The sequence below is a fragment of the Cherax quadricarinatus genome, chromosome 3 (genome assembly GCF_038502225.1).
Source record: "Cherax quadricarinatus isolate ZL_2023a chromosome 3, ASM3850222v1, whole genome shotgun sequence".
Taxonomy (NCBI): Eukaryota; Metazoa; Arthropoda; class Malacostraca; order Decapoda; family Parastacidae; genus Cherax; species Cherax quadricarinatus.
Genome location: NC_091294.1, coordinates 77,974,259 through 78,046,347, shown reverse-complemented (window position 1 = coordinate 78,046,347; position 72,089 = coordinate 77,974,259). Strand labels below are relative to the sequence as shown.

Genomic DNA, 72,089 nt, shown 5'->3' with positions numbered 1-72,089 from the left:
GGGGTGATAAACCCACCAGGGTCATAGTGTTGCAGGGGTGATAAACCCACCAGGGTCATAGTGTTGCAGTGGGGTGATAAACCCACCAGGGTCAGTGTTGCAGGGGGTGATAAACCCACCAGGGTCATAGTGTTGCAGTGGGGTGATAAACCCACCAGGGTCATAGTGTTGCAGTGGGGTGATAAACCCACCAGGGTCATAGTGTTGCAGTGGGGTGATAAACCCACCAGGGTCATAGTGTTGCAGGGGGCTAACCCTGATAAACCCACCAGGGTCATAGTGTTGCAGTGGGGTGATAAACCCACCAGTGGTCATAGTGTTGCAGTGGGGTGATAAACCCACCAGGGTCATAGTGGTGCAGTGGGGTGATAAACCCACCAGGGTCATAGTGTTGCAGTGGGGTGATAAACCCACCAGGGTCATAGTGTTGCAGGGGTGATAAACCCACCAGGGTCATAGTGTTGCAGTGGGGTGATAAACCCACCAGGGTCATAGTGTTGCAGTGGGGTGATAAACCCACCAGGGTCAGTGTTGCACTGGGGTCATAAACCCACCAGGGTCAGTGTTGCAGGGGTTGATAAACCCACCAGGGTCAGTGTTGCAGGGGGTGATAAACCCACCAGGGTCATAGTGTTGCAGTGGGGTGATAAACCCACCAGGGTCAGTGTTGCAGTGGGGTGATAAACCCACCAGGGTCATAGTGTTGCAGTGGGGTGATAAACCCACCAGGGTCAGTGTTGCAGGGGGTGATAAACCCACCAGGGTCAGTGTTGCAGGGGGTGATAAACCCACCAGGGTCAGTGTTGCACTGGGGTCATAAACCCACCAGGGTCAGTGTTGCAGGGGGTGATAAACCCACCAGGGTCAGTGTTGCAGGGGGTGATAAACCCACCAGGGTCAGTGTTGCAGGGGGTGATAAACCCACCAGGGTCAGTGTTGCAGGGGGTGATAAACCCACCAGGGTCAGTGTTGCAGGGGGTGATAAACCCACCAGGGTCAGTGTTGCAGGGGGTGATAAACCCACCAGGGTCAGTGTTGCAGGGGGTGATAAACCCACCAGGGTCAGTGTTGCAGGGGGTGATAAACCCACCAGGGTCATATTATTATTATTATTATTATAATCAAGGGGGAAGCGCTAAACCCAGAGGATTATACAGCGCCTGGGGGGGGGGATGTGGAAGGCATTCAGGCTTAATTCGGGGAACTGGAGCACAGATCCAATTCCCTAAATCAAGAGCCCCTCACCAACATCAAGGAACCTTCCTTGAGGGGACCAGGGTCATAGTGTTGCAGTGGGGTGATAAACCCACCATTGTTGTAGTGGGGTGATAAACCCGCCAGGGTCAGTGTTGCAGAGGGTGATAAACCCACCATGGTCGCAGTGGGGTCATAAACCCACCAGGGTCAGTGTTGCATGTGGGCAATAAACCCACCTGGGTCATATTGCAGGGGGGTGATAAACCTACCAGGGTCATAGGGTTGCAAGGGGTGATAAACCCACCAGGGTCATAGTGTTGCAGTGGGGTGATAAACCCACCAGGGTCATAATGTTGCAAGGGTAGATGGTGGTTAACGCTCTGGCTTCACACGGTGAGGGCCTGGGTTCGATTCCCAGCCAGAGTAGAAACATTGGACGTGTTTCTTTCCACCTGTTGTCTATGTTCCCCATCAGTAAAATGGGTACCTGGGTGTTAGTCGACTGGTGTGGGTCGCATCCTGGGACACTGACCTAAGGAGGCCTGGTCACAGACCGGGCCGCGGGGGCGTTGACCCCCGGAACTCTCTCCAGATAAACATTGTCTCTCCAGATCTCCAGATCCAGTGTCATAGTGTTGCAGTGGGGTGATAAACCCACCAGGGTCATAGTGTTGCAGTGGGGTGATAAACCCACCAGGGTCATAATGTTGCAAGGGTGTATGATAAACCCACCAGGATCATAGTGTTGCAGTGGGGTGATAAACCCACCAGGGTCATAGTGTTGCAGTGGGGTGATAAACCCACCAGGGTCATAGTGTTGCAGTGGGGTGATAAACCCACCAGGGTCATAATGTTGCAAGGGTGGATGATAAACCCACCAGGGTCATAGTGTTGCAAGGGTGGATGATAAACCCACCAGTGTCAGTGTTGCAGGGGGTGATAAACCTACCAACATCAGCGTTGTTAGGTAAGACACATATGCAACAGTTAGGTATCTTTATTATGAAACGTTTCGCCTACACAGTAGGCTTCTTCAGTCAAGTACAGAAAAGTTGATAGAAGCAGAAGATACTTGAAGACGATGTAATCAGTCCATCACCCTTAAAGTTTTGAGGTGGTCAGTCCCTCAGTCTGGAGAAGAGCATTGTTCCATAGTATGAAACAAAATGGAGAAGTGACAGGATGGAGCTTTTTATAGCGCCAAGAGGTGAGACGTAGGCCACTAGGAGAGGTAAGAACTCAGATGTTGAGAGGTCAGGTCCCTCTCAAATCCAGCCCCTCTCACTAGTGGAAGTTGTCGAAGTTGATTGCAGGTCTGTACCAAGATACCCTTGTGTTGCAGTGTCTGACAGATTGAACATTAAAATGGTATAAAATACCGACAGGTTGTTAGGTAAGACACATATGCAACAGTTAGGTATCTTTATTATGAAACGTTTCGCCTACACAGTAGGCTTCTTCAGAAGTTGGATAAATTTAGATTTAGAAAGGACATAGGTAAGTACTGGTTTTCTAACAGAGTTGTAGTGCGTGGAACAGTCTTCCCAGTGGGGTGATAGAGGTTAGGACCTTGGGTAGCTTCAGAAGCACAGTAGGCTTCTGAAGAAGCCTACTGTGTAGGCGAAACGTTTCATAATAAAGATACCTAACTGTTGCATATGTGTCTTACCTAACAACCTGTCGGTATTTTATACCATTTTAATGTTCAACATCAGTGTTGCAGGGTAGTGATAAACCCACCAGGGTCAGTGTTGCAGGGTAGTAATAAACCCACCAGGGTCAGTGTTGCAGGGGGTTTGATAAACCCCCAGGGTCAGTGCTGCAAGGGGTGATAAACCCACCAGGGTCATAGTGTTGCAGTGGGGTGATAAACCCACCAGGGTCATAGTGTTGCAGGGGTGATAAACCCACCAGTGTCATAGTGTTGCAGTGGGGTGATAAACCCACCAGGGTCAGTGTTGCAGTGGGGTGATAAACCCACCAGTGTCAGTGTTGCAGTGGGGTGATAAACCCACCAGGGTCATAGTGTTGCAGTGGGATCATAAACCCACCAGGGTCATAGTGTTGCAGGGGTGATAAACCCACCAGGGTCATAGTGTTGCAGGGGTGATAAACCCACCAGTGTCATAGTGTTGCAATGGGGTAATAAACCCACCAGGGTCATAGTGTTGCAGGGGTGATAAACCCACCAGGGTCAGTGTTGCAGTGGGGTGATAAACCCACCAGTGTCATAGTGTTGCAGGGGTGATAAACCCACCAGGGTCATAGTGTTGCAGTGGGGTGATAAACCCACCAGGGTCATAGTGTTGCAGTGGGGTGATAAACCCACCAGTGTCATAGTGTTGCAGGGGTGATAAACCCACCAGGGTCATAGTGTTGCAGTGGGGTGATAAACCCTGCAGGATCAGAGTTGCAGGGGTTGATAAACTCACCAGGCTCATAGTGTTGCAGGGGGAGGGGTGATAAACCCACCAGGGTCAGTGTTGCAGGGGGGGGGGGCAATAAACCCACAAGGATCAGTGTTGCATGGGGTGATAAACCCACTAGGGTCACAGTCATGCAGGATAGTGATAAACCCACCAGGGTCATAGTGTTGCAGTGGGGTGATAAACCCACCAGGGTCATAGTGTTGCAGGGGTGATAAACCCACCAGGGTCATAGTGTTTCAGGGGGGATAAACCCAGTAGGGTTAGTGTTGCAGTGCAGGGATAGGGTGATAAACCCTCAAGAGCACTACCATTAAGAGCTTTCATTATTATTATAATCAAGGGGGAAGCGCTAAACCCGGAAGATTATACAGCGCCTGGGGGGGGGGGATGTGGAAGGCATTCAGGCTTAAGAGCTTTCAGTAAAAGGCTCTAATGAATGTAATAAGATAGTCCGACCTGGCTACAGTAAATGGATGTACAATAATCCAAGGTACAGTAAACTGCCCTTAATATATACCAACTTGTTAAGTCAACACTTGATACAATTATTATTATAATAAAAAAAGAAGTGCTAAGCCACAAGGGCTATACAGCGCTGCAGGGTAGGGAAGGAAGCGAGGGTATTGGATGGCAGAAGGGAGGAGGGATGATCAGTAGGTTACAGAAAACAGCGGGGCAGGGGATAGTGTGGGGGTAGAGGGTAGCAAGAGATTGAAGTAGAAAGGGCTGAAGGTATCAGAATTTGTGAAGTAAGTCAGTTGTTGTCAAAAAGTCAATGAGAGAGTCTGGATGAAAGGTGGGTCCATCAGCGAGAAGGGAAGGTAAAGAGAGAGCAGCGGAGCGAAGACGACGACGGAGGTAAATTCTGCGTGCTCGTTGATAAAGTGGGCAGTCCAACAGAATGTGGCTGACTGATAATGGAACTTGGCAATTCTCACAGAGAGGAGCAGGGCGCCTCTCCATGAGATATCCATGAGTAAGACGAGTATGGCCAATGCGAAGACAGGAGAAAGTAGTCTCCCAACTTCGACACTGGTGATAAGAAGACGGCCAGTAACCTATACTCGGTTTAATAGATTGAAGTTTGTTGCCGAGCATACTAGACCAACGTTGTTGCCAACGGATGTGAAGTTGGGAAGATATTGCAGCAAAATAGTCCGTAAATGGAATACCTCTACATGAAACTGGTAGGTCATGTACTGCTGACCGCTCAGCAGTGTCTGCCTGTTCATTGCCCTGTACGTCAACATGACCAGGGACCCAACAAAAAACAATATCTTTATGCTTGGTAAAGATGCGGCGTAGCCAAAGTTGGATACGGAGGACTAAGGGGTGAGGTGTATCAAATTTCTGTATAGCCTGTAAAGCACTAAGGGAGTCTGAGACAACCACAAATGATGACACAGGCATAGATGCAATATGGATAAGTGCTGTAAGGATGGCATACAATTCAGCAGTAAAAATACTAGCCGAAGATAGTAAATGCCCTTGTACGACGCTGTCCGGAAACACTGCTGCGAATCCTACGCCATCAGAAGACTTATAGCCATCTGTGTACACAGCAATGGCATGAGAATGAGAGTGAAAGTGGTCAAGAAAATGAGAGCGGGAAGCGACCGTAGACAGTTGGGCTTTCGAGCAAGGGAGAGAGAAAGAACAGACTCGAACAGCTGGAACTTCCCAGGGGGGTACGGAAAAGTGAGATGCTACATGTACATAGAAAGGTGGTAATTGAAGAGAAGACAAGAGCGAATGAAGGCGAAGAGAGAAGGGACTGAGTAAACAGGGGCGGCGAACAAATAAAGAATATCTACTAATATCAGTGACCATTCTATAAATGGAAGGATTGCGGAGATCATGAGAGCGTACATAGTAGCGAAGGCAATGGGCATCACGGCGATCGGATAAGGATGGAACGTTCACTTCTGCATAGAGGCTCTCGACAGGGGAAGAGCGAAAAGCACCAAGGCATAAACGTAATCCTTGGTGATGAATGGGGTTAAGGCTAGAGAGAGTAGCAGGAGATGCCGCTGAATAGATCTGGTCACCATAATCAAGTTTCGATAAGATAAGGGTGGAATGTAGGCGAAGGAGGGTTCAACGATCAGCTCCCCATGAAAGATGAGCAAGGGTTTTAAGGAGGTTCAGCCGGCTGTGGCAAGTTGCCTTCAGAGAGGTAATGTGAGGTTTCCAGGATAACCTATGATCAAAGAGGAGGCCCAGAAACTTGACTGTATCACGTTCAGGGATACGGGAGCCATAGAGGTACAAAGGATGATCGGAGATGACAGAGCATCTAGTGAAAGTAATTTGGTGGGTTTTAGTGCTGGAAAATTTAAACCCACGTGTGGTGGCCCAATTGGAAACACGGTCGACTGCATGTGGAGAGAAACTGTAATAAGGTGACAGTCAGCGCCTGCACAGGCAATAGCGAAGTCATCAACATAGAGTGATGACCAAATATTTGATGGAAGACTAGAGGCCAAATCATTAATAGCAAGGAGAAAAAGTGTTGTGCTCAGAACACATCCCTGGGGGACACCTTCAGCTTGGATAAAGTCCGGGGAGAGCACATTATTAACCCGAACACGGAAATGCCTGTCAGTTAAAAAGTTCTTAAGGAAGGATGGTAGATTGCCTCGAAGGCCTAAGGAGTGGGCTTGGGCTAAAATATTATACCTCCAAGTTGTGTCATATGCCTTCTCAAGGTCAAAAAATATGGCAATAACCGAGTGGTTATTCACAAAGGCATTACGAACATACGTATCCAAGCGTAGTAAGGGGTCTATGGTAGAACGTCCCTTACGAAAGCCATATTGACGAGTGGAGAGACTGTTGTGTCTCTAAATACCACACTAAACGTCTATTTACTAGGCGTTCCATCACTTTGCAAACTGCACTGGTAAGAGCAATGGGACGATAGTGGGAGGTTTCATGTCCCGTAGTGCCTGGTTTGCGGAAAGGGAGAACAATGGCGGATTTCCACAGCTGTGGAAGAACTCCTTGTGACCAAATAAGATTGTAAAGGCGTAATAGGACTGCAAGGGCTGAATGATGTAAATGTTGTAGCATACGAATATGAATGTCGTCAGGCCCAGCTGCCAATGATCGCCAAGCTGAGAGTGTTGCCTCCAGTTCTTGAAGTGTAAAAGGCACATTATACTGTTCTTCTCTGAGAGAAGAAAAGTCCAAGGGTGCTAACTCTCTGGCAGACTTTGAGGAAAGAAATGAGGGGCATAGATGGAGTCCCTGAGAAATACGGACCAGATGATTGCCAATTTCATTGGCAACATCTAGTGGGTTTGCTATATCAACACCGGCAACCCGCAGAACAGGAGCCGGGTCAGGAGAATATTTACCACTCAGTTTTCGTACTTTTTTCCAGACTGCACTCATAGAGGAAGCAGAGGTGATGGTGGAGACAATCTCGCCAGCAAGTGCGTTTAGCGTCACGGATGACACGGCGAGTGATCGCACGCTTCTGCTTAAATTCAAGAAGTCTCTCTGTGGTTCTATTGTACTGGTACCTGCCCCATGCAGTGCGTTTCAAACGTACTGCACGAGCACAAGCAGGAGACCACCAAGGCACGCATTTCTGAGAATGCCTGCCCGAAGTTTGGGGTATAGAATGAGAAGCTGCGGTTAAAACGGAGGACGAGAAGAGGTGTAAAAGCTCATCGATGGAGGACGAAGAAGGAACCTCTCTAAAAACAGTTAGGTGTGAGTAAAGGTTCCAATTTGCCTGATCAAATTGCCAGCGTGGGATGCGAAGAGGTGGTGAATATGAAGGGGAAGTAAGAATGATTGGGAAATGATCGCTGTCATGTAAGTCCGGAAGAACAGACCAAGTGAAGTCTAATGCGGCGGAGGAAGAGCAGACTGAGAGATCGATGCAAGAGAGAGTGTGAGTCCGAGGATCAAAATGGGAGTGAGTACCTGTATTTAAAACATGGAGGGGGCGGGTGGCAAGAAAAGCCTCTAACTGAATGCCACGGGAATCACAGTGAGACCCCCCCCCCAGAGGAAATGGTGGGCATTAAAATCACCAAGTAACAGAATCGGTGGTGGTAATGACGAAACAAGAAAGGCAATATCCGGAATAGATAATGCCCGAGAAGGAGAGAGATATAAAGAACAGAGCGTATACCACCTTTGCAAGTGGATACGGGCTGCTGTGTAATGCAGCGAAGTACGAACAAATAGCTGATGGTACGGAATATCAGTGCGTAGAAGAAGGGCACTTTCATTAAAGGTCCCATCAGGAAAAGGATCTGAAGAATACAATAAATTATAGCCTGAGATGGGAGAGATAACAGCAGAGTGTAATTTTGGTTCCTGTAAGCAAACACCAACAGGGGAAAACTGGGAGAGTAACATCTGAAGCTCACCCCGATTACCCCTGAGGCCGCGTATATTCCACTGTAAATAGGCCATGATTGGCAATGATAAAGATACCTGAAATCCGCAGGTAAGGGTTCCTACGGACTAGAGGGGTTAGAAAAGTCCACATGCGGAGGCAGTGGAAAACGTTCAAGCAGCGAAGGAACGGTGCGCTGTGAAGAAAGGAGTTGCGCAGATGGAGTAGAGGAGAGAGAAGGAGCGGAGGGTGGATCAGTGTCCATTGATGGTTTGGTCTCTGCAATATATTCAGAGGTTGCTTCAAGTGTTTCAGAATTCAGAGACGTCGTATGGGAGACAATATTGGAAATGGTAGGGGGAGGATGAGTAAAGATTGGAACTGTAATGGACTGTACCAAGGTAAGGGGGGACGGAAGGGTGGAGGGAACTGGAGAAGCGTGGAAGGGGACAGAAGAGGCAGAAACCTGGGAGGTGGCCGAAGAGGAAGAAACTTGGGAGGGAACGGGAGGAAGGTACAGTACGAGGAGGAGGGTGAACCTCTACACTTGTAACAGAGCCAGTGAGAGGGGGAGAACCAGGTACAGAGACAGGGAAGGGAAAATGAGGAGGTGGAAGATGGGTAGGAGGTGTTAACGGACCTTTTTTTGACTTTTGAGAAGTAGAGGGACGATTGGGAGGAGGTGTCATATGAGATCTCGTCGCTACTGAGGCTTGTGAGAGAGAACACGAAGAAGCAAGATCAGACTGAGACGTTGAAGTAGGGACGTCTGAGCCGAGGACAGCAAAAGAATTAGCTACAGGAGTGACTATGGGAGAGGTAACCACAGAGGTGGGTGCAGAAGATGGGATACCAGAAGTGGGGGGACGTTTTGAAACACGGGAATAAGAAACACGAGGTAGTCTCCCTTGGAGGCGGAGATGAGAAACTGCCATGGCATAAAGGAGACCTTCTGCCTCTTTGAGGTAACGGATTTCCCGCTCGTTTAAGTAGACTTGACAACGGCGAGAGTACGAAGGGTGAGCCTCATGACAATTAAGGCAAGAGGGAGGTCGATTGCAAGACGTATTAGAATGGTCATCGGCACCACAGACTGGGCATTCGGCGATAGATCTGCAATATTTCGCTGGATGGCCAAAGCGCCAGCAATTTCTACACTGTTGCGGTGTAGGGATCACCTTTCGAACTTGTAACCGATGTCCTGCTACATAAACTGAGGATGGGAGTTCACGGCTGTCAAAAGTTAAACGAGCCACATTGCTAGGGTATCGTCTCCGCCCATGGGCAGGAAGAACGTAAGTATCTACCTTGAGGATTGGGAGATCTTGGAGTTCCAGTTGTTCAAGAATGTCAGTGCCACATGTCTGGAAATTTTGTTGAACTATGGTATGGGGCAGAATGATGGTACCACTACAAGAATTGAGGGAATGATGCTTTTCAATAGTTACAAGAACAGTATCGATATGGGAAAGACGAGAAAGCTCATGACCCTGGGTAGCATTCTGTACGGTGACGATGCGCATACCGCTCTTAAGAGCATGAAAAGAAATATCTTTACCAACATGGCGTAGGAGTGCCTTGCCAATACTGTGGTCAGAAAAATAGGCAGTAGAGGAAGTCGGTCGTAAAGTGAAGAATTTAGTCCACTGTGCAGTCTGAAACTGAGCGTGGAAAGGTAGTGAAGGACATGTCGATCTTTTCTGAGAAGAACGAGAAGGTGGAGAAGTATCATCAGCAGGTAATTGTCGTTGTCATTTAGGCGTGGGACCAGAGTTGGTCCGACGTGGAACGGGCCGGCGATTCGAAAATTGCCGCACCGTAGAGGGAGAGGCCGGAAGCATAGTCAGAGGAGAGCGAAGGTCAGATAAATCGAAGGAGTCAGTCGAGGCCTCAGTACCTGAAGCGGGTGAGGAAACAGCACCGGCAAGAGGTACAGAGGCATGAGGAGTGTCCGAAGAGTGGTCCAAAGACGAGGCGGGGTCAGAACGGGGTGCGGTATCAAGAAGGGGCCCGGGGGTAGCAGGTTCATGGACTAGGGCTGCCATGGTTAGGTTACTTCTTTCTTTTTGTTTTTAAGAAAAAAAAAAGAAAAGAAAATAAAAATAAAAAAAAGAATAAAAAAAGGGGGGACCGGGGAGGGATAGTTCCTAGGAGGAATGAAAGGGCCAGAAATCTCCCTCCGCGCCCAAGAGGACCTCAGCACCGCAAGTAGCGCAGATGCAGCATGGAACCCGTGCCATACCCTACCCATCACGCCAGTAAACCGGCAATCCGGGATAGCAACCTCACATCTGCCGAGCTACCTCGGTGGACAAGAGAGGGCGGCCGGAAATCCGCCACAAAGCATACCTCCTTCGGCCACCACCCCCGGAATCCGAAAGGTGGCTTCCAGAGATACACCCGTCGCCCGAGAGACACCCAAAGCCACCCTCCGGGATACCGGAGAGGGATCAGGACATCCCCAGGCAATCCAGATTCCATGGCAAACTACGCCACCGCCAAGAACCTCAACGGAATGGGATGGACCCCGGTACCCTTTCCCCTACCTAGGAACTAGCGTGCCTGTGAAAAAAAAAAAAAAAAGGCCAAAAAGAAAGGGCAAAAGGGAGGGGTGGGGAGGAGGAGGAGGAAAGGAAAAAGGGGAGGATGGGATAGGGAACAGGGGATTGGGGGGTAATTAGGTTCGGTCTGAGGAAGTAGACCGACAGGTCTGATTCCTCAGACCAAGAGCCTCTTCACCACGCCAAGGAGCCCCCCTTGAAGAGGACTGGATACAATAAATTTGCTTTACTAGCAACATTAAAAGTGTGCACAGTACTGTCACACAGAGTACATCAGTGTTGTCTTATGATCCAACACTGGTTAACCGACCATTGGTCAAAGCACCACTAGTGGTTCATAGTGTTTACTGTACTGGTAGGTCTTGATATATGGTGGCGAGCTCTGAGCTCGCCACCACCGATTGGAATGCTCTTCTCCAAGGGGATGTTGACAACCAAGTGAAAGCCTTCACTGGACACATCCTTAATCTACAACAACAACACATCCCTCACCGACAGTATGTGAGGAAGCCTACAGATCAGTCTTGGTTTGGTTTTCGTTGTAGAGAGGCTGCTACTGCTAAGTACAAGGCACGGCGAAGGTATGAGAGATATCCTACCACTTATAACAGGAACTTGCACAGGCAAGCCTGTAGGCATATGGGTGACGTTCAAAAGTGGGCCATCGTTAAATGGGAAGTGGACACAAGAAGAAAGCTAGCATCAGGTAGAGTAGGCTTCAAAACCTGGTGGTCCCTGGTCAAGGACAGACAAGGTTATCTGCCTGATGAACTCATTCCACCTCTAAATCGACAGGATGGGACCACCTCTACTAGTAGCCAAGAGAAGGCGGACCTCTTTGCTGAACACTTTGCTACCAAAATGCAAGTTGCTGATCCAGCAAGGGACCCTCCTTGGCTAGCTGCAAGAACTGTGTCAAAACTGTCAGTGGTGACAATAAGGCAGGAGGAGTTGCATTTCCTTCTTAAATCGCTTGACCAAGAAAAGGCTGTGGGCCCAGACAAGTTGAGCCCAAGATTGCTGAGAAGATGTGCAGACCAGCTAGCAGCACCTCTAACTCACATCTTTCAGCACTGCCTAGTAGTGTAAATGGCCATCTCTGTGGAAAGAGGCAAATGTAGTCCCTGTTCACAAAAAGAAGAGCAGAGCAGAAACCAGCAACTACAGACCAGTGTCACTCCTGTCAATCACTAGTAAGATTCTTGAGACAATAATCTCAAGACAAATGACAGTTTTTTGACTACCACTCACTACTTTGTGACCGTCAATATGGATTCAGGAAAGGTTACTCTGCTGGTGATCTGTTGTTAAACCTCTCCACTAAGTGGCACCAGTCACTGGATGAATCCAAAGTCAGCTGTGTGGTAGCACTGGACATTGCTGGCGCTTTCGACTGGGTGTGGCACCAGGGCCTCTTGGCAAAACTTCAAGCACTGGGAATTGCAGGCTCTGCGCTGTCTCTCCTCAGTGATTACCTTCATGGTAGATCTCTAAGGGTAGTTCTCAATGGAACGGAATCAGCAAGACATTCTATTGGGGCAAGTGTTCCACAAGGAAGCGTGCTGGGACCATTGTTATGTAATGTCTACTTCAACAACCTTCTTCATCTCATCCCAGAATCCCACGCATATGCAGACGACTGTACACTGACATTTACTTATCCAAGAGAAGAAATGCCAGCTGCTCTAAGCTACATCAATCACAGCTAAGAGCTATATCAGCTTGGGGAAATAGATGGCAAGTAACATTTGCACCTGAGAAAACGCAAATGATGATCGTCTCTAGGCACCATGATGGTAATGCTGGTGCAGTAGTAAGGATGAATGGGAGGGTGTTGGCACCTGGAGAAGAAGTTGATATCCTTGGGGTGAAATTTGACTCCAAACTAACCATGAAGAACCATGTTGTAAATCTTGCAGCCAGGAAGTTTACAGCACTTTGCCGTATCTCGCATCTGCTTGACAATAGGGGTTGCAAGATTCTGTACGAGGCACAAGTATGCTCACTCCTTGAGTATACTCCACTTTCTTGGTTTGCCTGCACTGCCCCCCCCCCCTCATCTTCGACTGCTTGACAGAGTAGAGAACAGAGCAAGACGTCTCATCTCTCGCCTGGACCCATCCTGGATAGATCTGTCATTTCAGGAGAACCTTCAACACAGGAGGGATGTGGGTGGCCTTACTGTTATGTACAAGGCCAATATTGTCAAAGTACCACATTTGGCTCCACTTCAAGGACAGCGTGAAACAAGCTTGGGTTGTGAATGCAGCAGCAAGGAGACGGTTGGAGGCAGTGGAGATGTCCTGTCTAAGGGCAATGTGCGGAGTAAATATTGTGCAGAAAATTCAGAGTGTGGAAATTAGGAGAAGGTGTGGAGTTAATAAAAGTATTAGTGAAGAGGGGTTGAGGTGGTTTGGTCATTTAGAGAGAATGGATCAAAGTAGAATGACATGGAGAGCATTTAAACCTGTAGGAAAAGGAAGGCGGGGTAGGGATCGTCCTCGAAAAGGTTGGAAGGAAGGGGTAAGGGAGGTTTTGTGGGTGAGGGGCTTGGACTTCCAGCAGGCGTGCATGAGCGTGTTTGATAGGAGTGAATGGAGACGAATGGTATTTGGGACCTGACAATCTGTTGGAGTGTGAGCAGGGTAATATTTAGTGAAGGGATTCAGGGAAACCGGTTATTTTTATATAGCCGGACTTGAGTCCTGGAAATGGGAAGTACAATGCCTGCATTCTAAAGGAGGGGTTTGGGATATTGGCAGTTTGGAGGGATATGTTGTGTATCTTTATATGTATATGCTTCTAAACTGTCGTGTTCTGAGCACCTCTGCAAAAATAGTGATTTTGTGCGAGGTGAAAGTGTTGAATGATGATCCAAGTATTTCCTTTCTTTTTGGGTCACCCTGCCTCAGTGGGAGACGGCCAACTTGTTAAAAAAAAAAAAAAAAAAAAAAAAAAAAAAAAAAAAAAAAAAAAAAAAAAAAAAAAAAAAAAAAGCATCCCAGAGCAATAAAATGCATATACAGTTCACTCATTACTTACCTTAAAATATTTGTAGTCTTAATGTAAGGTCAGAGGTGAGTAAATGAGATAAAACGAATAAATGAGAGAGAGAATGAGTACATGAGAGAGGACACTGGTGGAGTTACCTAAACAAACCAGGTGTACACGTTTGGTTTGTGTACAAGTTACATTATGTACAAGTTGTCTCTACATTGATACTGTAGAATAAATAAAGAGGAACACTCCCATTCTCACATAACACCATTTTTAGAAGAAATAACGCTCTGAATGAAGGCATATGAAAGGAATAATTTTCTACAGTTATGCCAAGTAACACATTTTCTTACGTTGGACTAGAGAAAACGTTATTCTTGCCGTCACTCATACAAGTCGTCTGGCTGCCACATCTCATATTTGATTATTCTACTGTGCGGTGTATTTATCATCTTTATATATAATGTATTGTGTTTATTATATAATTTTGTAAAAATATCATAGATGGATTAATGAAAATGTGTATATTAACGTAATATACAACATTTAATGAGACTCGGTGATTATTATCATTACTAATATGACATCTCAAGACATAAGAAACTCTTACTGATTTTAATGTGTACCTGCACGCCAGCACAGTGTGTACCTGCACGCCAGCACAGTGTGTACCTGCACGCCAGCACAGTGTGTACCTGCACGCCAGCACAGTATGTAAGTTTATTTAGGTACAGGTATACATAAGTATAATTATCAGAGTATGTTTTTTTTTTTATTATCACACTGGCCGATTCCCACCAAGGCAGGGTGGCCACCAAGGCAGGGTGGCCACCAAGGCAGGGTGGCCCACCAAGGCAGGGTGGCCCACCAAGGCAGGGTGGCCCAAAAAAGAAAAACTTTCACCATCATTCACTCCATCACTGTCTTGCCAGAAGGGTGCTTAACACTACAGTTTTTAAACTGCAACATTAACACCCCTCCTTCAGAGTGCAGGCACTGTACTTCCCATCTCCAGGACTCAAGTCCGGCCTGCCGGTTTCCCTGAACCCCTTCATAAATGTTACTTTGCTCACACTCCAACAGCATGTCAAGTATTAAAAACCATTTGTCTCCATTCACTCCTATCAAACACGCTCATGCATGCCTGCTGGAAGTCCAAGCCCCCTCGCACACAAAACCTCCTTTACCCCCTCCCTCCAACCTTTCCTAGGCCGACCCCTACCCCGCCTTCCTTCCACTACAGACTGATACACTCTTGAAGTCATTCTGTTTCGCTCCATTCTCTCTACATGTCCGAACCACCTCAACAACCCTTCCTCAGCCCTCTGGACAACAGTTTTAGTAATCCCGCACCTCCTCCTAACTTCCAAACTACGAATTCTCTGCATTATATTCACACCACACATTGCCCTCAGACATGACATCTCCACTGCCTCCAGCCTTCTCCTCGCTGCAACATTCATCACCCATGCTTCACACCCATATAAGAGCGTTGGTAAAACTATACTCTCATACATTCCCCTCTTTGCCTCCAAGGACAAAGTTCTTTGTCTCCACAGACTCCTAAGTGCACCACTCACCCTTTTCCCCTCATCAATTCTATGATTCACCTTATCTTTCATAGACCCATCCGCTGACACGTCCACTCCAATATCTGAATACATTCACCTCCTCCATACTCTCTCCCTCCAATCTGATATCCAATCTTTCATCACCTAATCTTTTTATCCTCATAACCTTACTCTTTCCTGTATTCACTTTTAATTTTCTTCTTTTGCATACCCTACCAAATTCATCCACCAATCTTTGCAACTTCCCTTCAGAATCTCCCAAGAGCACAGTGTCATCAGCAAAGAGCAACTGTGACAACTCCCACTTTATGTGTGATTCTTTATCTTTTAACCTCACGCCTTTTGCCAAGACCCTCGCATTTACTTCTCTTACAACCCCATCTATAAATATATTAAACAACCACGGTGACATCACACATCCTTGTCTAAGGCCTACTTTTACTGGGAAATAATTTCCCTCTTTCCTACATACTCTAACTTGAGCCTCACTATCCTCGTAAAAACTCTTCACTGCTTTCAGTAACCTACCTCCTACACCATACACCTGCAACATCTGCCACATTGCCCCCCTATCCACCCTGTCATATGCCTTTTCCAAATCCATAAATGCCACAAAGACCTCTGTAGCCTTATCTAAATACTGTTCACTTATATGTTTCACTGTAAACACCTGGTCCACACACCCCCTACCTTTCCTAAAGCCTCCTTGTTCATCTGCTATCCTATTCTCCGTCTTACTCTTAATTCTTTCAATAATAACTCTACCATACACTTTACCAGGTATACTCAACAGACTTATCCCCCTATAATTTTTGCACTCTCTCTTGTCCCCTTTGCCTTTATACAAAGGAACTATGCACGCTCTCTGCCAATCTCTAAGTACCTTACCCTCTTCCATACATTTATTAAATAATTGCACCAACCACTCCAAAACTATATCCCCACCTGCTTTTAACATTTCTATCTTTATCCCATCAATCCCGGCTGCCTTACCCCCTTTCATTTTACCTACTGCCTCACGAACTTCCCCCACACTCACAACTGGCTCTTCCTCACTCCTACAAGATGTTATTCCTCCTTGCCCTATACACGAAATCACAGCTTCCCTATCTTCATCAACATTTAACAATTCCTCAAAATATTCCCTCCATCTTCCCAATACCTCTTTATTCTCTAGGCTTCCTTAACTTGTTAATCTCACTCCAAAACTTTTTCTTATTTTCAACAAAATTTGTTGATAACATCTCACCCACTCTCTCATTTGCTCTCTTTTTACATTGCTTCACCACTCTCTTAACCTCTCTCTTTTTCTCCATATACTCTTCCCTCCTTGCATCACTTCTACTTTGTAAAAACTTCTCATATGCTAGCTTTTTCTCCCTTACTGCTCTCTCTACATCATCATTCCACCAATCGCTCCTCTTCCCTCCCGCACCCACTTTCCTGTAACCACAAACTTCTGCTGAACACTAACACTACATTTTTAAACCTACCCCATACCTCTTCGACCCCATTGCCTATGCTCTTATTAGCCCATCTATCCTCCAGAGTATGTATATATAAAATATGGAATAACTTTTAAATACACTTGAAATTTTGGAGTTTCCAGACAATGGAGAGAATTAGTGCTTACTGAGCTCACAGTGTGTGTAAACAAACCAGGTGGGGCGCGGTGATCGTATTAGAAAATCAGGTGGGGGGGGGGCCGTATGGAGTTTTGGTCATAATTTGAAGTGACGGTATTAGCGGAACGCCATAAAGCGAAACGCCGTAAAGTGGGGCCCTACTGTAGATGTATATATCGAGTGACAGATATATATTGACAGAGGCAAAATCACAGATTACAACTTGGCCAAGATGTTAGGCCAGGAGCTGGCCAGCCCAGAGGCCAAACATCTTATCCCAAGGCTGCTGATCGTCACACACACTCTCTCTCTCTATATATCCACCACTCTCACATACATCTCTCTCTTTATGACAAACATTTTGGTCAATAAACTTCAATAATTCCTTTGATTAAATATAATACATTATATTCTATATAACTCAGGTACATAATATAGGCCTACTATACTGACAATAGTAGGCTGTATATGAATGAGAAGCCTAGTATATTCAGAAAATGGTAGGCTGTACATGACAGGCCTATCTTATCCAGAAATAATGGTAGGATGTACATGAAGATAGGCCTAGTATATTAAAAAATAATGACATGATATACAAGATAGGCCTAGCATATTAAAAAATGGTAGGCTGTACATGAAGATATCCCTAACATTCAGAAATAATGGTAGGCTGTATATACACAAAATAGGCCTAGCAAAAACAATGGTAGGCTGTACAAAATAGGCCTACCATATTCAAACAGACCAATAAAAATCTGTCCAAACATTTTGAACAGAATATACTATATATACACAGCCTACAATGTCACAGGTTAAACATATGCCACTAAAAGGCCTCTCTTTATAAAAGGCAAAAATAACAGCACTTACAGAGAAGCACCAAACCCGTAAGGGCAATATAATATAAACTAGTAATCCGTAAAGAATTTCCAAGAAAAATGCTTTCAGCCTAAGCACATGTGCCTTTTAAAAATATAAAAGAAAGGTCTTAGGCACGAGGACATGTGCCTATTAAGAATGTAAACTATATTATTTGTAAATAATAGCCCAAGAAAAGGCATAAGGCCTATTAAAATAAATATATGCCTATGCAGAGATGTATTAAGAACAATTAAGCCTTCTAATTTATTTAAATGGCCAGAAGCATCCAGAAAGTAGGCCTAAGCACATTTTCTCATTAACCCTTAAACTGCCCAAACGCAGATCTACGTTTGTGCGCGTAGCACTCCGACCTTGATTTTCTCCATAAGAAAGCATGTAAAAAACGTAGATCTACGTTCGGAGTGCTACGCGACCGAACGTAGATCTAAGTTTGGACAGTTTAAGGGTTAAATGGCCTTCAAGTACCATTAAAGTTATTTCTTCTACTACAGTGTTGGCTTGAGGCCATTTTATTGTCCTGTCCGAAACATTAAGGTGAAAAAGTACCTCCTACGATGACATTTAAGACTTAGGCCTATAACAGAAGTGGTTGGTTAAATGACCCTCCTTAAATCCTTTAAAAAATAAAGCACTAAGAAAATATATAAAATCTTGAATTCAAATGCATCTGGCCTTTGCAAAACTTGAAAATCAATTTTGTAGACTGCCGTTTATCTGGCCTTTGCGTTATTGCTCTAAATGGCCTGGGTAACCATACACCTCGTATGTATTGATCTGTGGTATATACAGAGGCTCGGTAGCAGTATCTGTGTATGAACCACAGGTAGAACGAGTCTACGGAGCACTAGAAATTAAAAAGGAGTCAAGTAAAGCTCTTCTGGCCTATGTGTGATCTCTCTAAATGGCCTGGGCAGATATACACCTTGTATGAATTAATTTGTATTTACAAAGGCACAGTAGTAGTGTATTAACCAGAGGCAGATATGTAGTGTACACAGCCTAGGCAGGATATTTCTAGACGGGCCTAATCCAGCTCTGCAGAGTGGAATGACTCCTAGACAGGCCTAATCCAGCTCTGCAGAGTGGAATGACTCCTGGACAGGCCTAATTCAGCTCTGCAGAGCGGAATCACTTTTGGATGGGACTTATCCAGCTGGAGTAGCGCCGCAGATGCTCCATGATGACTCCTAGGGTCCCGCAGCCTTGCTTAGACGTCGTGACTGTCTCTTTGGGGTGGCGTAGCTCAACACTGTCAACAACATCAGCCATTATAAAAGAGAATTATAGTTGTGAGAGATGAATCCAGAGATTCATACAGCATCTGGGAAATGAGATGAATCTAGAGACTAGTACAGCACCTAGGAAATGGGGATGCTAGTCATGGGGGAGTAAAGGTCATGGGTCAATATTAAATGGAAATCAAATTTTATACAGTGTAAAGATCAGGTATGACAAGGTACCCAAGGTTATGAAGGAAGTCAATGTGGCAGGTTGAAAGGATGGGCCAGGAGCTCAGATTCAACCCCCAGTAACCACAAACAAGTCACTACAGTGTGCTAGAAGATGCACATTCACCATCATTCAGTCACTGACTGCTAGAAACATTCACCAGGAAGGCAGTGGGCTTAAAAAGAAAAAAATCATTCAACCAATAGCCAGAAAAAAAAACACACCTGTTGACTTCCTAAGACTCCTCCTCTTGCTGACAACAGGAGACTCCCAGCTAATCAAGTCACCAGTGACTGGCTCCTGTTGCTTGCCAACAGGGTCCGTGGTCATGCCCGGCAGCAAACTCACACGCACCGACCTCCTAAGTGTGCCTGCAATTTTTAAATTACCATTAGTGTGGCCTGAGGGTAAGCACTAAACCAGCAAGGTCTCAGACACCACTGGCAGTATGCACTGCATACATATTAGAGGGGAGGCAAGGACTATGCCATATACAAGGCCTCCATGGTAGTCACTGTATAGACTAATTTTATGGGAAAATACTATACAACCTAGGCCATTTAAAAGGCCTCCATGGTAACAATGCGCCTTTCTACTTACTAATTTTATGGAAAACGCTATACAAACTAGGCCATTTAAGAGGCCTCTATGGTAGCTACTGTATAGAATTTAATAGAAAATACTCTACACACATTTAAAAGTCCTCCTTGGTAGCCATTTTATCAATTTTAGTTCCTCTCTACATGGGACATTATTGTCATCAAGAGAAAAGCAATAACTATGCAAACTAGGCCATTTAAAAGGCCTCCATGGCAGCCACTGTATCAACTAATTTCAGTTCATCTCTATATGGGACAGCCAACAAGATGGAAAAAATTACTATACAAACTAAGCCATTTAAAAGGCCTGTACAATATCCATGGGGTGATGGCTAAGCTTTTCCACTGGTTATCACATATGCCAGTCATCAAGCTTGTAGTCCCTCAACAGGCCTAGTGATGAGCTAAGCTCACTCAGGCGAGTTGAGAGGTCAATTTAGGCCTACATATGAGGTAATGGGTCAGAGTGCGATGTTTGGTTTAAAACAGCAATTTTGTGGCGTTTTTTGGATGGTTTTACTCTCGGTTTCTTGGGCTCAGTTGTTAGAATGGGAGATACAGTACTGAAATAAAGATGATTTTGATTGGTTTCAGGACTGCAAATAGCATGAAACTGACCTCAAAGTAGTGGAGATATTTTATTTTTGCCAATATTCCAGAGGACAAGTAAGGCCCCTTTACAAACTCATCTGGTTTATGGGATTTTAGTAGGCCTAATTCAATTATTGGGAGGCTATAAACCATGAACAATCTTTTCTGGTTATATTTTATTATCCCAGAAATAGAGTAAATATTTGATTTTTTGAGTAAGAATTGAAAATGGAAGGCAAGTGAAATATAGGAGAGGCCTGGGGAGACCTAGGGAGGCCTAAGAACATGACTAATGAACAGAGGAAATGTTTAGACCCTGTTTTTAAATTGGCAGTTTTTTAATTTTGTGTAAAACTGGCTAAATTACCAACTTCCGATCACTTTATTGGGTAATTGAAATAGCTGCATGGGCAGTTTCTTGTACTCAATCCACAGAATGGAAGACATACTAGTGAGACAGCTAAGAATGTGGTCTGCTGGAATAATGGAATTGGCCTAAAATAGACCTCAAAGTGGGTGAAATCACTGATGCTCAAATTTTCTAACAAATTTAGTATTTTCGGTGTAGTTACCTTTGGAAAAACATTTTATGTTGTTTCATAAGCAAAAGTAATATTTTTTTTTTAAATTCTTGGACCCTGGGAGCAATTTTCAGACCATGTGTGTGGACCTTGAAAGAGTTAATAGTTGAAGTGGCCCTGAAACATGGTCCTGAAGTTTGTTCTTCTATATACTGACTACCTTCCCTTCATGCTTGTGTGTGACTAGTTAATGTTCCCTCACTGTGCACATTATTCGTGGACGAATACCCTGGTGTCAAAACGACTCACCTGGTAGTTTTTTCTCACTCTTTGGGGAGTCCACAAGTGCCAGATTTTCATCCAGGTTGGCAAGAATGTCACTGTTTAGGTCCAGCTTAGCGAACACACCCACTGAAAGACATACAATGTTGTACAGAAAATGTTATAAATTGAGACACAGAAATACCCTAAGTTGGAAATGTTTTTTTTTTTCAAACAAACCAGCCATATCCCACCCAGGCAGGGTGACCAAAAGAGAAAAACAAATTTCTCTTTTTAAATTTAGTAATGTATACAGAAGGGGTTCTAGCCCGTCGTTCCCAGCATTTTAGTCGCCTCTTACAACACGCATGTCTTACAGACGAAGAATTCTCTTCCACTTTCCCATGGAGAAGTTAAAATAGCAAGTTGAAAATATCGAATATTGAAAATATCAAGTTAAAATTACCAGAAGTTGAACCCTGGTAAAGCAAGGAGCACCTGAACATTCTTGGACTTACTGGACACTCTGGAGGAAGACCTGATTGGTGTAGTAGGGAATCTGAGTGATGGTGCACTATTCTCCTGATCTTCAACAGCAAACATGACTGATCTTCTAGATTTTCTCTTCCCTGAGGTTGGTGGCCTAGCAACATTGTCATTCTTCTGCATTCTCACTGCTGTTGCTGTTCCTGTCACTGCTATTCCTGCTGTTACTGTTCCTCCTAGTGGATGTTCCCCACCTGTAAAATAAACAAATAATTAATATTCCAAACCCAACGACCCTAAAATCCCACTTTAGATTAGGGGTACCACTTTTTTTATGATTAGACCCCCAATGGACTGCCCAACATGACTGTCCCATTCAGCCTGACTCAAGGTGAACCTTCAAGAGAAAGGAAGACCCTCGAACCCCATCAGAGGCATCGAGGGCAACCAAACGCTGCAGAAGTCAGGTCAAACTCACCAATGTCCTCTAGTTTAGTTGGAGGGGAGACAACGCCACACTCGGGTATCTCCTGGTTGGTCTGATGGTTAGGTGAGGTTACCCTGCTCAATGATTTCGGGGTAACAACTGGAACGCCAATGTTACTGGTTATCTCTGCACGACTTGCCATGCCCCACACATCAATATCTGTCAACAATGAACCTTGTTAATGCAATTATCCACATAGTAAACATCAACACACTGAACCCTCAATATAATGCATTAAGAGCAGCCAACATCAGTGTCCCTTAAATCAGATTAATGCTAACATATTGCAAAGAAATAACTTATATTGATTTTTTAGTGATTAAGATCCATACAACTAGTTGTATTTCTATGCACCATACACTACCCTCCCCCTATACACATACAGAATACACCTAATATACCTGATAATACAAAGCAGTTAAAAGTACGATTTAACCAGTAGATATCCCCTCGTTATTTCATGTATAATATCCAATGTTCACTGTGTTAAAGTACAATTTAACCAGTGGATTTTCCACACTTTCAGAAGTCCATTACATCTAATGTTTACTGTGTCTAAAAAGAAACTAGCCACACCACAAATATGCACTTCTGGAGGACAGGCTCTAGTTCCTGGGCCCTGTCTCTCAACCAACAGTCCATCCACAGCATCTTGGATACTAATTCATAGGGACAAGAGCTGTGACAGCTTCAGAATTATTCCCCAAGTGTAGGCAAATCCATAAGGGTGCTGCCATATCCCCAGGGGATGACATACCCTGGCATCTCCCATTAAGCTCCTCTACACTCCCCCTGAACCCCTCCCTGACCACCTGCATTACTCCTGGACCACCCACTCTCCCCCTGAACCCCTCCCTGACCACCTACATTACTCCTGGACCACCCACTCTCCCCCTGAACCCCTCCCTGACCACCTACATTACTCCTGGACCACCCACTCTCCCCCTGAACACCTCCCTGACCACCTACATTACTCCTGGACCACCCACTCTCCCCCTGAACCCCTCCCTGACCACCTACATTACTCCTGGACCACCCACTCTCCCCCTGAACCCCTCCCTGACCACCTACATTACTCCTGGACCACCCACTCTTCCCCTGAACCCCTTCCAGCCCACCAACACTCCCCCTGGAGCCCTCCTTGACCACCTGCATTCCCTTGGACCCCTACACTCCCCCTGGACCCCTCCCTGACCCCTACACTTCCCCTGGGCCCCCACAGTAGACCTCACCTGGCGAGTCGACAACAACAACAGACTGTGATGGTCGTAGCAGCGCCAGCAGTTCACTGCTGCTGTAGGGTTGATCATCCATCGCTGTGTCAGCTCCACTGCTCTGTCTGATCCTCAACCCACCGCCATCACGTAACCCTGCAACACACAATAACAAAGAGAAGAAACACTTCAACCATCAATCACACAACCCAGGAAAATACAAAATCTATTTCCCTCCCCCCCAAAAAAGAAACATTTGCACCATCATTCAATGCATCACCTACCATCTATGGCGACATCGTCGAACTTCTGGAAGTCTGGTGTGCCACAGCTCTGTTTCCTGGAGCGCCGCGTTGTGTCTATCCAGGGGCTGGACAACACCTTTCTTGATACTCTAGGTCTATCACATGCACTCCCTGCAAAAACAATGCTAATGTAGGCTTGATAATACCTTGATACTAGGCTTATCAAGCATTCCCTGGTAAAAGTTAATGTATGATCAACACAATAGGCCTATAAAAAAAATATAGGCTTAACACGCTAAGCCTATCATAAAAACATTAACATAGGCTCAACACACTAGGCTTATCAAAAAGTTAATGTAGGCTCAACACTAGGCCTATCAACAAAAACAATATAGGCTCAACACACTAGGCCTATCATAAGTGTTACCTACAAAAACATCTAACATGCAGTAACCTCTCTTATAATACTTCTGTACAGTGTCATCTGGAAATACAGCCTCTTCTCACTTAGTGACATACTCATTAGAGTATGTCACTAAGCTGATTTCCTCTATTCTGTTTACAGTGGAACCTGGGTTTTTGTATGCCCCAGGTTGTATGTAAAACTATAGTTATTCCCTATAAAATGTATTTTTTGTTAATATTTTTGGGTGTCTGGAACGGAGTAATTGGATATACATTATTTCTTATGGGAAATATTAACAAACAATACATTTTATGGAGAATAAGTAGTTTTACATACAACCTGGGGCATACAAAAACTCAGGTTCCACTGTATTACAATATACAGATACATGATTATATACACCTGGAAAATCCTAGAGGGACTAGTACCGAACTTGCACATGAAAATCACTCACTACGAAAGCAAAAGACTTGGCAGACGATGCACCATCCCCCCAATGAAAAGCAGGGGTGTCACTAGCACGTTAAGAGACCATACAATAAGTGTCAGGGGCCCGAGACTGTTCAACTGCCTCCCAGCATACATAAGGGGGATTACCAACAGACCCCTGGCAGTCTTCAAGCTGGCACTGGACAAGCACCTAAAGTCAGTACCTGACCAGCTGGGCTGTGGCTCATACCCTGGATTGCGTGCAGCCAGCAGTAACAGCCTGGTTGATCAGGCTCTGATCCACCATGAGGCATGGTTACAGACTGGGCCACGGGGGCGTTGACCCCCGGAACTCTCTCCAGGTAAATGTTATAAATGGTGCGAAGGTGACATTAAAACAATATCAAAGATGGTCGACACAAACCCACTACCATTATAGTATGCTCTTCACTTAATGATGAATTTGTTTACCATCGCAGTCTTAGGAACACAACTCCGTCATTAAATGAGGAGAGGCTGTACTTTAAAATGGCATTACAAAGGCTACGAAGCCATTTAGAAAGGATTTCCATTTTCCAATATTTTTTTCAATCAGTGAGCTATCTAAAAATATTTGAAATAGAAATTCAAAATTAAACAGCAAAAGCTACAAAGGCTATTTAATTTCGAATATTTTTTCAATAATGGGATATTTACAATTGAAAAACATTTAAAAATATAATAGGAAAGGCTACCAAGCCATTTTTAAAGGCTATTCAATTTCCAATAGACTTTTCTCGATTAATTATCTGATATCTGGAAATCTTAATTAAAATAGAACATTAAAAAATAAGATAAAGGTTACAAAGGCATCTACATACTACAGTGAACCACCCAGATTAACACTTCATCAGATTAAGTAATAAATGGATTAAGTAACGTTTTTGCATCAAAATATTGGCTCGGTTAACGACACTGAACTTGATTCAAGTCATTTGTCCCGAATGTGTCCACGCACCCGGACACTCCGTGTACAGCCAGTGTGCCATTGTTTACCAGCCAGTGAGGATGATTCCACGTGTACACGCAATGCATTTTGTATTATTCCATTGTTTTTAGTGCTTGTAACTGCTAAATAAGCCAACATGGGCACAAAGAAAGCTTCTAGTGCCAACACTGTGCTAAACTGGGTGACAAACACTATAGAATTCAAGAAAAAGTTTGTAAAAAGATACAAAAGTGGTGGTACACCAGCCAGGGTACTTCCCCCCACACCAGCCAGGGTACTTCCCCCCGCACCAGCCAGGGTACTTCCCCCCGCACCAGCCAGGGTACTTCCCCACGCACCAGCCAGGGTACTTCCCCACGCACCAGCCAGGGTACTTCCCCACGCACCAGCCAGGGTACTTCCCCACGCACCAGCCAGGGTACTTCCCCACGCACCAGCCAGGGTACTTCCCCACGCACCAGCCAGGGTACTTCCCCACGCACCAGCCAGGGTACTTCCCCACGCACCAGCCAGGGTACTTCCCCACGCACCAGCCAGGGTACTTCCCCACGCACCAGCCAGGGTACTTCCCCACGCACCAGCCAGGGTACTTCCCCACACACCAGCCAGGATACTTCCCCACACACCAGCCAGGGTACTTCCCCACACGCCAGCCAGGGTACTTCCCCACACGCCAGCCAGGGTACTTCCCCACACGCCAGCCAGGGTACTTCCCCACACACCAGCCAGGGTACTTCCCCACACGCCAGCCAGGGTACTTCCCCACACACCAGCCAGGGTACTTCCCCCCACACCAGCCAGGGTACTTCCCCCCACACCAGCCAGGGTACTTCCCCCCACACCAGCCAGGGTACTTCCCCCCACACCAGCCAGGGTACTTCCCCCCACACCAGCCAGGGTACTTCCCCCCACACCAGCCAGGGTACTTCCCCCCACACCAGCCAGGGTACTTCCCCCCACACCAGCCAGGGTACTTCCCCCCACACCAGCCAGGGAACTTCCCCCCACACCAGCCAGGGTACTTCCCCACACACCAGCCAGGGTACTTCGCCACAACAGCCAGGGTACTTCCCCCCACACCAGCCAGGGTACTTCCCCACACACCAGCCAGGGTACTTCCCCCCACACCAGCCAGGGTACTTCCCCCCACACCAGCCAGGGTACTTCCCCACATACCAGCCAGGGTACTTCCCCACACACCAGCCAGGGTACTTCCCCACACACCAGCCAGGGTACTTCCCCACACACCAACCAGGGTACTTCCCCACACACCAACCAGGGTACTTCCCCACACACCAGCCAGGGTACTTCCCCACACACCAGCCAGGGTACTTCCCCACACCAGCCAGGGTACTTCCCCACACACCAGCCAGGGTACTTCCCCACACACCAGCCAGGGTATTTCCCCACACACCTGCCAGGGTACTTCCCCTACACCAGTTAGGGTACTTCCCCACACACCAGCCAGGGTACTTCCCCACACACCAGCCTGGGTACTTCCCTACACACCAACCAGAGTACTTCCCCACACACCAGCCAGGGTACTTCCCCACACACCAGCCAGGGTACTTCCCCACACACCAGCCAGGGTACTTCCCCACACACCAGCCAGGGTACTTCTCCACACACCAGCCAGGGTACTTCCCCACACACCAGCCAGGGTACTTCCCCACACACCAGCCAGGGTACTTCCCCACACACCAGGCAGGGTACTTCCCCACACGCCAGCCAGGGTACTTCCCCACACGCCAGCCAGGGTACTTCCCCACACACCAGCCAGGGTACTTCCCCACACCAGCCAGGGTACTTCCCCACACACCAGCCAGGGTACTTCCCCACACACCAGCCAGGGTACTTCGCCACACACCAGCCAGGGTACTTCCCCACACACCAGCCAGGGTACTTCCCCACACACCAGCCAGGGTACTTCCCCACACACCAGCCAGGGTACTTCCCCACACACCAGCCAGGGTACTTCCCCACACCCCAGCCAGCGTACTTCCCCACATCCCAGCCAGGGTACTTCCCCACACAACAGCCAGGGTACTTCCCCACACCCCAGCCAGGGTACTTCCCCACACCAGCCAGGGTACTACCCCACACCCCAGCCAGGGTACTTCCCCACACCCCAGCCAGGGTACTTCCCCACACCCCAGCCAGGGTACTTCCCCACACCCCAGCCAGGGTACTTCCCCACACACCAGCCCGGGTACTTCCCCACACACCAGCCAGGGTACTTCCCCACACACCAGCCAGGGTACTTCCCCACACACCAGCCAGGGTACTTCCCCACACACCAGCCAGGGTACTTCCCCACACACCAGCCAGGGTACTTCCCCACACACCAGCCAGGGTACTTCCCCACACACCAGCCAGGGTACTTCCCCACACACCAGCCAGGGTACTTCCCCACACACCAGCCAGGGTAATTCCCCACACACCAGCCAGGGTACTTTCCCTCACACCAGCCAGGGTACTTTCCCACATACCAGCCAGGGTACTTCCCCACTCCCCAGCCAGGGTACTTCCCCACACCCCAGCCAGGGTACTTCCCCACACCCCAGCCAGGGTACTTCCCCACACCCCAGCCAGGGTACTTCCCCACACCCCAGCCAGGGTACTTCCCCACACCCCAGCCAGGGTACTTCCCCACACCCCAGCCAGGGTACTTCCCCACACCCCAGCCAGGGTACTTCCCCACACACCAGCCCGGGTACTTCCCCACACACCGTCCAGGGTACTTCCCCACACACCAGCCAGGGTACTTCCCCACACACCAGCCAGGGTACTTCCCCACACACCAGCCAGGGTACTTCCGCACACACCAGCCAGGGTACTTCCCCACACACCAGCCAGGGTACTTCCCCACACACCAGCCAGGGTACTTCCCCACATACCAGCCAGGGTACTTCCACACACACCAGCCAGGGTACTTCCACACACACCAGCCAGGGTACTTCCCCACACACCAGCCAGGGTACTTCCCCACATACCAGCCAGGGTACTTCCGCACACACCAGCCAGGGTACTTCCGCACACACCAGCCAAGGTACTTCCCCGCACATGATTTGATCTGAGTGGAACTTGCGCATGAGTGAATAGAATTATCAAAACTTACTGCTTGGGAAGTACTGAAAATTGGGTTGGGCAAATACGATTTTGTTAGTGGGATCGTTTGTGAAGGACCTGCCTAGTATGGGCCAACAGGCCTACTGCAGTGTTCCTGCTTTCTTATGTGCAAACATTTATGGATGAACACCCTGACACAGCTGTTGCAGGCTGTGCTGGCAACATCTACAATGACAGTGTTGTGTCCCATTTTAGCAAAATTTTAAAGAGAGGCCAGAAATAGAGCTCTCTGGACAGATTGAGTTCCACAGGTGTGCAGTGACTCAAGCTGGTCCCAGTGGCATTAAAAAACAAAGAAGGGAAGTAACCCTGGAAAAGGACTTGGTACCTGAAGTCTTTATGGAAGGGGATTCTCCTTCCAAGCAATAGTACACCTCCATCCTCCCATCTCATCACTAAGTCATCAATAAAGGTAAGTGTCAGTTTAGTAATGTTTTACTCTGCATGTCTCATTGTTTTCTGTGTAGGCAAATGTATATGTCATGTAATAAAATTATTTTGTTTAATACTTCTGGGTGTCTGGAATGGATTAAATGGATTTCCATTATTTCTTATGGGGAAAATTAATTCAGATTGTGAGATTCAGTATAAGACACTCTCTGGAACAGATTAATTACGTTATCCGAGGGTCCACTGTATTCAATTTCCAAGACATTTAATTGATAGAATGACATCGACTGCAGCTGGACAAGTCTAGGACGGACAGCATTCCACTGAGTGATACAACTACGTTCACAATTTTAGTCAACTAACCTGGGGTCACTGGCAGTCCTGGAGAATTTACTGATCCACTGGTGGCTTCCACTACGCCAAGCGCTGCTTCTGGCATTGCAATCCGTTCTAGGTCATCCACTGTGCTGATGTCTACCGCCGTTCCATTTCTGGCCGATTCCACTGTGCTTTCTGGAGTGGATGACTTTCTGGTGAACTTCACCTTGCTCAATCGGCGACCTCTAGCGGGCGTCCGCCGACTGGGGGTGATCAGATACGGCGAATCGCAGTGAGCGGAAATTGAGCGACGGGTTTTGCGACTGCACGGGGTCCGGGGTCTCAATCGAGGCATGTTTGGGGTCGCCAGGTCATTTCCACAGCACCTAGCGGATGACCTCCTGGGGTAGCGCCTCCGTGGAGTGACTGGAACAGCCCCATCTGCCGGCAAAACACTGCCGGATGCTCCGTCTTCTTCAATTATCGGGTCCTCTGCTTTCCTGTCTACTCCGATGCAGTCAACTGTATCCTGTTCTGCAGTCTTTATCAAGTCTTGCCGTTCCGATTGATTATCAATCTGTTTTGCCTCTCTATCCAGCTGTAAATGATCCTCTTCTGGCTGCACCTGATCCTCTTCTGGCTGCACCTGATCCTCTTCTGGCTGCGCCTGATCCTCTTCCGGCTGCACCTGATCCTCTTTCAGCTGTGCCTGATCCTCTTCCGGCTGCGCTTGATCCTCTTCCGGCTGCGCCCGATCCTCTTCCGACTGCGCCCGATCCTCTTCCGGCTGTACCTGATCCTCTTCCGGCTGTACCTGATCCTCTTCCGGCTGTACTTGATCCTCTTCTGGCTGTACCTGATCCTCTTTCAGCTGTGCCTGATCCTCTTCCGGCTGCGCTTGATCCTCTTCCGGCTGCGCCCGATCCTCTTCCGGCTGTACCTGATACTCTTCCAGCTGCACCTGATCCTCTTCCGGCTGTACCTGATCATTTTCTGCAGCTGGCTGTACATCATCTTCCTGTAGGTGTATTTGTTCATTTTCATCTGGTTCTTTGTCGTTATTTTCCTCCAGTTCATTTTCATATCGTTCTATGTCATTTTCATTTTGTTCTACAATGTCATCTTCCTCCAGCTGAAGTCGTTCACTTTCATCTGGTTCTGCGTCATCTTCCTCCAGCTGTAGTTGTTCACTTTCATCTGGTTCCATGTCATCTTCCTCCAGCTGTAGTCGTTCACTTTCATCTGGTTCCATGTCATCTTCCTCCAGCTGTAGTCGTTCACTTTCATCTGGTTCTATGTCATCTTCCTCCAGCTGTAGTCGTTCACTTTCATCTGGTTCAGAGTCATCTTCGTCTAGTTGCAGTCGTTCCTCATCTTCCCTAGGGAGTACCTTATCATTTTCACTCTCCTGTACCTCATCATTTTCACACACCTTCACTTTACGTTCAATTCCATCATTTTCATCCTCTGTCACTCCGGCAGACTCCGTTCCGTGGGGATGGAGGGTGTAGCTCTCGTTCAAGCGACTGTCAATCACCTCCGGGGCACCGCCGGCCTCATTCGGTGGAGGAACATCAATCTGGGCATTGGAAAATGGCAAATCTTCAGAGTTGATGCCTGCACCCAGGGCACTGGTGCCAGCACTGTCCGTTCCACTCGAAAACGACTTCCCGCCTGCCATCTAAAAAGGAGAGGAACTATAAATAAGGGTTTTAAGTTTTCGGGGCTTGGACATTAAGCAGTCATGCATGTTAGATAGGAGTGGAAACCTGTGGTTTTTAACGAATGTACTGTTGGAGTGCGAGCGAGGTGACTTGTGAGAATGTTACAGTACTGGAGGTGGTAAGTACAGTACCAGTACTCTGAAGGATGAGTGAGAATGTTACAGTACTGGAGGTGGTAAGTACAGTACCAGTACTCTGAAGGATGAGTGAGAATGTTACAGTACTGGAGGTGGGAAGAACAGTACCAGTACTCTGAAGGATGAGTGAGAATGTTACAGTACTGGAGGTGGGAAGTACAGTACCAGTACTCTGAAGGATGAGTGAGAATGTTACAGTACTGGAGGTGGTAAGTACAGTACCAGTACTCTGAAGGATGAGTGAGAATGATTCAGTACTGGAGGTGGTAAGTACAGTACCAGTACTCTGAAGGATGAGTGAGGATGTTACAGTACTGGAGGTGGTAAGTACAGTACCAGTACTCTGAAGGATGAGTGAGAATGTTACAGTACTGGAGGTGGTAAGTACAGTACCAGTTCTCTGAAGGATGAGTGAGAATGATACAGTACTGGAGGTGGTAAGTACAGTACCAGTACTCTGAAGGATGAGTGAGAATGATACAGTACTGGAGGTGGTAAGTACAGTACCAGTACTCTGAAGGATGAGTGAGGATGTTACAGTACTGGAGGTGGTAAGTACAGTACCAGTACTCTGAAGGATGAGTGAGAATGTTACAGTACTGGAGGTAGTAAGTACAGTACCAGTTCTCTGAAGGATGAGAGAATGATACAGTACTGGAGATGGTAAGTACAGTACCAGTACTCTGAAGGATGAGTGAGGATGTTACAGTACTGGAGGTGGTAAGTACAGTACCAGTACTCTGAAGGATGAGTGAGAATGTTACAGTACTGGAGGTGGTAAGTACAGTACCAGTACTCTGAAGAATGAGTGAGAATGTTACACTACTGGAGGTGGTAAGTACAGTACCAGTACTCTGAAGGATGAGTGAGAATGTTGCAGTACTGGAGGTGGTAAGTACAGTACCAGTACTCTGAAGAATGAGTGAGAATGTTACAGTACTGGAGGTGGTAAGTACAGTACCAGTACTCTGAAGGATGAGTGAGGATGTTACAGTACTGGAGGTGGTAAGTACAGTACCAGTACTCTGAAGGATGAGTGAGGATGCTACAGTACTGGAGGTGGTAAGTACAGTACCAGTACTCTGAAGGATGAGTGAGAATGTTACAGCACTGGAGGTGGTAAGTACAGTACCAGTACTCCGAAGGATGAGTGAGAATGTTACAGTACTGGAGGTGGTAAGTACAGTACCAGTACTCTGAAGGATGAGTGAGGATGTTACAGTACTGGAGGTGGTAAGTACAGTACCAGTACTCTGATGGATGAGTGAGAATGTTACAGTACTGGAGGTGGTAAGTACAGTACCAGTACTCTGAAGGATGAGTGAGGATGTTACAGCACTGGAGGTGGTAAGTACAGTACCAGTACTCTGAAGGATGAGTGAGAATGTTACAGTACTGGAGGTGGTAAGTACAGTACCAGTACTCTGAAGGATGAGTGAGAATGTTACAGTACTGGAGGTGGTAAGTACAGTACCAGTACTCTGAAGGATGAGTGAGGATGTTACAGTACTGGAGGTGGTAAGTACAGTACCAGTACTCTGAAGGATGAGTGAGGATGTTACAGTACTGGAGGTGGTAAGTACAGTACCAGTACTCTGAAGGATGAGTGAGGATGTTACAGTACTGGAGGTGGTAAGTACAGTACCAGTACTCTGAAGGGGGGAGTGCTCTCAAGCGCTCTCAAGAAAAATTCGAAAATTTATGAAAATGAGTTATTCATATAGAAAAATAGCTTAACTCTTTGGCAACACAATGGTACAAGAATCAATGTTCTACAACGTTTCTATAAGAAATTATAGTCATTTATATCAGGTATGGTGGCGGCGATGTAGGTAGCGCGTCTGTTCTCAACCTATGTATTTTTTGGAATTTTTTCCTTGTTTTTTATTGCTTTCTCTTCGCATTATTCTTTCTAATATAATAATTGATTATTTGGCATCATATAAGAGTAGTTGGAGCTTATCAATAGACGTCTAGCCTATCGGGAAGCACCTAGGTACACTCGGCAGTGATCCCTCTCCAGAGTGTGCCAGGTGAAATCACTTCATTATTACGCTTATATCAGCTTATATATTAACTATACGGCTTATTTATCTATCAGAATTGATCTAATATGATATAATAATCACTGTAAATAACAAACAAACATGTTATATACTCTAGACTGAATAAAATAGGCCATAATATAGCGAGAGTCCACCAGCAATATTTCGATATAAAAAAGTTACTCCTCGTCTCCATGTTGTATTGTTTGGTCTGTGAGAGAAAACGACGTTTTGAAGAGGATAACTGCACTAGAACATCAGTTTACCAAGAAATACACCGAAACAAACGCGATTTTCGCGAAAAAAGAATTTTTTTTTTTTGACGGTAGGCCTACCGGCGTTCTAGGCCTATATCTCGGAAGTAACTTATTCACTTATTTCGCGGACCTCAACCATTATTAATGATTGTATTGAAATGATTTTCACAGACAATATAAAACAAAGTGTGTTTTAATTTTTAACGATGGATTTTTTGGAATATCTCAAATATTTTTGATTTTGTGGGGGGTAAAAGGCAGATATTTTGGTGAATGCCAAAAATTCTGTCAAATGTATTTTTTTTTACCATGATAATAAGATATATTAGATGAAATGGCAACGTAAAAAATTCGTGCTAGTTGTATTCTAACAGTTGGAAATGTCGGAAGTGCCACTCATAGTGCCAATTTGTCAGGGGATGCTGCCATATATCAAAATTATGTTAATATTTTTTTTCTATGTTGTTTGTTGGCCAATCATACTGAAACTTCGTCACATTAAACTATATATGCACCTCTAAAAGTACACCAAAAATAAAATAAATCGGTTGAAAACAAAAAAAAAAAAAAAAAAATATAATCCCACACTCCCCCCTGAAGGATGAGTGAGGATCCTACAGTACTGGAGGTGGTAAGTACAGTACCAGTACTCTGAAGGATGAGTGAGAATGTTACAGTGCTGGAGGTGGTAAGTACAGTACCAGTACTCTGAAGGATGAGTGAGAATGTTACAGCACTGGAGGTGGTAAGTACAGTACCAGTACTCTGAAGGATGAGTGAGAATGTTACAGCACTGGAGGTGGTAAGTACAGTACCAGTACTCCGAAGGATGAGTGAGAATGTTACAGTACTGGAGGTGGTAAGTACAGTACCAGTACTCTGAAGGATGAGTGAGGATGTTACAGTACTGGAGGTGGTAAGTACAGTACCAGTACTCTGATGGATGAGTGAGAATGTTACAGTACTGGAGGTGGTAAGTACAGTACCAGTACTCTGAAGGATGAGTGAGGATGTTACAGTACTGGAGGTGGTAAGTACAGTACCAGTACTCTGAAGGATGAGTGAGAATGTTACAGTACTGGAGGTGGTAAGTACAGTACCAGTACTCTGAAGGATGAGTGAGAATGTTACAGTACTGGAGGTGGTAAGTACAGTACCAGTACTCTGAAGGATGAGTGAGAATGTTACAGTACTGGAGGTGGTAAGTACAGTACCAGTACTCTGAAGAATGAGTGAGAATGTTACAGTACTGGAGGTGGTAAGTACAGTACCAGTACTCTGAAGGATGAGTGAGAATGTTACAGTACTGGAGGTGGTAAGTACAGTACCAGTACTCTGAAGGATGAGTGAGAATGTTACAGTACTGGAGGTGGTAAGTACAGTAACAGTACTCTGAAGGATGAGTGAGAATGATACAACTCAAGTCATATAAACTAATAACAGATTCTGGATAAACAGCAGCTGTACGCATGATGTTTTTTATAGTATAAAAAAAAATAAAAAAAAAAAGGGCTTACGTTGAACTTAAAAGCAAAGTTGTTCGGGGCAAACGACGGTGCATCAACGACTCCCGACGACCGGACTGATGTCTTCCTCCTTTTGATAACCTCTTGAGGGGTTCCAGGCAGGGGGTTGACTCCAAGGTCATCCTCCAGCTCCCGGGCCTTCTTACGCCGCAGTATGCTGGCCCGCAGCGCCTTGTTATATTCTGCAATGAACATTAGTATATAGTGAACATTCTTTAGTGTTCACTGGCAGTGTTATCCAGGGAAGAACAGTATAGTTGATTTTTTTTTTTTCAACAAGTCGGCCGTCTCCCACCAAGGCAGGGTGACCCAAAAAGAAAATACTTTCATCATTCAACACTTTCACCTCACTCACACATAATCACTGTTTTTGCAGAGGCGCCCAGATACAACAGTTTAAAAGCAAATATAACATATCCCTCCAAACTGCCAATATCTCAAACCCCTCCTTTAGAGTGCAGGCATTGTACTTCCCATTTCCAGGACTCAAGTCCGGCTATATAAAAATAACCAGTTTCCCTGAATCCCTTCACTAAATATTACCCTGCTCACACTCCAACAGATCGTCAGGTCCCAAATACCATTCATCTCCATTTACTCCTATCTAACACGCTCATGCGTGCTTGCTGGAAGTCCAAGCCCCCTCACCCACAAAACCTCCTTTACCCCCTCCCTCCAACCTTTTCGAGAACGACCCCTACCTCGCCTTCCTTCCCCTACAGATTTATACGCTCTCCATGTCATTCTACTTTGATCCATTCTCTCTAAATGACCAAACCACCGCAACAAACCCTCTTCAGCTCTAATACTTTTATTAACTCCACACCTTCTCCTAATTTCCACACTCTGAATTTTCTGCATAATATTTACACTACACATTGCCCTTAGACAGGACATCTCCACTGCCTCCAACCGCCTCCTCGCTGCAGCATTTACAACCCAAGCTTCACACCCATATAAGAGTGTTGGTACCACTATACTCTCGTACATTCCCTTCTTTGCCTCCATAGATAACGTTTTGTGTCTCCACAAATACCTCAACACACTACTCACCTTTATTCCTTCATCAATTCTGTGATTAACCACATCCTTCATAAACCCATCTGCTGACAATACTATCTGGAAACATTCACTTCTTCCATACTCTCTCTCTCTCCAATGTGATATCCAATTTTCATTATCTAAATCATTTGATACCCTTATCACTTTACTCTTATCTAAGTTCACTTTCAATACAGTGGTACCTCGGGATACGAACTTAATTCGTTCCAGAAGGATGTTCCAGTTCCGATACCAAATGAATTTGTTCCCATGAGGAATAATGTAAATTAGATTAATCCATTTCAGACCCCCAAAAATACACTTACATAAATACACTCTCATAACTGTTCAAGCTTTGAGCTGTTTGTATCCCGAGGTACCACTGTATATGCTAAATAAATAAGTCAATAAATAACCAGTGTCAGTGAATAAGTCAATAAACAATAATTACTGTAACCATCGCACCAATGCTTATGATAATTATATTACAATTTCTAAGAGGTCAGAGATAACTGGACCCTATGGATCACACACCCTGCCCTATGGATCACACACCCTGCCCTATGGATCACACACCCTGCCCTAGGGACCACACACCCTGCCCTATGGATCACACACCCTGCCCTATGGATCACACACCCTGCCCTATGGATCACACACCCTGCCCTATGGATCACACACCCTGCCCTAGGGACCACACACCCTGCCCTATGGATCACACACCCTGCCCTATGGATCACACACCCTGCCCTAGGGACCACACACCCTGCCCTATGGATCACACACCCTGCCCTATGGATCACACACCCTGCCCTAGGGACCACACACCCTGCCCTATGGATCACACACCCTGCCCTATGGATCACACACCCTGCCCTATGGATCACACACCCTGCCCTATGGATCACACACCCTGCCCTAGGGAACACACACCCTGCCCTATGGATCACACACCCTGCCCTAGGGACCACACACCCTGCCCTATGGATCACACACCCTGCCCTAGGGACCACACACCCTGCCCTATGGATCACACACCCTGCCCTATGGATCACACACCCTGCCCTAGGGACCACACACCCTGCCCTATGGATCACACACCCTGCCCTATGGATCACACACCCTGCCCTAGGGACCACACACCCTGCCCTATGGATCACACACCCTGCCCTATGGATCACACACCCTGCCCTAGGGACCACACACCCTGCCCTATGGATCACACACCCTGCCCTATGGATCACACACCCTGCCCTAGGGACCACACACCCTGCCCTATGGATCACACACCCTGCCCTATGGATCACACACCCTGCCCTAGGGACCACACACCCTACCCTATGGATCACACACCCTGCCCTATGGATCACACACCCTGCCCTAGGGACCACACACCCTGCCCTATGGATCACACACCCTGCCCTATGGATCACACACCCTGCCCTATGGCTCACACACCCTACCCTATGGATCACACACCCTGCCCTATGGATCACACACCCTACCCTATGGATCACACACCCTGCCCTAGGGACCACACACCCTGCCCTAGGGACCACACACCCTGCCCTAGGGACCACACACCCTACCCTAGGGACCACACACTCTACCCTAGGGACCACACACCCTGCCCTAGGGACCACACACCCTGCCCTAGGGACTACACACCCTACCCTAGGGACCACACCCTACCCTAGGGACCACACACCCTGCCTTAGGGACCACACACCCTGCCCTAGGGACCACACACCCTGCCCTAGGGACCACACACCCTACCCTAGGGACCACACACCCTACCCTAGGGACCATACACCCTACCCTAGGGACCACACACCCTACCCTATGGATCACACGCCCTACCCTAGGGACCACATGCCCTACCCTAGGGACCACACACCCTACCCTAGGGACCACACACCCTACCCTAGGGACCACACACCCTGCCCTAGGGACCACACACCCTACCCTAGGGACCACACACCCTACATAAAAGGAAATTAAATAATAATAATAATAATAAAAATAATAGTGGTGTGGCAGTGGGGGTAAGTCTTGCCCTCACACCCACCCTACACCACCACCCACATACTGCAAACTTGGTTCGTATAAATACATCTTGCATATTACTGGCACCAGCAAGAGAAAGGTAAAGTGGAAATCAGTTTTCTTCCGTGGCATACAGTGTAGTAGGATACAGACAGGATGTCAGCACAGCATATCTGTGGGACATGTAAAAGAATCCTTGGAATGAAATCCAGAATCACCTGCAATCTATGCTTTTCCAAACACCATATCTCTTGTACTAGACTAAATACAGCCTCAAAAAATGACCTTGAACTAGCAAGGTGCTTCTGGTTGTGCAATAAAGATGTAGAACTTTGGGCAGGTATCAGAAAGGTACTAAGGAGAGTAATAAATGATAAAAATAATCAAGAAAACAAAGATGACCTCTTGGATAGTCTACCAAAAATATATAAAACATGGGAGAAAGAGATAGTGTATCAAAAAATGCAGAATGTCCATACCACAACAAATGACTCGAAACTATCTAGTCACCCACATAGTGCTAAACCAGACCCATCCCCCAGTCATAGCCCTAATATCCACAGTGCTGGTGCTGGCCCAGGCTCAGCCCCCAGCCCCAGTGCTGACTCAGACCCAGCCCCCAGCCTTACTGCCAGCCCCGACTCTACTAGGGACCCTACCACAACCACCACTAAAACAGTAAATATACAACCATCATTGCACAAGACTGTGGCCCACAGTACAGATGTTGGAGAGGAGTCTCCTCCTTCCTCTACTGAGGAAAGTAGATGGAATCCAGGACGGGGTGGCCCTGGCTTGGATACTGAGGATTATAGTGCAGTCCCAGAACCTGCAGAAATTGACAACACACCTCCCAACAATTCTCAACCGAAGGTGAATTTGTGCAAATATTATGCTTGGGGCATCTGTAAGCATGGAATATCAGGAAAAAAAAAATGGGACATGCAACTTTGAGCATCCCAAAAAATGTAGCAACCTCCTGTCTAAAGGAGTGTGTCATTCTTCTTCCTGTACTTTCTTCCACCCAAAAATGTCACTCCTCGGTCCTCCAGAAGCAGTATTAAAACATCGACTGCCCTGCATACCATCTAAAAGGGACCAGGAGGCACAGACCCCACAAGACAAACAATAGTAGCTATGACAACCCAACTCCAGGTGATTTTTTAGTGGCAGGAAACGGAAAAAGAAAATGGAAGGAAATAACAAAAATAGTCCACCACCTTGGAGCCTTGTTGGACTGGAGGCGCAGCCAGTGGCCACCCATGGCCCTCCAGAATTACAACTACTGATGCCAATAACAAAATCCCCCCAACAAACACAGAATACAACCTCTTTCATATTTGCTAATATACAGGGCCTTAAGCCATCCACCAACAACAAAATACCTTTTATCAGTGGACTTCTAGAGGAGTCTAATGCAATGTTTACAGCCTTCACAGAGACTCGCACAAAAGATCACTTTGACAGTGAAATATGGGTAAGTGGTTACAACCTTTTTAGATGCGACAGAATGAACAGGCAACAAGGGGGGGTTGGCCTGTATGTCAAAGAGTCCCTCATCTGCACTGAGTTGCTGAACACCACAAATGTGGTAGTTGAGGTTCTATCAATAAAGATCGAGAACCAAAACCTAGTCATTGTGGTTGTATATAAGCCACCAGATGCAACCTCTCAACAGTTCAAGGAACAGCTACTGAAAATTTATTACTGTCTGGAAAGCCTTCCACCTACATCCCTAAACATCTTACTGCTTGGTGATTTCAACCTAAGGCATACAAAATGGAAGAATGTAGTGAATAATGTTACAGCTGAAACAATCCCCAGAGGTAGCGCAGATGACAGGTCTCACACACATGAGCTAGTAAGCCTCTGCGAAAAACACACCTTAAGCCAGCAGATAGTGGAGCCAACAAGACTAGAAAACACACCTGACCTTATCTTCACAAATAATGAGGGCCTGATAAGACATAATATAAAAAATAACTAATTTCGATCACAACCTAATCGAAGTCCAGACGTACATGCATAGGGGTCCTGATCAGCAGAATGCATGTACCTGTGAAGGTGTCTTCACAAAATACAACTTCAACAACAAGAACATCAACTGGGACCAGGTAAACCATGTCCTAAACGAAACATGTTGGGAAGATATCTTAAATGACATGGATCCAAACCAGTGCCTTGAAAGGATCAACTTCCTGGCAGCTGAAGCACGTTCTAGGCATATTCCCCTAAGAAAGAAGAGCAGGAGTAAACTGGAGAGAGAAAGACGCTCCCTCTACAGAAGACGACGAAGAGTCAGGGCTCCTCAGGAGTGCTAGAATATCTGATACACGAAAGGAGGCGCTGACCAGGGAAGTGGAAACTATCGAACTTAAGTTAAATGACTCTTACAGGAACAAGGAGCAGCTTAAAGTTATTAGTGAAATTGAAAGAAATTCAAAACATTTCTTTTCATATGTCAAAAATAAGACAAATACCACATCTAGTATCGGGCCCTTACTCAGACAGGATGGGACTTACACAGATGACAACAAGGAAATGAGTGAAATGTTGAAATCCCAGTACGACTCTGTGTTTAGTGAACCACTAATCAGTCTGGGGATCGACGGCCTAAATGATTTCTTCATGAATGAGCCTCAAAACTCCATAAATGTATGCCAGATTTCCGACATTACCCTAACTCCGATAGATTTTGAAAAAGCCATTGACAACATGCCCATACACTCAGCCCTGGGCTCAGACTCGTGGAGCTCTGTTTTCATCAAGAACTGCAAGAAACCCCTCTTGCGTGCCCTAAGTACACTATGGAGGAGAAGCTTGGACATGGGTGAAATTCGAGTCACTTAAAAACAACGGATATAGCCCCACTCCATAAAGGTGGCAGCAAAGCATTAGCTAAGAACTATAGACCGACAGCTCTGACGTCTCACATCATAAAAATCTTTGAAAGAGTGCTAAGAAGCAGGATTGCAAATCACCTGGATTCCCAAAATCTGCACAATCCAGGGCAACATGGGTTCAGGGCAGGTCGCTCCTGCCTCTCACAACTACTGGATCACTATGATATGGCCTTGGATGCACTGGAAGAAAATCAGAATGCAGATGTAATATACACAGACTTTGCAAGAGCATTTGACAAATGCGATCATGGCGTAATAGCCCATAAAATACGTGCTAAAGGAATAACTGGGAAAGTGGGGAGATGGATCTTCAACTTCCTAACAAATCGAACACAAAGAGTAGTGGTCAACAGAGTTAAATCAGACTCTGCCATAGTGAAGAGCTCTGTTCCACAAGGCACAGTACTTGCCCCCATCTTATTCCTCATCCTCATATCAGACAGACAGAGATATACATCACAGCACCGTATCATCCTTCGCGGATACTAGGATCTGCATAAGGCTGTCATCTGCTGAGGATGCGGTTAACCTCTAAGAAGATATAAACAAAGTTTTCCAGTGGGCAATGGAAAACAATATGATGTTCAATGAGGACAAATTCCAACTACTCCGTTATAGAAAACTGGAGGAAATAATAACTAGAACAGAGTATACTACAAACTCGGGCCATACAGTAGAGCGGAAAAATAATGTAAGGGACTTGGGAGTAGTAATTTCTGAGGATCTCAAATCACAACAGTGCCACGATTGCACGTGCAAAGAAAATGATAGGATGGATAATGAGAACGTTCAAAACGCGAGATGCCAAGCCAATGATGATCCTTTTCAAATCACTTCTCTCTAGGCTGGAATACTGCTGTACATTAACATCTCCATCCAAAGCAGGTGAAATCGCAGATCTAGAGAGTGTACAGAGATCCTTTCCTGCACGTATAAGTTCTGTCAAGTTCTGGAAGCACTTGACTTGTACTCGTTGGAACGCAGGAGGGAAAGATACATCATAATCTACAATTGGAAAATCCTGGAAGGAATGGTCCCAAACCTGCACACAGAAATCACTCCCTACGAAAGTAAAAGACTGGGCAGACGATGCAAAATGCCCCCAATTAAAAGTAGGGGCGCCACTGGTACACTAAGGGAAAACACCATAAGTGTCCGGGGCCCAAGACTGTTCAACAGCCTCCCATCAAGCATTAGGGGAATTGCCAATAAACCCCTGGCTGCCTTCAAGAGAGAGCTGGACAGATACCTAAAGTCAGTGCCGGATCAGCCGGGCTGTGGCTCGTACGTTGAAATGCGTGCGGCCAACAGTAACAACCTAGTTGATCAGGCCCTGATCCATCGGGAGGCCTGGTCATGGACCGGGCCGCGGGGGTGTTGATCCCCGGAATAACCTCCAGGTGCCCTAGGGACCACACACCCTACCTGGAGGTTACCTGGAGGTTATTCCGGGGATCAACGCCCCCGCGGCCCGGTCCATGACCAGGCCTCCCGATGGATCAGGGCCTGATCAACTAGGCTGTTACTGCTGGCCGCACGCCCTAGGGACAACACATCCTACCCTAGGGACCACACACCCTACCCTAGGGACCACACACCCTACCCTAGGGACCACACACCCTACCCTAGGGACCATACACCCTACCCAAGGGATCACACACCCTGCCCTAGGGACAACACATCCTACCCTAGGGACCACACACCCTACCCTAGGGACCACACACCCTACCCTAGGGACCACACACCCTACCCTAGGGACCACACACACTACCCTAGGGACCACACACCCTATCCTAGGGACCACACACTCTACCCTAGGGATCACCTACCTGATCTAGCTGCCTGGGTCAACACCAGTCCATCTCTTGAAGCATTCTTCTCTCTCCTGGGTTTCAGTGATCTACGGGACAAGATTTTGTCCCTCCTGAGTATGTCGTCAGGTGTGACGATTCGCCGGGCACCAGTCGTGACCCCATGCGGCCGCGATGCGTCGGGCGTGACCCCAGAGTGGAACTTCGGACCCCTGGAAAGCCCTGTGCCGGGCGTGACCCCAGAGTGGAACTTCGGACCCCTGGAAAGCCCTGTACTGGGCGTGACCCCAGAGTAGAACTTTGGAAATACTGTGCTGGGCGTGCCACCAGTGTGGAACACTGGCTTGTGCCCAGAGGGGCCAGGAGCTATGCCAGACTTCTTGGAGGAACTTACCAGGTACTTAAATGGGGTCTTCTTGCCTGGGGTTTCACCCACACTCTTCCCCTGAAACAAAAATGTTGTCATAGCGACCAACTACGCAGAACTAGTGGTATTGTTTTAATGGATAGAGTAAGCAGTGAGAACAAGTGCAAACAATGTCTTCACTGAATAATTCTGTTTACTGGTCCAATTAAGCAGTGAGAACAAGCAAACAATGCCTTTACTGAATAATTCTGTTTACTGGTTCAATTAAGCAGTGGGGACAAGCAAGCAAAGATATTTTCTTTAATATTTTTGAATTTCAGAGCATTCAGAGGCATTTTCTGATTTTTTAAACATTTACCTATAAAATATAACATTACTGCTGTCATATTGCTGGGATATACCGTCAGTGGTCAGTCGTCACGTGAGGTCACAGACCCTGAGCTGCTTTGGGGATTAGCGTGGACGGTTACAAAGCATGGCTTGCTTCTGCAGTGTTTTAAAAATTGAGGTTGGAGAGTTGAAGGAGGAGGTCTTGCTTCTCCAGGAGGAGATTAGGAGGCTGAAGGTCCACCTCAATGGGTCTGGGAGAGAGTGTGAGGTGGCTGGAGTTGTGGGGAATGAGGCTTCTAGCAGTGAGGTGCAGTCTGTCTCTCGCTGTGAGGAGGCTGTAGGTGGGGAGGTAGCAACGGCTACCAGCAGTGAGGTGCAGCCCAGCACCTGCTACAAGTGGCGAGTGGTTCACAGTAATGGGAGGCGTATCAGAGTAAGGAAAGTTAAGAGTGAAGATCTGAAGGTAGGAAATCGCTTCTCTGTTCTTCAGGATGAATGCACTTCAGTGGCCAGTGAAGGTAAGGGTACTACTGCCCCTGCTAATGGAGGTAAGCGCATTCTTGTGGTTGGTGACTCTCAGGTAAGATATATTGACCGTGCTTTTTGTAATAGGAATAAGATGATGAGAGATAGTGTGTGCTTCCCTGGAGCTGGTGTTGGGGACATAGTCAACAGGCTGGATAATATTATGTCAGGTAATGGGAACAAGCCCATTATCTGTCTCAGTGCTGGTGGAAATGATATTGGGAAGGGTAGGAGAGAAGAGCTGCTAGATAAGTACAGGTCAGCTATAGCTTTCATTAAGTCTAAGGGAGGGATCCCAATCATATGTAGCATCTTGCCTAGAAGGGGAGTAGGAAATGAATGGTTGTCTAGGGCAATTGGTGTAAATTGCTGGCTAGACAGATACTGCAAGGAACTTGCAATCCCATTCATTGACAACTGGAACAACTTTTATGGCAAACATGATATGTATGCAAGGGATGGGGTACATCTCTCTGGGGCTGGGGTGGTAGCACTTGCAGACTCGATTGAGAAGGCCATTGGTGAAATGCCTATGATTTTAAACTGGTAGAAGATAGAGGTATGGGTGTGTGTGGGAAACAAGCAGGTTGCAACACTAGGATTCGAAACAGTAAATGTATAAAAGGCATTCAGCATGAAGTTATAAATAAAAACAATAGATCAGGTCAGCAAACAAAGGGGGACAGCAGAGGGCAGCAAGGGACTAGCTCCCTTAAGGTTTACTATACTAATAGCTAAGATTAATTGCAAGTGCAGGAAACATAGATATTATTGCTATAACAGAGACCTGGCTCAATCTGAAAGATAGAGAGATGCCCTCTGAATGTCACATACAAGGCTATAAATTATTCCACACTGACAGGGTCAACAGGAAAGGTGGTGGAGTAGCGATGTATGTCAGAGACAATTTAAATTGTTGTGTTAGACAAGATATAAAATTAGAAGCGTCAGCCACTGAATCTGTTTGGTTACAGCTTCTCGAGGACCGAGAAAAACTAATTTTGGGTGTGATTTACAGGGCCCCAAATCTTGATAGGGAGTGCAGTAAACTTCTATGGGATGAAATTCGTAAGGCATCTACAAACGAAAATGTTGTGCTAATGGGAGATTTCAACTATAGACAGATTGACTGGAGCAATTTGACAGGAAATTTAGAGTCAGGTGACTTTCTTGATACGATCCAGGATTGTTTTTTAAAACAGTTTGTGACAGAGCCAACTAGGGGAAATAACCTCCTTGACTTGGTTCTTGCCAGTAGGGAAACACTAATTAATAATCTTGAGGTTAATGATGAGCTTGGGGAAAGTGATCACAAATCACTCAGTTTTAATATATCATGGAATTCCCCTAATAATGGCAATCAAGTCTCTGTCCCTGACTTCCGCTTGGCTGATTTCATAGGACTGAAAAATTACTTAGGTGGGCTGAACTGGAATGACCTGACTAAGGGTCAGGTAGGTGGTGATGGATGCCGATATGACGCTTTCCAGGGCATAGTTCTAGCTGCTCAGTCAAATTATGTTCCAAATAGGGAAATCAGATCAAACAAAAATTATCCTAAATGGATGAACAATAGATTAAAATAACTAATTGGTCAAAAGAGAGGCATATATAGGCAAATCAAAAGAGGAGAGGGGCAATTAAGAAATTGATATATTCAGTTAAAGAGAGAGATAAAAAAAGGAATTAGAAAAGCAAAAAGAGATTATGAGGTTAAAGTTGCAAGAGATTCGAAGACTAACCCAAAAGGATTCTTTCAGGTATACAGAAGTAAGATCAGGGACAAGATAGGCCCACTCAAAAGTTCCTCGGGTCAGCTCACTGACAGTGATAAGGAAATGTGTAGAAGTTTTAACACATACTTCCTCTCAGTTTTTACACAGGAGGATACCAGCGATATTCCAGAAATGATAAATTATGTGGAACAGGACGATAATAAACTGTGCACGATTAGGGTCACAAGTGACATGGTCCTTAGGCAAATAGATAAATTAAAACCTAACAAATCCCCAGGCCCTGATGAACTGTATGCAAGGGTTCTAAAGGAATGTAAAGAGGAGCTTAGCAAACCTTTGGCTAATCTTTTCAACATATCACTACAAACTGGCATGGTGCCAGATAAGTGGAAAATGGCAAATATGATACCTATTTTCAAAGCAGGTGACAGGTCCTTAGCTTCAAACTATAGACCAGTAAGCCTAACCTCCATAGTGGGAAAATTTATGGAATCAATAATTGCCGAGGCAGTTCGTAGCCACCTTGAAAAGCATAAATTAATCAACGAATCTCAGCATGGTTTTACAAAGGGGCGTTCCTGCCTTACGAATTTGTTAACTTTTTTCACTAAGGTATTTGAGGAGGTAGATCATGGTAATGAATATGATATTGTGTACATGGACTTCAGGGTCCCACATCAGAGACTATTGAGGAAAATTAAGGCACATGGAATAGGAGGAGAAATTTTTTTCATGGATAGAGGCATGGTTGACAAATAGGCAGCAGAGAGTTTGCATAAATGGGGAGAAATCAGAGTGGGGAAGCGTCACAAGCAGTGTTTCACAGGGGTCAGTGTTGGGCCCCCTGCTGTTCACAATCTACATAAACGACATAGATGAGGGCATAAAGAGCGGCATCAGCAAGTTTGCCGATGACACCAAAATAGGCCGTCGAATTCATTCTGACGAGGACATTAGAGCACTCCAGGAAGATTTGAGTAGACTGATGCAGTGGTCGGAGAGGTGGCAGATGCAGTTTAATATAGACAAATGCAAAGTTCTAAATGTTGGACAGGACAATAACCATGCCACATATAAACTAAATAATGTAGATCTTAATATTACGGATTGCGAAAAAGATTTAGGAGTTCTAGTTAGCAGTAATCTGAAACCAAGACAACAGTGCATAAGTAGTCGCAATAAAGCTAATAGAATCCTTGGCTTTATATCAAGAAGCATAAATAATAGGAGTCCTCAGGTTGTTCTTCAACTCTATACATCCTTGGTTAGGCCTTATTTAGATTATGCTGCACAGTTTTGGTCACCGTATTACAGAATGGATATAAATGCTCTGGAAAATGTACAAAGGAGGATGACAAAGTTGATCCCATGTATCAGAAACCTTCCCTATGAGGATAGACTAAGGGCCCTGAATCTTCACTCTCTAGAAAGACGTAGAATTAGGGGGGATATGATTGAGGTGTATAAATGGAAGACAGGAATAAATAAAGGGGATGTAAATAGTGTGCTGAAAATATCTAGCCTAGACAGGACTCGCAGCAATGGTTTTAAGTTAGAAAAATTCAGATTCAGGAAGGATATAGGAAAGTACTGGTTTGGTAATAGAGTTGTGGATGAGTGGAACAAACTCCCAAGTACAGTTATAGAGGCCAGAACATTGTGTAGCTTTAAAAATAGGTTAGATAAATACATGAGTGGGTGTGGGTGGGTGTGAGTTGGACCTGATTAGCTTGTGCTACCAGGACGGTTGCCGTGTTCCTCCCTTAAGTCAATGTTACCTGACCTGACTAGGTTGGGTGCATTGGCTTAAGCTGGTAGGAGACTTGGACCTGCCTCGCATGGGCCAGTAGGCCTGCTGCAGTGTTCCTTCGTTCTTATGTTCTTAAGTACACTGGGGGTATACCCAGAGGTACACTGGGGGTATACCCAGAGGTACACTGGGGGTATACCCAGAGGTACACTGGGGGTATACCCAGAGGTACACTGGGGGTATACCCAGAGGTACACTGGGGGTATACCCAGAGGTACACTGGAGGTATACCCAGAGGTACACTGGGGGTATACCCAGAGGTACACTGGGGGTATACCCAGAGATACACTGGGGGTATACCCAGAGGTACACTGGGGGTATACCCAGAGGTACACTGGGGGTATACCCAGAGGTACACTGGGGGTATACCCAGAGGTACACTGGGGGTATACCCAGAGGTACACTGGGGGTATACCCAGAGGTACACTGGGGGTATACCCAGAGGTACACTGGGGGTATACCCAGAGGTACACTGGGGGTATACCCAGAGGTACACTGGGGGTATACCCAGAGGTACACTGGGGGTATACCCAGAGGTACACTGGGGGTATACCCAGAGGTACACTGGGGGTATACCCAGAGGTACACTGGGGGTATACCCAGAGGTACACTGGGGGTATACCCAGAGGTACACTGGGGGTATACCCAGAGGTACACTGGGGGTATACCCAGAGGTACACTGGGGGTATACCCAGAGGTACACTGGGGGTATACCCAGAGGTACACTGGGGGTATACCCAGAGGTACACTGGGGGTATACCCAGAGGTACACTGGGGGTATACCCAGAGGTACACTGGGGGTATACCCAGAGGTACACTGGGGGTATACCCAGAGATACACTGGGGGTATACCCAGAGGTACACTGGGGGTATACCCAGAGGTACACTGGGGGTATACCCAGAGGTACACTGGGGGTATACCCAGAGGTACACTGGGGGTATACCCAGAGGTACACTGGGGGTATACCCAGAGGTACACTGGGGGTATACCCAGAGGTACACTGGGGGTATACCCAGAGGTACACTGGGGGTATACCCAGAGGTACACTGGGGGTATACCCAGAGGTACACTGGGGGTATCTAAGAGGAACACTGGGGAGTATATCCAGAGGAACACTGGGGGGTATACCCAGAGGTATACTGGGGTATACCCAGAAGTACATTGGGGTATACCCAAAAATACACTGGGGTATACCCAGAGGTGTATTGTGGGTATACCCAGAGGTACAATGGGGTATACTGGAGTATACCGAGGTATAGCCAGAAGTATACCCCATGGAGTACATTAGAATATTAAATACTCAGAAGTATACCCAGTGTTGTACATTATTATAATTAAAAATAAGCGCTAAACCCACAAGGGGATCACAGCACCCCTAAAAATTTCCTATGAAATGATTGACAATTTTTTTCTGTAGCAACAATTCCAATTATGAAATTCAGTGTAAAATTTTTGGAATTACATCAGCGCAAATTGGTAGCACAATTTATGCACCAGTGATTTTGTCCACTTTAAGGGCTGTTTTAGGCCAGTTCCACTGGGAGGCCTAGGGAGGCCTGGGGAGCCTGGAGACGTACCTAAAGAACAGATAAAATGTTTATTTAGTGCCAGAAATGTCTACATTGCTTATTCTGGACCCTATTTTCAAACTGGGAATTGCTGAATTTTGTGTGAAATTGGCCAAATTACAAATTTCTGACCACTTTATTGGGTAGTTGAAATAGATAAATGGGCGACTTTTTGTACTCAATTGATAGAAGGAATACTAGCCGAGTTTGGTGGACTGGAACACTGGAATTGGCAAAAAATAGAGCACAATGTAGGTGAAATCACCAGTGCGAAACAGACCGATAACTCTGCAAGAGCATAATTCCCTAAGTTTTCCATCAAATTATGTACCTCTGGTTTTGTTACCTTTGGAAAAAGATTTTCTACCATTTCATAAAATTTTTTAATAAATTCTTCGACCCTGAGAGCAAGTCTGAGAGTAGGGGTCACCCTGAGAGCAAGATTAACAGCAGGGGTCACGACCCTAAGAGCAAGATTGAGAGCTGGGGTCTCGACAGCAAAAAGCTTAAGAACGCACCAGGTCACAGCCATCACTGGAGACCAGGAACTTGGGGAGTTCAGGCTGGAAGACCCCAGTCTTGAAGGAAGGCTTGCGCTTCTTTTTCTCGTGCTCGAGCATCTTCTTCTTGGCCGCCTTCCACTTCAGCAACTGCTGGTAACGTTCAACTGGAAAGGAAAGTTCTCCTCAATAAAAGAATCTGGAACACTTTCGTTCAGTGATTTTAGAAGACAGAACATCGGCAGGCCTAAGTTGAACGTCATATAAAGAATGATGGTAGAGCCTAAACATTCTTCAAGTTTAAGCAATTCACTAGAATGTAATTTAAAAAAAAAAGTCAAGCCTAAATGTAATTTAAAGAACGACAAGTGTAAACAGCTCAGTAAAACGCGATAAAGAACGAGAGAAAGCGTTCCTCACTGCCTTGTTCCAACCGCTTCTTGCGCAGCAGCAACTGTTCCTGCTTGAAGTTGTCATCCTTGACCCGAGGAAAGGTGGTGGTTGAGTTGTCGTTGACGGCGATCCTGCGACGACGAGTGACGACATCGAAGCGCTGCCTACGCCAGCCATCCTGCGACTGCAGGGCACGCAGGGCACGGCTGTCACCAGATGAGCTGAACTGTAGCGCACGTTGCTTGTACCTGCAGGGTTTGAAGGAGTCAATATTATAATAGTGTCTAGGGGGTCAGTCCCTGGCACTTGTGGTGTTGAAGGGGGGTCAGTCCCTGGCACTTGTGGTGTTGAAGGGGGGTCAGTCCCTGGCACTTGTGGTGTTGAAGGGGGGTGGGGGGTCAGTCCCTGGCACTTGTGGTGTTGATCAGTCCCTGGCACTTGTGGTGTTGAAGGGGGGTGGGGGGTCAGTCCCTGGCACTTGTGGTGTTGAAGGGGGAAGGGGGGGTCAGTCCCTCGGTCTTGTGGTGGTGATGGGGTCAGTTCCTGGGACTTGTGGTGCTTAGGGGGATCAGTCCCTCAGTCTTACAAGAGTGTTGAAGGGGTCAGTCCCTCAGTCTTACAAGAGTGTTGAAGGGGTCAGTCCCTCAGTCTTACAAGAGTGTTGAAGGGGTCAGTCCCTCAGTCTTACAAGAGTGTTGAAGGGGTCAGTCCCTCAGTCTTACAAGAGTGTTGAAGGGGTCAGTCCCTCAGTCTTGTAAAATTATTATACCCAAATTATTATTATACTCAAGTTAATATTAATTATAATATTAATTATACTCAAATTATTATGCAAGTTATTATACCTAAATTATTATGCCCAAGTTATTATAATACACAAGTTGTTATACCCAAGTTATTATAGCCAAATTATACCAAATTTATTACAGCCAATTACAACCAAATTATCATAGCCAATTATAACCTAATTATAGCTAATTATAACCAAATTATAGCCAATTATAACCAAATTATTATAGCCAATTATAACCAAATTTTAGCAAATAGCCAAATTATTAAACACAAATTATATCAAAATTATTGAATTATTAGTCGAGACAGAAATCTGGATAACTTCTGATAATATAATCTTAACCTGAGCCATTTAAGTAATAAAGTCCATTTAGTGAGTCATTAAAATAAAGTTCCTTTATTGACCAACAATTATTTAAATAAAGATAATTTAATGACCAGCTGAGCCATTTTCTCCCGTATAAAAACCTTTTAATCTAAAATAATCTGTTGCGTCAATTACCTTAACCTATAATACAATGTACAATCAAGGATTATAGGTAATTTACTTATATTGGTCTAATTTTCAGAAAAAAAGCCTTTTTTTGGCATTATTGTGCGACCTGAGCCATTTTTCCCGACTAAAAATTATCCTCATTTAACGGCTTATTTCTCCCTTAAAATACAATTACAGGTTATTATAGTTATATCAAGTTATACCAGGATAATTCAGCTATAATCTGTGCTATAATTTGCCTCGACTGCTTCATTATTTAGGGTGAAAATCGTTTTCATTTCTCGTTGCTGGAAAATTAAGCCATTTTTATCTCCCACGAGGAAGGCGGTCACCCACCTCCCTTATTTACATCATTTCTCCATTAAAATATAATTATAGATCACCCAAATTATCTCCAATTATACCCTGATAATTCTTCTATAATCTGCGCTATAATTTACCTCGACTGGTCCATTATTTAGGTGTGAAAATCTTGTTATAAGTTGATGTTGTGGTGTTGTTCTTCCTGATGATCGTCTTGTTTACCTTCTGGGAAGCTCAGTTTAAACTGACCAATCAGCGCCCACCTCACACACGAGTCTCCGCCAATCAGCGTGCGGGAAGGCCAGCCTCTCGGCCAATCAGCGTCCAGCGCTGAGAATCGCCTTGCGCATCTCTCGGATTTTATTGATTTTTATCGTATTTTTACCGATTTTGATTTAATTTTGACGTGTTTTTACTACGTTTTTACCGTCTTTGTTATTTTTACGCATTTATTAACATTAAAGTGGAATAGATGATTGATTTTAACAATTATATTTATATTTTATTAACTTTTTACTTAATTTTTATTGATTGTAAGAAATTTAAAACATAGTTTTATTATATTCTTTTTATTTTTATTGATCTTCATTGATTTATTACCAGGAAAGACGAATTTATGGTTTCCACACTCGCAGTTTTATCCAAAATTTTATTAATGTTATTATATTTTTACTGAATTTTTAACGTTCTTTAAAATAATTTGCTATATTTTTACTGTTCCTTTTCTATTTTTATTGATTTATTTAAAAACTTAAAAAAAAATATCTCCATTATTATTTCTATTCTCAATGAAAATATAAATTTATTAAAGCAAAAATAATAACATCCATTATTTTATTTAGATTTCAATTTAATTAACTGGTTTTTGCCTTAATTTTGGATTTTATTGCTAAAATAAAATTCTTGTTTTTTCTTAGAAATGCATTTTCAAAATTTGTGTTTACATTTTTAATGTTTTTTTTACATCTTTATTAATATTTTTAAACTGCTAAATAAAGTCATTTTATCCTCTAGTCTTTATTTATATAATAAATATTTGAAAAACCTCCAAATATAATAAAAACTGAAAAAATAAATATGCCTAGAGGCCTATACCCATTTTAGGCCTTTATGGAGCATCAAAGATTTATTTTAGGCAGATTTTTAAAAAAAATAAAATAAAAAACTATAGCTATAGGCCTATTTTAAGGCCTAAAAGATTATTGAAATAGTTATTAGGCAGAAAAAGGTTAATAATAATATATTACTGTTAATTATTCTAAATTTATTTTTAAATAATAATATCTTAATAATAATAATAATAATAATTGTTATTATTATGATAATTACTATAAGAATAATAATTGATCACGTTCTTGATGGTTGCCTTGATGATCATACAAGTTATCATCATCATCATCATCATCATCATCATCATCATCATCATCATAATGATTGCTGGCCTCTTGATGTGTCATTAATGATAATAATGACGGGAAGACTTCCTCACATGTTGAACACCTGCGATCATTATAATTATTATTGTTAATATCATTATTATCATTATTATTATCACAATAATCATTATTATAATCATTAACATCAATATTATCACCATTATCATTACTATAATCATTATCATTATTATCAATATTATAATCATTAACATCAATATCATTATTATAATAATTAACATCAATATTATCATTATTATAATTATTAACATCAATATTACCATTATCATAATTATAAACATTAACATCATTATTATCATCACTATAATCATTACTAAGGTGAATAAAGTTGTATTGAAGAGTCTTGGTCCCCTGACACTACTCTCTCACACTTTTTTTTTTTTACACAGGGTTTGACAAGTTTAAGGATCCCTAGCTTTATTGACAAGCTATTTACAGGTTAAGGATTCCTAACTTTATTGACAAGCTAAGAGCTGTTACCTACATCAGCTCATTTGAAAGCATTTTTATTGTTATGAGACATACAAGTAGGGAACAGGATGAAGTTGGAGCCATCTGTGGGCCAGCATTTTCATTTGATCAACTGACTTTTTATCTCGTTGACATCATTATGCTGTACGAATGTGTTCCATACTCGAGTCATCCTGGGTATGTATGATCTCAGATGGAGTGATGTTGCTGCTGGCTGCCCGTCTTGTGGCATAAAAGCTTGTTTCATGCTGTCCTCGAAGTGGAGCCAAGTGTGGTACTTTGACAATATTGGCCTTGTACATAACAGTAAGGCCACCCACATCCCTCCTATGTTGAAGGCTCTGCTGAAATAACAGATCTATCCAGGATGGGTCCAGGCGAGAGATGAGACGTCTTGCTCTGTTCTCTACTCTGTCAAATAGTCGCAGATGAGAGGGAGGGGGGGGGCGGAGCAGGAAAACCAAGAAAGTGGAGTATACTCAAGGCGTGAGCGTACTTGTGCCTCGTACAGGATCTTGCAACCCATACTGCCAAGTAGATGCGAGATACGGCGAAGTGCTGTAAGCTTCCTGGCTGCCTTGTTTGCAAGATTTACAACATGGTTCTTCATGGTTAGTTTGGAGTCAAATTTCACCCAAGGATATCAACTTCTTCTCCAGGTGCCAACATCGTCCCATTCATCCTTACTACTGCATCAGCATTACCATCATGTTGCCTAGAGACGATCATCATTTGCGTTTTCTCAGGTGCAAATGTTACTTGCCATCTATTTTCCCAAGCTGATTTAGCTCTTAGCTGGTGATTGATGTAGCTTAGAGCAGCTGGCATTTCTTCTCTTGGATAAGTGAATGTCAGTGTACAGTCGTCTGCATATGCATATGATTCTGGGATGAGATGAAGAAGGTCGTTGAAGTAGACATTCCATAACAATGGACCCAGCACGCTTCCTTGTGGAACACTTGCCCCAATAGGATGTCTTGCTGATTCCGTTCCATTGAGAACTACACTTAGAGATCTACCATGAAGGTAATCACCGAGGAGACATAGCGTAGAGCCTGCAATTCCCAGTGCTTGAAGTTTTGCCAAGAGGCCCTGGTGCCACACGGTCGAAAGCGCCAGCAATGTCCAGTGCTACCACACAGCTGACTTTGGATTCATCCAGTGACTGGTGCCACTTAGTGGAGAGGTTTAACAACAGATCACCAGCAGAGTAACCTTTCCTGAAGCCATATTGACGGTCACAAAGTAGTGAGTGGTAGTCAAAAAACTCTGTCATTTGTCTTGAGATTATTGTCTCAAGAATCTTACTAGTGATTGACAGGAGTGACACTGGTCTGTAGTTGCTGGTTTCTGCTCTGCTCTTCTTTTTGTGAACTGGGACTACATTTGCCTCTTTCCATGGAGAGAGCCATTTACACTGTACTAGGCAGTGCTGAAAGGTGCGCGTTAGAGGTGCTGCTAGTTGGTCTGCATATCTTCTCAGCAATCTTGGGCTCAACTTGTCTGGGCCCACAGCCTTTTCTTGGTCAAGCGATTTAAGAAGGAAATGCACCTCCTCCTGCCTTATTGTCACCACTGACAGTTTTGACACAGTTCTTGCAGCTAGCCAAGGAGGGTCCCTTGCTGGATCAGGAACTTGCATTTTGGTAGCAAAGTGTTCAGCAAAGAGGTCCGCTTTCTCTTGACTACTAGTAGAGGTGGTCCCATCCTGTCGATTTAGAGGTGGAATGAGTTCATCAGGCAGATAACCTTGTCTGTCCTTGACCAGGGACCACCAGGTTTTGAAGCCTACCCTACCTGATGCTAACTTTCTTTTTGTGTCCACCTCCCATTTAGCAATGGCCCACTTTTGAACGTCACCCATATGTCTACAGGCTTGCCTGTGCAAGTTCCTGTTATAAGTGGTAGGATATCTGTTATACCTTCGCCATGCCTTGTACTTAGCAGTAGCAGCCTCTCTACAACGAAAACCCAACCAAGGCTGATCTGTAGGCTTCCTCACATACTGTCGGTGAGGGATGTGTTGTTGTAGATTAAGGATGTGTCCAGTGAAGGCTTTCACTTGGTTGTCAACATCCCCTTGGAGAAGAGCATTCCAGTCGGTGGTGGCGAGCTCAGAACAAAGGGCTGGCCAATTACCTCTTTCCCATAGCCAGGTTGTGCGTGTGGACTCCTCACCTCGTTCTGTTGGGATGTTAAATATCGTAAAAACAGCCTTGTGGTCAGATTATCCAGCATAGCCGAGGGGTTGACAAGTGACTATTACCTTCTGCCAGATCACTCACTACTGGGTCAAGGGAGGAGCCAGAGATGTGAGTAGGAAAATCAACTCACATGTCAGACACTGCAAGAAGGTCATCAAAATCCTCTGTGAACATTAAAATGGTATAAAATACCGACAGGTTGTTAGGTAAGACACATATGCAACAGTTAGGTATCTTTATTTTGAAACGTTTCGCCTACACAGTAGGCTTTTTCAAAACTTTAAGGGTGATGGACTGATTACATCGTCTTCAAGTATCTTCTGCTTCTATCAACTTTTCTGTACTCGACTGAAGAAGCCTACTGTGTAGGCGAAACGTTTCAAAATAAAGATACCTAACTGTTGCATATGTGTCTTACCTAACAAAATCCTCTGTATAAGGTGCTGGTTGAGGTCACCAACAATTATGATATGTTGACAGTTGTGTTGGAGCAGAAGGGAGTCCATATTTTCCATTAGGAAGTTGATGGGGTCTGCATGTTGCCACTGAGATCTGTACATTGCACATGCTAGTACAGAGGTACTAGTGTTTATGTTGCCACTGAGATCTGTACATTGCACATACTAGTACAGAGGTACTAGTGTTTATGTTGCCACTGAGATCTGTACATTGCACATACTAGTACAGAGGTACTAGTGTTTATGTTGCCACTGAGATCTGTACATTGCACATGCTAGTACAGAGGTACTAGTGTTTATGTTGCCACTGAGATCTGTACATTGCACATGCTAGTACAGAGGTACTAGTGTTTATGTTGCCACTGAGATCTGTACATTGCACATACTAGTACAGAGGTACTAGTGTTTATGTTGCCACTGAGATCTGTACATTGCACATACTAGTACAGAGGTACTAGTGTTTATGTTGCCACTGAGATCTGTACATTGCACATACTAGTACAGAAGTACTAGTGTTTATGTTGCCACTGAGATCTGTACATTGCACATACTAGTACAGAAGTACTAGTGTTTATGCATAGCTTGAAGAACATCATTTCAAGATAAGTAGGGGTGGCAACATCACTGCCGGGCATGTACACTTTTAGAGAAGCACACAGCAACACCTCCTTGCCCTTGCCTGTCTCTTCTCATCCATGAGGTGTAGCCAGCAATTCTTGCAAAATTTTCTGAAGTCCTGTCTCTCTCTCACTCTCACTCACTCTCTCTCTCACTCTCACTCACTCTCTCACTCTCACTCACTCTCATTCTCACTCTCTCCTTCTCACTCTCTCTCGCTCTCACTCTCACTCTCACTCTCACTCACTCTCACTCTCACTCTCACTCTCTCTCTCACTCACTCTCACTCACTCTCACTCTCACTCACTCTCACTCTCACTCTCACTCACTCTCACTCTCACTCATTCTCACTCTCACTCACTCTCACTTTCTCTCACTCACTTTCTCTCACTCTCACTTTCTCTCACTCTCACTTTCTCTCACTCTCACTTTCTCTCACTCTCACTTTCTCTCACTCTCACTTTCTCTCACTCTCACTTTCTCTCACTCTCACTCTCACTCTCTCTCTCGCTCTCTCACTCTCACTCTCACTCTCTCACTCTCAGTTATACCTGTGTTACAGTAGTTGAGACACAGCTCCTGGACCCTGACACTCACCCATAATGCCTCCTCCTGGCCTGGTGAGACACAAGTATCACTCTCACTCTCACTCTCACTCTCACTCAGTTATACCTGTGTTACAGTAGTTGAGACACAGCTCCTGGGCCCTGACACTCACCCATAATGCCTCCTCCTGGCCTGGTGAGACACAAGAAGTCTCCTGGTGAGAAATATTCTCTCACAAACTTGACACGTCACTTTCTCATCTGTCACAAATATAATTTATTTAGTTTACTTAGAAATTTTAGCATACAAACAGAGGTACAAAAACTACAGGTAAGAGCAGCATGCCAAAGCCACTTATATGCATAGCATTACGGGCTGGCTTAAAATTAACTTAAGATTAACTAAGCAATGATGTAATCAGTGATGAGACATTATTGTAAACAGATAACTATAAAGCACAAATGAGTATTACAAAGACAGGTCATATGGTTGCATGCATTGTTGTACATACAGTCGTATGGAGTATTCTGTTAGGTAGTGTATTTAAAAAAATAATAAAGTTAGATTGGGTCCTAGGTTTAACATTTGTGTAATATAATTGTGAGTAACATATAGGATATACAATTTATAAGGTTCAGTTATTCAGTATTTATTTGGTTTTGAGTGAGTAAGTGATCTTTGAGAAGAGACTTGAATTTATAAACAGGTAGTGTTTCTTTTATATTTACAGGTAATGAATTCCAGATTTTAGGGCCTTTTATGTGCATTGAGTTTTTGCATAGCGTGAGATGGACACGAGGAACATCAAAGAGTGATCTGTGCCTTGTGTTATGGTCATGTGTTCTGTTGAGGTTGGCAAGGAGATGTTTGAGGGGAGGGTTAATATCAGAGTTAAGTGTTCTATGTATGTAATAAGTGCAATAGTAAGTATGGATGTTTTGTATGGTGAGTAGGTTTAGTGTATTGAATATTGGTGGAGTGTGCTGTCTGTAGTGAGAATTTGTTATCATTCTAACTGCAGCCTTTTGTTGGGTAATTAGTGGTCTGAGATGGTTAGTTGTTGTTGAGCCCCATGCACAAATTCCATAGGTGAGATAGGGGTAAATAAGAGAGTGGTATAGGGCCAGGAGGGCTGACTGTGGAACATAGTACCGTATCTTCGATAGTATGCCTACAGTCTTGGAAATTTTCTTAGAAATTTGTTGTATATGTGTATGAAATTTGAGTCTATTATCAAGGTGGATTCCTAAGAATTGTTAGTTAATGATAATTAACAAGTTTATTAAGAAATTGACTTCAATAATAGTAATTGTTTAATAATAATAATAATAATAATAATAATAATAATAATAATAATAATAATAATAGTAATAATAATAATAATATAAATAATAATATAAATAATAATAATAATAATAATAATAATAATATAAATAAATAAAAAAATAATAATAATAATAATAATAATAATAATAATAATAATATAAATAATAATAATAATAATAATAATAATAATAAAATATAATTATTATTCTAATAATAATAATAATAATAACTGTTAATAATTACACTGTAAATAATGTAATAATTGATGTATATGACAGTGTTAATATAACAATATTAACACAACAATGTTAACATAACAATGTTAACAATGTTAAAGTTTACAATATTAACAAAACAATGTTAACATAATATTAAAGTTAACAATATTAACAATGTTAACATAATGGTAAAGTTAACAATATTAATATAACAATGTTAACATAATATTAAAGTTAATAATATTAACAATGTTAACATAATGGTAAAGTTAACAATATTAACATAACAATGTTAACATAATGGTAAAGTTAACAATATTAATATAACAATGTTAACATAATGGTAAAGTTAACAATATTAACATAACAATGTTAACATAATGGTAAAGTTAACAATATTAACAATGTTAACATAATGTTAAAGTTAACAATATTAACGATGTTAACATAATGGTAAAGTTAACAATATTAACAATGTTAACATAATGTTAACATAATGGTAAAGTTAACAATATTAACAATGTTAACATAACAATGTTAACATAATGGTAAAGTTAACAATATTAACAATGTTAACATAACAATGTTAACATAATGGTAAAGTTAACGATATTAACAATGTTAACATAATGTTAAAGTTAACAATATTAACAATGTTAACATAATGGTAAAGTTAACAATATTAACAATGTTAACATAATGTTAAAGTTAACAATATTAACAATGTTAACATAATGGTAAAGTTAACAATATTAACAATGTTAACATAATGTTAAAGTTAACAATATTAACAATGTTAACATAATGTTAAAGTTAACAACATTAACAATGTTAACATAATGTTAACCAAAGAATGTAAACATAACAATGTTAAATTAAGAATGCTATAATAACCATGTTAACATAATGTTAACATAGCAATGTTAACATAATGTTGATATAGCAATGTTAATATAAGAACGTTATTATAATGTTAACAATGTTAATAAAACAATGTTAATAAAACAATGTTAATATAAGAATGTTAACCTAACAATGTTATAACAATGTTAATATAATAATGGCAATATAACAATGTTAATATAAGAATGTTAATATAACAGTGTTAATATAACAATGTTAATGTAACAATGTTAATATAACAGTGTTAATATAACAATGTTAATGTAACAATGTTAATATAACAATGTTATTATAACAATGTTAAAATAACAATGTTAACATAGCAATGTTAACATAATGTTAACACAACAATGTTAATATAAAAATGTTAATACAACAGTGTTAATATAACAATGCTAATATAACAATGTTAAGTTAACAATGTTAACATAACAGCGTTAATATAAGAATGTTAACATAACAATGGTAACAATGTTAATAAAGCAATGTTAATATAACAATGTTAATAATGTTAACATAACAATGTTAACATAGCTGTGCTAACATAACAATGTTAACATAATGTTAACATAGCAGTGTTAACATAATGCTAACATAGTAGTGTTAACATAATGTTAACATAACAGTGTTAACATAACAGTGTTAACATAAGAATGTTAACATAAGAATGTTAACAAAACAGTGTTAACATAAGAGTGTTAACATAAGAATGTTAACATACAAGTGTTAACATAAGAATGTTAACATAAGAATGTTAACATACAAGTGTTAACATAAGAATGTTAACATAACAGTGTTAACATAACAGTGTTACCATAAGAATGTTAACATAAGAATGTTAACATAACAGTGTTAACATAACAGTGTTAACATAAGAATGTTAACATAACAGTGTTAACATAAGAATGTTAACATAACAGTGTTAACATAAGAATGTTAACATAACAGTGTTAACATAACAGTGTTAACATAAGAATGTTAACATAAGAATGTTAACATAACAGTGTTAACATAACAGTGTTAACATAAGAATGTTAACATAACAGTGTTAAAATAAGAATGGTAACATAACAGTGTTAACATAAGAATGTTAACACAACAGTGTTAACATAACAGTGTTAACATAACAGTGTTAACATAACAGTGTTAACATAACATTGTTAACATAACAGTGTTAACATAACATTGTTAACATAACAATGTTAACATAACAGTGTTAACATAACAGTGTTACCATAAGAATGTTAACATAAGAATGTTAACATAACAGTGTTAACATAAGAATGTTAACATAAGAATGTTAACATAACAGTGTTAACATAAGAATGTTAACATAACAGTGTTAACATAAGAATGTTAACATAACAGTGTTAACATAACAGTGTTAACATAACAGTGTTAACATAACAGTGTTAACATAAGAATGTTAACATAACAGTGTTAACATAACAGTGTTAACATAACAGTGTTAACATAAGAATGTTAACATAACAGTGTTAACATAACAGTGTTAACATAAGAATGTTAACATAACAGTGTTAACATAACAGTGTTAACATAGCAGTGTTAACATAACAGTGTTAACATACCAGTGTTAACATAACATTGTTAACATAGCAGTGTTAACATAACAGTGTTAACATAACAGTGTTAACATAAGAATGTGAACATAACAGTGTTAACATAACAGTGTTAACATAACAGTGTTAACATAACAGTGTTAACATAGCAGTGTTAACATAACAGTGTTAACATAGCAGTGTTAACATAATAGTGTTAACATAACAGTGTTAACATAAGAATGTTAACATAAGAGTGTTAACATAAGAATGTTAACATAACAGTGTTAACATAACAGTGTTAACATAGCAGTGTTAACATAAGAATGTTAACATAACTGTGTTAACAGAACAGTGTTAACATAAGAATGTTAACATAAGAGTGTTAACATAAGAATGTTAACATAACAGTGTTAACATAGCAGTGTTAACATAAGAATGTTAACATAACAGTGTTAACATAACAGTGTTAACACAAGAATGTTAACATAACAGTGTTAACATAACAGTGTTAACATAAGAGTGTTAACATAAGAATGTTAACATAACAGTGTTAACATAACAGTGTTAACATAACAGTGTTAACATAACAGTGTTAACATAAGAGTGTTAACATAACAGTGTTAACTTAACAGTGTTAACCTCAGAATGTTAACATAAGAGTGTTAACATAAGAATGTTAACATATCAGTGTTAACGTAGGTCTCTGTTGACATCTTATAGGCCTAGCAACTAGGCCTACAAGAAGTCAACAGGTTATTATGTCTATATTATTAATAAATGTGTATAATAAATTGGTCGATGAAGAATCTTGGTCCCCTGACACTTGTTGTTTTGAAGGTTCTAGTTATCCAGTACACTTACCATCGTCATCAGATGATGTACTCATGTCAGTCTCACAGTCAGATGATGTCTGATTGACATCCATGGGCGTGGTCGTGGTCGTGGGCGTGGCTGCGGGCGTGGTCGTGGGCGTGGTCGTGGGCGTAGTGCTGGGTGCTATAGTACCAATAGGACAGTGACTGACAGTGGGGCTGACAGTGGGACTGACAGTGGGGCTGACAGTGGGGCTAGTCAGGCGGTCATATCCTTGCTGACTGCTGCTGCTGGATGACACTCTGGAATCTACAGTGATAGAGAGAGAATCTTAAAGTAGGGGGATCAGTCCCTGCTGGTGTGTTAGTGTATTAGTCCCTGCTGGTGTGTTAGTGTATCAGTCCCTGCTGGTGTGTTAGTGTATCAGTCACTGCTGGTGTGGTAGTGTATCAGTCCCTGCTGGTGTGGTAGTGTATCAGTCCCTGCTGGTGTGTTAGTGTATCAGTCACTGCTGGTGTGGTAGTGTATCAGTCCCTGCTGGTGTGTTAGTGTATCAGTCACTGCTGGTGTGGTAGTGTATCAGTCCCTGCTGGTGTGGTAGTGTATCAGTCCCTGCTGGTGTGTTAGTGTATCAGTCCCTGCTGGTGTGTTAGTGTATCAGTCCCTGCTGGTGTGTTAGTGTATCAGTCCCTGCTGGTGTGTTAGTGTATCAGTCCCTGCTGGTGTGTTAGTGTATCAGTCCCTGCTGGTGTGTTAGTGTATCAGTCCCTGCTGGTGTGTTAGTGTATCAGTCCCTGCTGGTGTGTTAGTGTATCAGTCCCTGCTGGTGTGTTAGTGTATCAGTCCCTGCTGGTGTGGTAGTGTATCAGTCCCTGCTGGTGTGTTAGTGTATCAGTCCCTGCTGGTGTGGTAGTGTATCAGTCCCTGCTGGTGTGTTAGTGTATCAGTCCCTGCTGGTGTGTTAGTGTATCAGTCCCTGCTGGTGTGTTAGTGCATCAGTCCCTGCTGGTGTGTTAGTGTATCAGTCCCTGCTGGTGTGTTAGTGTATCAGTCCCTGCTGGTGTGGTAGTGTATCAGTCCCTGCTGGTGTGGTAGTGTATCAGTCCCTGCTGGTGTGTTAGTGTATCAGTCCCTGCTGGTGTGGTAGTGTATCAGTCCCTGCTGGTGTGTTAGTGTATCAGTCCCTGCTGGTGTGTTAGTGCATCAGTCCCTGCTGGTGTGGTAGTGTATCAGTCCCTGCTGGTGTGTTAGTGCATCAGTCCCTGCTGGTGTGTTAGTGCATCAGTCCCTGCTGGTGTGTTAGTGTATCAGTCCCTGCTGGTGTGGTAGTGTATCAGTCCCTGCTGGTGTGTTAGTGTATCAGTCCCTGCTGGTGTGGTAGTGTATCAGTCCCTGCTGGTGTGTTAGTGTATCAGTCCCTGCTGGTGTGTTAGTGCATCAGTCCCTGCTGGTGTGGTAGTGTATCAGTCCCTGCTGGTGTGGTAGTGTATCAGTCCCTGCTGGTGTGTTAGTGTATCAGTCCCTGCTGGTGTGTTAGTGTATCAGTCCCTGCTGGTGTGTTAGTGTATCAGTCCCTGCTGGTGTGTTAGTGTATCAGTCCCTGCTGGTGTGTTAGTGTATCAGTCCCTGCTGGTGTGTTAGTGTATCAGTCCCTGCTGGTGTGTTAGTGTATCAGTCCCTGCTGGTGTGTTAGTGTATCAGTCCCTGCTGGTGTGTTAGTGTATCAGTCCCTGCTGGTGTGTTAGTGTATCAGTCCCTGCTGGTGTGGTAGTGTATCAGTCCCTGCTGGTGTGTTAGTGTATCAGTCCCTGCTGGTGTGGTAGCGTATCAGTCCCTGCTGGTGTGTTAGTGTATCAGTCCCTGCTGGTGTGGTAGTGTATCAGTCCCTGCTGGTGTGTTAGTGTATCAGTCCCTGCTGGTGTGGTAGCGTATCAGTCCCTGCTGGTGTGTTAGTGTATCAGTCCCTGCTGGTGTGGTAGTGTATCAGTCCCTGCTGGTGTGTTAGTGTATCAGTCCCTGCTGGTGTGTTAGTGTATCAGTCCCTGCTGGTGTGGTAGTGTATCAGTCCCTGCTGGTGTGTTAGTGTATCAGTCCCTGCTGGTGTGGTAGTGTATCAGTCCCTGCTGGTGTGTTAGTGTATCAGTCACTGCTGGTGTGGTAGTGTATCAGTCCCTGCTGGTGTGTTAGTGTATCAGTCCCTGCTGGTGTGTTAGTGTATCAGTCCCTGCTGGTGTGTTAGTGTATCAGTCCCTGCTGGTGTGGTAGTGTATCAGTCCCTGCTGGTGTGTTAGTGTATCAGTCACTGCTGGTGTGGTAGTGTATCAGTCCCTGCTGGTGTGTTAGTGTATCAGTCCCTGCTGGTGTGGTAGTGTATCAGTCCCTGCTGGTGTGTTAGTGTATCAGTCCCTGCTGGTGTGTTAGTGTATCAGTCCCTGCTGGTGTGGTAGTGTATCAGTCCCTGCTGGTGTGGTAGTGTATCAGTCCCTGCTGGTGTGTTAGTGTATCAGTCCCTGCTGGTGTGTTAGTGTATCAGTCCCTGCTGGTGTGTTAGTGTATCAGTCCCTGCTGGTGTGTTAGTGTATCAGTCCCTGCTGGTGTGGTAGTGTATCAGTCCCTGCTGGTGTGTTAGTGTATCAGTCCCTGCTGGTGTGGTAGTGTATCAGTCCCTGCTGGTGTGTTAGTGTATCAGTCCCTGCTGGTGTGGTAGTGTATCAGTCCCTGCTGGTGTGTTAGTGTATCAGTCCCTGCTGGTGTGTTAGTGTATCAGTCCCTGCTGGTGTGGTAGTGTATCAGTCCCTGCTGGTGTGTTAGTGTATCAGTCCCTGCTGGTGTGGTAGTGTATCAGTCCCTGCTGGTGTGTTAGTGTATCAGTCCCTGCTGGTGTGGTAGTGTATCAGTCCCTGCTGGTGTGTTAGTGTATCAGTCCCTGCTGGTGTGTTAGTGTATCAGTCACTGCTGGTGTGTTAGTGCATCAGTCCCTGCTGGTGTGTTAGTGTATCAGTCCCTGCTGGTGTGTTAGTGCATCAGTCCCTGCTGGTGTGTTAGTGTATCAGTCCCTGCTGGTGTGGTAGTGTATCAGTCACTGCTGGTGTGTTAGTGTATCAGTCCCTGCTGGTGTGTTAGTGCATCAGTCACTGCTGGTGTGTTAGTGCATCAGTCCCTGCTGGTGTGTTAGTGTATCAGTCCCTGCTGGTGTGTTAGTGTATCAGTCCCTGCTGGTGTGTTAGTGTATCAGTCCCTGCTGGTGTGTTAGTGTATCAGTCCCTGCTGGTGTGTTAGTGTATCAGTCCCTGCTGGTGTGTTAGTGTATCAGTCCCTGCTGGTGTGTTAGTGTATCAGTCCCTGCTGGTGTGGTAGTGTATCAGTCCCTGCTGGTGTGGTAGTGTATCAGTCCCTGCTGGTGTGTTAGTGTATCAGTCCCTGCTGGTGTGTTAGTGTATCAGTCCCTGCTGGTGTGTTAGTGTATCAGTCCCTGCTGGTGTGTTAGTGCATCAGTCACTGCTGGTGTGTTAGTGTATCAGTCCCTGCTGGTGTGTTAGTGTATCAGTCCCTGCTGGTGTGTTAGTGCATCAGTCCCTGCTGGTGTGGTAGTGTATCAGTCCCTGCTGGTGTGTTAGTGCATCAGTCCCTGCTGGTGTGTTAGTGTATCAGTCCCTGCTGGTGTGTTAGTGCATCAGTCCCTGCTGGTGTGTTAGTGTATCAGTCCCTGCTGGTGTGTTAGTGCATCAGTCCCTGCTGGTGTGGTAGTGTATCAGTCCCTGCTGGTGTGTTAGTGTATCAGTCCCTGCTGGTGTGTTAGTGTATCAGTCCCTGCTGGTGTGTTAGTGTATCAGTCCCTGCTGGTGTGTTAGTGTATCAGTCCCTGCTGGTGTGTTAGTGTATCAGTCCCTGCTGGTGTGGTAGTGTATCAGTCCCTGCTGGTGTGGTAGTGTATCAGTCCCTGCTGGTGTGTTAGTGCATCAGTCCCTGCTGGTGTGTTAGTGTATCAGTCCCTGCTGGTGTGGTAGTGTATCAGTCCCTGCTGGTGTGTTAGTGTATCAGTCCCTGCTGGTGTGTTAGTGTATCAGTCCCTGCTGGTGTGTTAGTGTATCAGTCCCTGCTGGTGTGGTAGTGTATCAGTCCCTGCTGGTGTGTTAGTGTATCAGTCCCTGCTGGTGTGTTAGTGTATCAGTCCCTGCTGGTGTGTTAGTGTATCAGTCCCTGCTGGTGTGTTAGTGTATCAGTCCCCTGCTGGTGTGTTAGTGTATCAGTCCCTGCTGGTGTGTTAGTGTATCAGTCCCTGCTGGTGTGTTAGTGTATCAGTCCCTGCTGGTGTGTTAGTGTATCAGTCCCTGCTGGTGTGTTAGTGTATCAGTCCCTGCTGGTGTGTTAGTGTATCAGTCCCTGCTGGTGTGTTAGTGTATCAGTCCCTGCTGGTGTGGTAGTGTATCAGTCCCTGCTGGTGTGGTAGTGTATCAGTCCCTGCTGGTGTGGTAGTGTATCAGTCCCCTGCTGGTGTGTTAGTCATCAGTCCCTGCTGGTGTGTTAGTGTATCAGTCCCTGCTGGTGTGGTAGTGTATCAGTCCCTGCTGTTGTGTTAGTGTATCAGTCCCTGCTGGTGTGTTAGTGTATCAGTCCCTGCTGGTGTGTTAGTGTATCAGTCCCTGCTGGTGTGTTAGTGTATCAGTCCCTGCTGGTGTGGTAGTGTATCAGTCCCTGCTGGTGTGTTAGTGTATCAGTCCCTGCTGGTGTGTTAGTGCATCAGTCCCTGCTGGTGTGGTAGTGTATCAGTCCCTGCTGGTGTGTTAGTGCATCAGTCCCTGCTGGTGTGGTAGTGTATCAGTCCCTGCTGGTGTGGTAGTGTATCAGTCCCTGCTGGTGTGGTAGTGTATCAGTCCCTGCTGGTGTGTTAGTGTATCAGTCCCTGCTGGTGTGTTAGTGTATCAGTCCCTGCTGGTGTCCTCTTCTGTCTATATCTTCTGTCTACGTCTTCTGTCTACCTCTCCTGTCTATCTCGTCTGTCTACCTCTTCTGTCTATCTCTTCTATCTCTTCTGTCTACCTCTTCTGTCTAGCTCCTTTATCTGTCTGTTCTGACTATCTCTTCTGTCTACGTCTTCTGTCTACATCTCCTGTCTATATCTTCTCTCTATATCTTCTGTCTATCTCTTCTGTCTACCTCCTCTGTCCATCTGTTCTATCTTTTCTGTCTACCTATTCTATCTCTTCTGTCTATCTCTTCTGTCTACCTGTTCTGTCTATCTCTTCTGTCTACCTCTTCTGTCTATCTCTTCTGTCTACCTCCTCTGTCTACCTATTCTGTCTATCCCTTCTGTCTACCTCTTCTATCTCTTCAGTCTACCTGTTCTGTCTATCTCTTCTGTCTACCTCTTCTGTCTATCTCTTCTGTCTATCTCTTCTGTCTACCTGTTCTGTCTATCCCTTCTGTCTACCTCTTCTATCTCTTCAGTCTACCTATTCTGTCTATCTCTTCTGTCTTCCTCTTCTGTCTACCTCTTCTGTCTATCTCTTCTATCTTTTCTATCTCTTCTGTCTACCTACTTTGTCTACCTGTCCTATCCATCTCTTCTGTCTACCTGTTCTGTCTATATCTTCTGTCTATCTTTACACATAAGCACATGACTGACGACACTCTGAACCCCCTGGACTCTCTGAACCCCCTGGACTCTCTGAACCCCCTGGACTCTCTGAACCCCCTGGACTCTCTGAACCCCCTGGACTCTCTGAACCCCCTGCACTCTCTGAACCCCCTGGACTCTCTGAACTCCCTGCACTCTCTGAACTCCCTGCACTCTCTGAACCCCCTGCACTCTCTGAACCCCCTGCACTCTCTGAACCCCCTGGACTCTCTGAACCCCCTGGACTCTCTGAACCCCCTGGACTCTCTGAACCCCCTGGACTCTCTGAACCCCCTGCACTCTCTGAACCCCCTGCACTCTCTGAACCCCCTAGAATCTCTGAACCCTTTGGACTCTCTGAACCCCCTGAACCCCCTGGACTCTCTGAACCCCCTGCACTCTCTGAACCCCCTGCACTCTCTGAACCCCCTGGACTCTCTGAACCCCCTGGACTCTCTGAACCCTTTGGACTCTCTGAACCTTTTGGAATCTCTGAACCCTCTGCACTCCCTGAACCCCCTGGGCTCTCTGAACCCCCTGGGCTCCCTGAACCCCTTGGACTCTCTGAACTCCCTGGACTCTCTGAACCCCCTGGACTCTTTGAACCCCCTGGACTCTCTGAACCTCCTGGACTCTCTGAACCTTTTGGGCTCTCTGAACCCCCTGGGCTCTCTGAACCCCCTGGACTCTCTGAACCCCCTGGACTCTCTGAATCCTTTGGACTCTCTGAACCCCCTGGACTCTCTGAACTCCCTGCACTCTCTGAACCCCCTGCACTCTCTGAAACCCCTGCACTCTCTGAAACCCTTGCACTCTCTGAACCCCTTGCACTCTCTGAACCCCCTGTGCTCTCTGATCCCCCTGGACTCTCTGAAACCCCTGCACTCTCTGAACCCCCTGCAGTCTCTGAACCCCCTGCACTCTCTGAACCCTCTGCACTCTCTGAACCCCCTGCACTCTCTGAACCCCCTGGACTCTCTGAACACCCTGGACTCTCTGAACCCCCTGCACTCTCTGAACCCCCTGGACTCTCTGAACCCCCTGCACTCTCTGAACCCCCTGGACTCTCTGAACCCCCTGGACTCTCTGAACCCCCTGCACTCTCTGAACCCCCTGGACTCTCTGACACCCCTGCACTCTCTGAACCCCCTGCACTCTCTGAACCCTCTGCACTCTCTGAACCCCTGCACTCTCTGAACCCTCTGCACTCTCTGAACCCCCTGCACTCTCTGAACCCCCTGAACTCTCTGAACCCCCTGCACTCTCTGAACACCCTGCACTGAACTCTCTGAACCCCCTGCACTCTCTGAACCCCCTGCACTCTCTGAAACCCCTGCACTCTCTGAACCCCCTGCACTCTCTGAACCCCCTGCACTCTCTGAACCCCCTGCACTCTCTGAACCCCCTGGATTCTCTGAACCCCCTGCACTCTCTGAACCCCCTGCACTCTCTGAACCCCCTGCACTCTCTGAACCCCCTGCACTCTCTGAACCCCCTGCACTCTCTGAACCCCCTGCACTCTCTGAACCCCCTGCACTCTCTGAACCCCCTGCACTCTCTGAACCCCCTGCACTCTCTGAACCCCCTGCACTCTCTGACTCTCTGAACCCCTGCACTCTCTGAACCCCCTGCACTCTCTGAACCCCCTGCACTCTCTGAACCCCCTGCACTCTCTGAACCCCCTGGACTCTCTGAACCCCCTGCACTCTCTGATCCCCCTTGGCTCTATGAACCCCCTGTACTCTCTGAACCCCCTGCACTCTCTGAAACCCCTGCACTCTCTGAAACCCCTGCACTCTCTGAAACCCCTGCACTCTCTGAAACCCCTGCACTCTCTGAACCCCCTCCACTCTGAACCCCCTGCAGTCTCTGAACCCCTTGCACTCTCTGAACCCCTTGCACTCTCTGAACCCCCTGGGCTCTCTGATCCCCCTGGACTCTCTGAACCCCCTGCACTCTCTGAACCCCCTGCACTCTCTGAACCCCCTGGACTCTCTGAACTCCCTGCACTCTCTGAACCCCCTGGCACTCTCTGAACCCCCTGCTCTCTCTGAACCCCTTGGACTCTCTGAACCCCTTGCACTCTCTGAACCCCCTGCACTCTCTGAACCCCCTGCACTCTCTGAGCCCGCGGCACTCTCTGAACCCCCTGCACTCTCTGAACCCCCTGGACTCTCTGAACCCCCTGCACTCTCTGAACCCCCTGCACTCTCTGAACCCCCTGGACTCTCTGAACACCCTGCACTCTCTGAACCCCCTGGACTCTCTGAACCCCCTGGACTCTCTGAACCCCCTGCACTCTCTGAACCCCCTGGACTCTCTGAACCCCCTGGACTCTCTGAACTCCCTGCACTCTCTGAACCCCCTGGACTCTCTGAACCCCCTGCACTCTCTGAACCCCCTGGACTCTCTGAACTCCCTGCACTCTCTGAACCCCCTGGACTCTCTGAACCCCCTGCACTCTCTGAACCCCCTGCACTCTCTGAACCCCCTGCACTCTCTGACCCCCCTGGACTCTCTGAACCCCCTGCACTCTCTGAACCCCCTGGACTCTCTGAACCCCCTGCACTCTCTGAACCCCCTGCACTCTCTGAACCCCCTGCACTCTCTGAACCCCTTGCACTCTCCGAACTCCCTGGACTCTCTGAACCCCCTGCACTCTCTGAAACCCCTGCACTCTCTGAAACCCCTGCACTCTCTGAACCCCCTGGACTCTCTGAAACCCCTGCACTCTCTGAAACCCCTGCACTCTCTGAAACCCCTCCACTCTCTGAACCCCCTGCACTCTATGAGCCCCCTGCACTCTCTGAACCTCCTGCACTCTCTGAACCCCCTGCACTATCTGAACCCCCTGCACTCTCTGAACACCCTGCACTCTCTGAACACCCTGCACTATCTGAACCCCCTGCACTCTATGAGCCCCCTGCACTCTCTGAACCCTCTGCACTCTCTGAACCTCCTGCACTCTCTGAAACCCCTGCACTCTCTGAACCCCCTGCTCTCTCTGAACCCCTTGGACTCTCTGAACCCCCTGGACTCTCTGAACCCCCTACACTCTCTGAACCCCCTGCACTCTGTGAACCCCCTGCACTCTCTGAAGCCCCTGGACTCTCTGAACCCCCTGCATTCTCTGAACCCCCTGCGTTCTCTGAACCCCCTTGGCTCTCTGAACCCCTGCACTGACTGAACCCCCTGCACTGTCTGAACCCCCTGCACTCTCTTATCCCTCCTGCACTCTCTGAACCCCGTGGACTCTCTGGACCCCTTGCACTCTCTGAACCCCCTGCACTCTCTGAACCCCGTGGATTCTCTGAAACCCCTGCACTCTAAGAACCCCTACACTCTCTGAACCCCCTGCACTTTCTGGACCCCCTGCACTCTGTGAACCCCCTGCACTCTCTGAACCCCCTGCACTCTGAACCCCCTGCACTCTCTGACCCCCTTGCACTCTCTGAACCCCCTGCACTCTTTGAACCCCCTGCACTCTCTGAACCCTCTGCACTCTCTAGGCCCCTGCACTCTCAGAACCCATTGGACTCTCTGGACCCCCTGCACTCTCTGAAACCTCTGGACTCTCTGAACCCCTTGGACTCTCTGAACCCTTTGCACTCTCTTAACCCCCTGGACTCTCTGAACCCCCTGCGCACTCTGAACCCCCTGCACTCTTTGAACCCCCTGCACTCTCTGAACCCTCTGCACTCTCTAGGCCCCTGCACTCTCAGAACCCATTGGACTCTCTGGACCCCCTGCACTCTCTGAAACCTCTGGACTCTCTGAACCCCTTGGACTCTCTGAACCCTTTGCACTCTCTGAACCCCCTGGATTCTCTGGACTACCTGCACTCTCTGGACCCCCTGGACTTTTTGAACCCCCTGCACTCTCTGGACCCCTGAACTCTCTGAACCCCCTGCACTCTCTGAACCCCCTGGACATTCTGAACCCCCTGGACTCTCTGAACCCGCTGGACTCTCTGAACCCCCTGGACTCTCTGAACCTCTTGGACTTTCTGAACCTCCTGGACTCTATGAGCCCTCTGGAGTCTCTGAACTCTCTGGACTCCCTGAACCCCCTGGACTCTCTGAACCCCTTAGACTCTCTGAACCCGCTGCACTCTCTGGACCCCTGCACTCTCTGAACCCACTGCACTCTCTGAACCCCCTGGACTTTCTGAACCCCCTGGACTCTCTGAACCAGCTGGACTCTCTGAACCCCCTGGACTCTCTGAACCCCTTGGACTCTCTAACCCTCCTGGACTCTATGAGCCCCCTGGACTCTCTGAACCCCCTGGACTCTCTGAACCCCCTAGACTCTCTTACCCCCCTGGACTCTCTGAACCCCCTGGACTCTCTGAACCCCCTGGACTCTCTGAACCCCTTAGACTCTCTGAACCCTCTGCACTCTCTTAACCCCCTGCACTCTCTGAATCCTCTGCCCTCTCTGAACCCCCTGCACTCTC

The 72,089-nt window shown here is 45.2% G+C and overlaps 2 protein-coding genes across 4 annotated transcripts; both read right to left on the bottom strand.

The window, feature by feature from the left end:
* Window positions 1–17,119: 17,119 nt before the first annotated feature.
* LOC128704976 (uncharacterized) lies at window positions 17,120–51,718 on the bottom strand. Of its 3 annotated transcripts, none has more exons than XR_008409618.2 (14): window positions 51,581–51,718; window positions 49,880–50,100; window positions 49,478–49,626; window positions 42,641–43,067; window positions 34,813–35,003; window positions 29,178–30,813; window positions 23,512–23,643; window positions 23,246–23,383; window positions 22,005–22,172; window positions 21,559–21,780; window positions 21,089–21,190; window positions 19,293–19,439; window positions 18,684–18,868; window positions 17,120–18,643 (listed from the first exon to the last, which is right to left on the bottom strand). XR_008409618.2 is itself a non-coding variant. In XM_070092848.1 (14 exons), exons 1-14 carry the CDS (start codon window positions 51,592–51,594, stop codon window positions 18,807–18,809), a joined length of 3,561 nt encoding a protein of 1,186 aa, XP_069948949.1. In that variant the 5' UTR covers window positions 51,595–51,718; the 3' UTR covers window positions 17,120–18,806. The 3 variants fall into 3 exon arrangements, 2 of the variants coding, with proteins under 2 accessions (XP_069948949.1, XP_053656165.2); XM_070092848.1 differs by having other exon boundaries at window positions 17,120–18,868; window positions 42,641–42,848; window positions 42,897–43,067; XM_053800190.2 differs by having other exon boundaries at window positions 17,120–18,868.
* A 1,038-nt stretch (window positions 51,719–52,756) lies between these two features.
* Window positions 52,757–62,479, bottom strand: LOC128706615 (ras-responsive element-binding protein 1). The gene is made up of 3 exons (XM_070093731.1): window positions 62,065–62,479; window positions 57,367–57,454; window positions 52,757–52,943 (listed from the first exon to the last, which is right to left on the bottom strand). The coding sequence occupies exons 1-3, from the start codon at window positions 62,126–62,128 to the stop codon at window positions 52,772–52,774; spliced, it is 324 nt and encodes a 107-aa protein (XP_069949832.1). The 5' UTR covers window positions 62,129–62,479; the 3' UTR covers window positions 52,757–52,771.
* Window positions 62,480–72,089: the final 9,610 nt, after the last annotated feature.

Excerpts from the sequence above, each read along its gene's own strand:
- LOC128704976 (XM_053800190.2), bottom strand. Across the intron at positions 23,384-23,511 it reads CGACGATGTCGCCATAGATG|GGTTACGTGATGGCGGTGGG; the intron begins GTAGGTGATGCA and ends TGTGTGTTGCAG. Across the intron at positions 22,173-23,245 it reads TGTTGTTGTCGACTCGCCAG|ATATTGATGTGTGGGGCATG; the intron begins GTGAGGTCTACT and ends CATTGTTGACAG.
- LOC128706615 (XM_070093731.1), bottom strand. The coding sequence starts at position 62,128 with ATGGATGTCAATCAGACATCATCTGACTGTGAGACTGACATGAGTACA. Across the intron at positions 57,455-62,064 it reads TACATCATCTGATGACGATG|ATGAGAAAGTGACGTGTCAA; the intron begins GTAAGTGTACTG and ends TATTTGTGACAG. Across the intron at positions 52,944-57,366 it reads GCCAGGAGGAGGCATTATGG|GTGTTCAACATGTGAGGAAG; the intron begins GTGAGTGTCAGG and ends TAATGATCGCAG.